The 64,313-nt window shown below is 46.2% G+C and overlaps 3 protein-coding genes across 7 annotated transcripts; 1 reads left to right on the top strand and 2 right to left on the bottom strand.

Annotated features, from left to right (window-relative positions):
- Nucleotides 1-6,220: 6,220 nt before the first annotated feature.
- Nucleotides 6,221-11,931, bottom strand: LOC142311201 (uncharacterized). Of its 3 annotated transcripts, XM_075349398.1 has the most exons (10): nucleotides 11,766-11,800; nucleotides 9,486-9,527; nucleotides 8,559-8,665; nucleotides 8,378-8,479; nucleotides 8,181-8,297; nucleotides 8,029-8,106; nucleotides 7,869-7,946; nucleotides 7,568-7,781; nucleotides 7,331-7,487; nucleotides 6,221-7,209 (listed from the first exon to the last, which is right to left on the bottom strand). In XM_075349398.1, exons 5-10 carry the CDS (start codon nucleotides 8,220-8,222, stop codon nucleotides 6,234-6,236), a joined length of 1,545 nt encoding a protein of 514 aa, XP_075205513.1. In that variant the 5' UTR covers nucleotides 8,223-8,297; nucleotides 8,378-8,479; nucleotides 8,559-8,665; nucleotides 9,486-9,527; nucleotides 11,766-11,800; the 3' UTR covers nucleotides 6,221-6,233. The 3 variants fall into 3 exon arrangements, with proteins under 3 accessions (XP_075205513.1, XP_075205514.1, XP_075205512.1); XM_075349399.1 differs by lacking the exons at nucleotides 9,486-9,527; nucleotides 11,766-11,800 and adding an exon at nucleotides 11,848-11,931; XM_075349397.1 differs by lacking the exon at nucleotides 11,766-11,800 and having other exon boundaries at nucleotides 9,486-10,448.
- LOC142311189 (uncharacterized) lies at nucleotides 9,821-18,745 on the top strand. Of its 3 annotated transcripts, none has more exons than XM_075349381.1 (6): nucleotides 9,821-12,063; nucleotides 12,910-12,972; nucleotides 14,800-14,895; nucleotides 14,979-15,146; nucleotides 15,227-15,350; nucleotides 15,574-18,745. In XM_075349381.1, exons 3-6 carry the CDS (start codon nucleotides 14,818-14,820, stop codon nucleotides 17,655-17,657), a joined length of 2,454 nt encoding a protein of 817 aa, XP_075205496.1. In that variant the 5' UTR covers nucleotides 9,821-12,063; nucleotides 12,910-12,972; nucleotides 14,800-14,817; the 3' UTR covers nucleotides 17,658-18,745. The 3 variants fall into 3 exon arrangements, with proteins under 3 accessions (XP_075205496.1, XP_075205495.1, XP_075205494.1); XM_075349380.1 differs by having other exon boundaries at nucleotides 12,910-12,987; XM_075349379.1 differs by lacking the exon at nucleotides 12,910-12,972 and having other exon boundaries at nucleotides 9,822-12,063.
- A 16,138-nt stretch (nucleotides 18,746-34,883) lies between these two features.
- On the bottom strand, nucleotides 34,884-58,110 carry LOC142311198 (uncharacterized). Its single transcript, XM_075349392.1, has 5 exons — nucleotides 58,041-58,110; nucleotides 45,932-46,115; nucleotides 41,872-42,066; nucleotides 41,667-41,787; nucleotides 34,884-37,229 (listed from the first exon to the last, which is right to left on the bottom strand). The coding sequence occupies exons 2-5, from the start codon at nucleotides 46,007-46,009 to the stop codon at nucleotides 35,806-35,808; spliced, it is 1,818 nt and encodes a 605-aa protein (XP_075205507.1). The 5' UTR covers nucleotides 46,010-46,115; nucleotides 58,041-58,110; the 3' UTR covers nucleotides 34,884-35,805.
- Nucleotides 58,111-64,313: the final 6,203 nt, after the last annotated feature.

The raw sequence follows: 64,313 nt of genomic DNA, 5'->3' as shown, positions 1-64,313 counted from the left end.
ATCTCCCACAAACTGCAGCAGCTCGAAGACTCCCTCCAGGATAACTCATTCTGGGAGACATGGAGCCATATCGGTACAAGTCCCAAGCAAAGTACCCTCCACATTCAAAATGGCAACATCTGGCACAGCTACTTCAAGGGCCTCTACAAGAATATCCCAGAAGACGACCTAACCCCAGAACAAGAGCATATAATGACTAAACTGAGGGACATGGAGGAGACAATCAAGGACTTTCAAAATCCTCTGGACATACCAATCAGTGTGCTGGAAATAAAAGACAGAATCAAACTGCTAAAATCTAAGAAGGCCGCGGGCAGTGACGGCATCCTGCCAGAGATGATCAAATACAGTTCCCCAGATATTCATGCAGCACTGGCTAAACTATTCACCCACGTCCTGAGTGCCGGCTACTTCCCTCAAAGCTGGAATCAAGGTCTCATAACGCCCCATCTACAAGGATGGAGACCGATATGACCCAGCAAACTACAGAGGGATCTGTGTCAACAGCATTCTGGGAAAACTGTTTAACAGCATCATTAATAAAAGGATTATCGCCTTCCTCACCCAGGGTGACGTCCTCAGCAGAAGCCAAGCTGGGTTCATGCCAAACCACCGCACCACGGACCACATTTACACCCTGCAAAGCCTCATCAAGACCCACGTCCACGACAAAAAACAGGGGAAAATATTTGCATGTTTCGTGGACTTCAAAAAGGCCTTTGACTCAGTGTGGCATCCAGGCCTGTTCCTGAAACTCCTGGAGAGCGGAATAGGTGGCAGGACCTACGACGTGATCAAGAGCTCATACACTGAGAACCGGTGCAGCGTGAAGGTGAACGGAAAGAGGACGGCTTTCTTCCGACAGGGCCGTGGGGTCAGACAGGGCTGCAGCCTGAGTCCAACTCTATTCAACATCTATATAAATGGACTAGCAACAGCTCTAGAGTCCTCCCCCACTCCAGGCCTCAGTCTGCATGACCGAGAGGTGAAGTTCCTGCTGTACGCAGATGACCTCCTGCTACTCTCCCCAACTGAAAGAGGCCTCCAAGATAGCCTGGCAGTACTGGAAACATTCAGCACCACATGGGCGCTTCCCATCAACCAAAAGAAGACCAAAGTCATGGTGTTTCAGAAGAGGAACCAGAACAAAATAAACACTCCCTCCTTCACATTAAATGGCTCCACGCTGGAGAACACCAGCAGCTACACCTACCTCGGTCTGGAGCTAAGCAATAACGGGAGCCTCAAGCAAGCAGCAGAAGCCCTGAAAGGAAAAGCATGCAGAACCTTCTATGCCATCAGAAGACAACTGTACCACCTCAAACCACCTGTGAGAGTCTGGCTCAAGATATTTGACAGCGTCATCACCCCTATACTGCTATATGGCAGCGAGGTATGGGGCCCAGTGACCTACCCAGACCACACAAAGTGGGATTCCAGCCCTACCGAAGTCTTCCACATGGAGTTCTGTAAATATCTCCTCCAAGTCCATCGCAGCACCTCAAACATAGCCTGTAGGGCAGAGCTGGGCCGATTCCCCTTATGGTTCACTATACACAAGAGGGCGCTATCACACCAGGCACACACACAGAACAGCAACCCCAGCTCCTACCATCATAAAGCCCTGCTGAGCCGGAACCCAGAGCAAGCCAGGAACCCCGGCAGCCAGTCCAGCCAAAGTCAGCAACACCCCCTGACAAAAGCCCAAATAAAAGAGATCTCAGAGAGCTGCAAGATGCAATACATAGAGGACTGGAAGAGTGAATTAGAGAACTCCCAGAAACTCACCATCTACCGGTCACTGCGGAGGGACTACACTCTGGCCCCATATCTGGAAAGGCTACGCCACCCCAAAGACAGGCAGACCCTGAGCCTGTACAGACTGAGTGCCCACAGCCTAGAGGTGGAAACAGGGCGGCACCGACAGACATACAAGCCGCGAGAGAACAGACTGTGCCAGCACTGCCAGCAGGGGGCTCTGGAGGACGAGACGCATTTCCTACTGCACTGTGACAAATACTCAGCAGTGAGGGGCTCCCACTTCCAGAAATTTACCACCCATAGCCCGGGCTTTCCATCCATGGATGAGGACATGAAACTCCGCTTCCTACTGGGGAAGAGGAATCAATGGTGGAGATCGCCGCCCAATATGTCACCACATGTCATAAGCTGAGGGGAACCTAAGACCCCTAAATGGACTGTCAGAGCCCAAATTGTGCCCCCCAACTCCCCATAACCCTGATCCCCTCCCACCACACTTACTGTATTTCTCTTGCTTTGGCAACACTAATTGTATTTTGGTCCTGCCAATAAAGCATATTTGAATTTGAATTTGAATTTGACTCTCTGATCACGCCAGGCTGGTTTCTGGGCATGCTGAGTAGACCAAACAGGATCCTTTCTATCAGCATACCACCGTTCACATGCGTTTGCGTGCGGTACAGTGAGGATCCAGTGACATGCAGTATTTGGACGCAGGTCAAAAACGCTACAAGTAGCATTTTTGAATCAAGGTAAAAAACTGCAAAACAACGGATCCAGTATGTGACGCATGCAAGCGCATCTTACCGCGATTCCATTGAAAATGCATTGAAATGATAACACTTTTGTCAAAGATCCAGTCAGATGCGTTTTGCGTTTTTATGACATCCGTCAAAAAAACACTGATGTGAAAGCAGCCTCACTTTCCTCTGAAGAGTCAGCACAACCGATTGCGGCCACAGACCGTGTTGGAGATCCTGTCAGCCTGGTGTGTGACACTGGGAGACTCAGGAAGATCTGTTAAGGCTGTGTGCACACTGTATTTTTATCATGTTTTCTAGTGCAGTTTGCTCACAAAACTGGAAGCAATGAGACGCCTTAAGGGATTGCTGCAGTCATTCCCAGCAAATCCTATGGATTTAAAAAATGCTGTGCACAAACTGAGTTTTTTTTATACCCACGGATTTACCCGCGGATTTTCCACTGCGGAATTAATGAGCATGTCACTTCTTTTCCGCAGGTAAAATAATAGTAAGATAATGGTAAAAATCAGCAGGGACCAAGTTGCGGAAAATCTGCGCCAAATCCGCGGTAAAACTGCATGTGGATTTCGTTCCGGTCTTGGTGTGTTTTTTTACTGCGGGTGCGGGATTCTTTAAGCGGGTCTGTTTTTCTCTTAAAGGGAACCGGTTACCCCCAATATGCGATCTGACATATTAGCAGATGCATATTTGCCCTAATAGCAGCTCCCTACCCATCCCTGTGCTGTAATATTGTGTAATATAAAAGTAATAAACGTTTTATTACTTTCATATTTCCTATATAAATTATAGAGCCGCTGGCCCCATGGGCGGCGCCTTGCCCTGTGGGCGTCTGCATACTTTCCGTGTTACCACGCCCCTGTGGGCGTGATACCATGGAGTCAATGGGCGACGTCCCTGTCGCTCATTCTATCCTGCGCACGTTTACACTTACTATTGCGGTAGGCTTCTCTTCCGGGTTCTTCTTGTCAGTTTCAGATGCGTATTGCGCATGCGCAGTGCGCATCTGGAGCCAGCGAGTGAACACCCGGAAAAGAAGCCTGCCCAATAGTAAGTATAAACGTGCGCAGGATAGAATGAGCGACGGAGACGTTGCCCATTGACTCCATGGTATCACGCCCACAGGGGCGTGGTGACACGGAAAGTATGCAGACACCCATAGGGCAAGGCACCACCCATGGGGCCAGCGGCTCTATAATTTATATAGGAAATATGAAAGTAATAAAACGTTAATTACTTTTATATTACACAATATTACAGCACAGGGATGGGTAGAGAGCTGCTATTAGGGCAAATATGCGTCTGCTAATATGTCAGATCGCATATTGGAGGTGAGAGGTTCCCTTTAAGACATACTCACTTTCTAGTGCGCACATAGCCTGTGTTTTTCTTTCCAGATTTGGTGAAGAAAATAATCTGCAGCATGTCAGTTCTTTCAACATTTTTGCCTGCGTTTTTCACCATTGAAAATAATGAAAAAGACATGCAAAAAAACCACATCGAAAGAGCGCCATATTGCTTATTTTTGCGCTGCATTTTTCCTGCCAGGAGGTGCAGAAATGGTGCAGAAATTTCTGCAACCAAATACTCAATGTGTGCACATAGCCTTAGGCTACTTTCACACATCAGTTTTCTGTATTCAGGTACAGTCCTTTTTTTTTCCGTATCCAACGTTTCCGGTTTTTTCGTGCAAACCGGACCCACCGGATCCGTTTTATTCCGGATCCGGCCAACCGGATCCGATTAAAAACGGATCCGGTGGGTCCGGTTTGCATCCGTTTTGCATCCGTTTGGTCCGGTTTTTGACGGATCCGGTTTTTAAACACTAAACAAACAATTAACGTGTTCCGTATTCTGATTGGCTATTGGGAAAATACGGTATATATACAGTATTTTGAAGCATATATGACAGAATGCAGACAGAGACAAGCAGAAGCCATGGATGTTATTCTTGAAAAGATCACAAAGATCACTGCTGATTTTACATTTGAGGCAAATCGCTTGGGTATCATCGTCAGAGAAAAGGAGCGACAGCGACATCGACGCTTTTGGATCCATCCCCTGACTGCCCAGAGACTGACACGTGGGGTGTTTTCAACCCTATACCTGGAGCTCCGTGGAAACCATGAAAAATTCACAAGCTATGTCCGGATGGCAGTGAATAATTTTGACGTCCTCCTTGGCCTTGTTGCGGACCACATACGTAAAACGGACACCTACTGCCGTTACTCTATAACACCCGAGGAGCGTTTGCTGGTTACGCTTAGGTAAGCTTTTTTTTTTAATTGTATCCTCCTGTTAAATTGACTTTTAACTGTAATGTGTTTGCTATTATTTTTTTTTAATTATTGTCTTTCCTTTACAGATTCCTTGCAACTGGAGAGTCACTTTCGTCCCTTCACTACCAGTTTCGACTAGGAATTTCCACCATCTCGGGAATCATTAGAGACACTTGCCGAGCCTTGTGGGATTGTCTACAGGAGGATTTCATACCACAGCCCACCAGGGACAGATGGCTGGCAATTGCCGAACAATACTACAACATTTGTCAGTTTCCAAATTGCCTTGGCTCAGTGGACGGCAAACATATAAGAATTGTGAAACCTGCAGCTTCGGGGTCTGAATACTACAACTATAAAAAGTATTTCTCAATTGTCCTAATGGCAATAACGGATGCGGACTACAAATTTATCTCAGTGGACATTGGCGCATATGGGAGATCAAATGACTCTCAGGTCTTTAAAATGTCCCCAATGGGGCGGCGAATCTATGGTAATACTTTTGATTTCCCTCCTGCAAGACCTCTTCCTGGCACATGTGAGCCCCCAATGCCCTTTGTTTTTGTGGCCGACGAAGCCTTTCAACTCTCACAACATCTATTAAAGCCATATGCAAGCCGTGGATTGACGCAAACACAAAAAATATATAATTACCGATTATCCAGAGCTAGAAGAATGGTGGAATGCTCCTTTGGGATACTAACCAGCAAATGGCGAGTGTTGTTAACAGCGATTAATTTAAACATTGAAACTGTTGATGAGTTAGTCAAAGCATGTGTGGTACTACACAATTTTGTTTTAACAAAGGAACCTTTGTCCTTGGATGACCAGAGTGTGGAATCCACCTCTTTGAGTGACTACACCAGTCCTGGATTTAGGGTACGCTCACACGAGCGTATAACTCGCATGAGTATCGGACCGCATCACTCGGTGTGGCCGCACACTCTCCGGACAGGAGCATGTCAGCCGCATAGAAATACATGCAGCTGAGCCGCTCCTGTCAGCAGAGAAGCTAGGCGCGCCGGGTGATGCGGTCCGATACTCATGCGAGTTATACGCTCGTGTGAGCGTACCCTTAGGAGTAGTGTTGCCTGTTCAACAATACGTGACAAATATGCTGACTATTTTGTGTCCCCAGAAGGTAGAGTAGATTGGCAAGATCAAATGGTATAAGATTTGTCTTTATGTTTTATAAGAAATAAAAATAGTTAAAAATAAATAAAAAAAATATCTTGTTAACCTTGGTAATTTTAATCTTTGTATATCTTTAAAAATTTGTAATTTTTACACCGTCAAATTATAACAGGTTATGTTTTTGTATTACCTTATTATTAACTGAACTTGCAAAATAATATTCCACCCCAAAAAAAACAAGAACAAATAAATACATTTCAACTAAAATGTTTTATTTTTTATTACATACATAAATAAATTATAAATTAGTATATCTTGGGCTTGGGGTGGAGATAGTACTGGAGGGGCTGTCAGATGGGAACACATGCACAGTGGGAGTATGGAGGGTGGAAAGTGGTGTTGGTGGTGGGGAAGTAACAGAACGTGAAGGTGTGGTTGAGAAACCAAGAGGGAAAACAGGAGATGGGATGGGATGTGTTAAGGATTGTGGGATTGAGTGGAGGGATTGGGAGACAGAAGAGGTGGCGGGTGAATTAGAGGCTTGTGTTGGGGTCATGATGGGTGTGGAAGGCGAGAGGTGGTAGTGGGTAGGAAGTGTAGGGGCAGATGTGGTTGGGAGCTGGTACTGGGCAGCAGGCTGGTACTGGGCAGCAGGGGGAGTAGGGACAATGGCTGGAGGGGGGGCAGGTGCTGGACGAGGGGTGGGTGGAGGTGGTTGGGAGGAAACCTGCGCCAGAGCCTGCTGTGTGGCTTGCATTACATGCATCTGCTGGTCAGGAGATAGCTTTTCCATGCGCTCGAGTATGGCTTGAAAAAAACAATGATTGGGTGATTTACTTGCATCTAAATGCAGCCTGTCCAGACGCGTGCACAATTCGTGTGTATTTTTATCCATAGAGGCCTTCATGAAGCTAAAACCAGAACTAGATTGTTCTGCTAATAATTTAGTGGCGTTCTGGAAGGCTGCATTTAGATGCAAGAACTCGGGCGCATAGCTCCTATCCTGACCCCTATGACGCTGACGCCCAGAACCCAAAGGTGTTCTACTGAGGGCAGCAGTATCAGAGGGGTGGGGTAGGGGAAAAGCTATCTCGTCACCAGCAGCTTCAGGTAATGAAGTCTCACCGGAAGCTCCAGCGCAGGTGGATGGGACAGATGTAGATGAAAGGGAAGGTTCAGATGGGTGGGGTCTGTGCCTGTGTTCCCCAGTGGCGGACTGTTCAGGGATCGCTCCTGACGGGTTCGATGCAGGCTCCCGAGTGCTGCAGACGGTGCTGTTAAAAAGAGGAAAAACAAAACAATAATTAATTTAATTGCTATACATTGGTACTGACTAAAAAAAAAAAGGTCAGACATAAACTATTATACTTTGTACATATTGTGGGGAATATTTACCTTCTGCACACCATAGTTGTCCGGAGGAACGACAACGCTCTAAAATAACGGTATTTCGATCTGCGTCCTCCGGATCCACTCGGGGCCTGCATCTCTTGATTCAACTCCTTTTTGAAGCGATCCCTGATAGACCGCCACCGCTTCTGAAGTTTGTCACCTGTAAGTGGAAAGCACAAAGTGGTTAGTATACAACACATTACATCCTGCAGCATAACCTACTGAACTGTGAATACTTACGCGCTTTCTTCTGGGCCCGAGAATTGAGCTCCTCCCAACCTTCTATCGCTGCGTGGCATACCTCGTCCCAGAGTCGACGGGTTACGATAGTATCAGCGTGGCGGCGGTCAGCCATGTTCCACAGCGGCTCCCTCTCTCTAACTTCATCGATGAGGAGGTCGATGTTGATACATCCAGCCTCCTCACCGTCAGAATCGGGAGCACGCTGTGATGCCTGTTCAAAGAAAGAAAAAAAATAAAAAAAAATATTAGACAGCAATTCACACAGACATGAAACAAAAAAAAAATGTTATTTTCTTACACTATGACCACCGCCACCTCGACGCCGACCCTGAGACGGTCTTGGAGGAGCTCTATCGTGAGCCCTAGAAGTGGAAGCCTTTAGTGAAGAAAAAAACAAACCATTATTTACTTTTATGTGTTTGGTGTGCTGTGGTAATCAATTCATGTATGAAACTTACACTCTGACCGCCCGCTCCGTGGATTTCTCCACCCCTTTCGTCCACTTCTGGCAGCACCTCCTGTGATGTTTCTGCAACCTGTGGAATTTTTTTTTTTTAAAAACTTTTTTTTTTCTTTAAAAAAAAAAAAACAAAAAAAAAAACAAAAATACCTCAGTTTGTGAACAGGAGGGAGGGCTACCAGAAGACGACATCGCTTGTTTTTTTTACAGGCCTCGCTTCAACAGCAACTGGCTGGACCACAAGAATAGCTGACCGCAACACTGCACCTGTAAAAAAAAAAAAAAAAAGTCTAAGTACATGTACGCAGCTCAGAACAGTGATCTGTGGACAGTACTGTGGACATTACCTCAGGAACACTGTACTCCCCCAACCGCACACAGGGACAGGACAGACCTCGATTCAACAGCAACTGGCTGGACCACAAGAATAGCTGACCGCAACACTGCACCTGTAAAAAAAAAAAAATATGTCTAAGTACATGTACGCAGCTCAGAACAGTGATCTGTGGACAGTACTGTGGACATTACCTCAGCCCAGGAACGCTGTACTCCACCCACCGCACACAGGGACAGGACAGACCTCGATTCAACAGCAACTGGCTGGACCACAAGAATAGCTGACCGCAACACTGCACCTGTAAAAAAAAAAAATATGTCTAAGTACATGTACGCAGCTCAGAACAGTGATCTGTGGACAGTACTGTGGACACTGGACTGGAGGACAGCAGAACTTGAAGGCAGGAACGAACGGCAGGAAGTGTGTAGAATGTGCAGAAGGCTTTTATATGTTTTGTGATGAAAAAAAAAAAAAAAAATTGCGCATGCTCTGTTTACCAAACCGGATGCGGTGGCCGCATCCGGTTTAAACCGCATCGCGCCGGATACGGCATGCATAGACAATCATTGTAGACAATGCCGCATTGTGCCGGATCCGGCACAATGCGGTTTTTTTAAGGGGCAAAAAAACGTTACATGGAACGTTCTATCCGGCCGCCGCATTTATTTATTTTGCCGCATCCGGAAAAAAACGGATGCACCGCAAAGCCATCAGGTACAATCCGGTTACAATGCAAGACTATGGGGATAAACCGGATGCGATACCGGATCCGGTTTACCCTTTTTTTTCCGGATTGTACCTGATGGGAAAAAACTGATGTGTGAAAGTAGCCTTAGAGCTGCACATGAGATCTGGGCAGGGTGAGGGGCAAAGCTACAGCTGAGCTCTGCTACCTTGGTTTCTCCTTGTGTGAGCAGGGGGAATGTTCAGGGCAGAGTGAGGGGGGCTACGGTTAAAGCCCTGCTCCATGGGTCCCTGGCTGTCAGAGCAGAGGGAACACTGGGGCTCAGCCTGTCAGGAGGGCGGATACGCCTTTCACCGGCCTCCTGGTTGTGTCTGAGGGATAGGGGCTGAAGGAGGGGGGAACTGAGACCTGCAAACAAGGAGCCAGCCCTCACCTTCATGCTGTGCGGCATGTGAATTAGCAACAGGAAATGTTTCTAGATCCAATAGGCAGAAAAGAGTAATTACAACAGGGAAGGGGCATAACAAAGGAGAGGCAGCCCAGTCGTGGCAATCTTGTTAACCCCTTCGGTGCCCTCCAACTCTGCTGCATGACCCACAGATCTAGTTGAGCTCCTGTCTGTACGGACACAGCTCTGCTGCATGCACAGATCCAGTCCGGCTCCTGTCGATACAGACACAGCTCTACTGCACGACCCACAGATCCAGTCCGGCTCCTGTCGATACAGACACGGCTCTACTGCATGACCCACAGATCCAGTCCGGCTCCTGTCGATACAGACACAGCTCTACTGCATGACCCACAGATCCAGTCCGGCTCCTGTCGATACAGACACAGCTCTACTGCACGACCCACAGATCCAGTCCGACTCCTGTCGATACAGACACAGCTCTACTGCACGACCCACAGATCCAGTCCGACTCCTGTCGATACAGACACAGCTCTACTGCACGACCCACAGATCCAGTCCGACTCCTGTCGATACAGACACAGCTCTACTGCATGACCCACAGATCCAGTCCACCTCCTGTCGGTACAGACACAGCTCTACTGCATGACCCACAGATCCAGTCCGGCTCCTGTCGGTACAGACACAGCTCTACTGCACGACCCACAGATCCAGTCCGGCTCCTGTCGGTACAGACACAGCTCTACTGCATGACCCACAGATCCAGTCCACCTCCTGTCGGTACAGACACAGCTCTACTGCACGACCCACAGATCCAGTCCGGCTCCTGTCGGTACAGACACAGCTCTACTGCACGACCCACAGATCCAGTCCGGCTCCTGTCGATACAGACACAGCTCTACTGCACGACCCACAGATCCAGTCCGGCTCCTGTCGGTACAGACACAGCTCTACTGCACGACCCACAGATCCAGTCCGGCTCCTGTCGATACAGACACAGCTCTACTGCACGACCCACAGATCCAGTCCGGCTCCTGTCGATACAGACACAGCTCTACTGCACGACCCACAGATCCAGTCCGGCTCCTGTTGATACAGACACAGCTCTACTGCATGACCCACAGATCCAGTCCGGCTCCTGTCGGTACAGACACAGCTCTACTGCATGACCCACAGATCCAGTCCACCTCCTGTCGGTACAGACACAGCTCTACTGCATGACCCACAGATCCAGTCCGGCTCCTGTCGGTACAGACACAGCTCTACTGCATGACCCACAGATCCAGTCCGGCTCCTGTCGGTACAGACACAGCTCTACTGCACGACCCACAGATCCAGTCCAGCTCCTGTCGATACAGACACAGCTCTACTGCAGGACCCACAGATCCAGTCCACCTCCTGTCGGTACAGTCACAGCTCTACTGCATGACCCACAGATCCAGTCCACCTCCTGTCGGTACAGACACAGCTCTACTGCATGACCCACAGATCCAGTCCGGCTCCTGTCGGTACAGACACAGCTCTACTGCACGACCCACAGATCCAGTCCAGCTCCTGTCGGTACAGACACAGCTCTACTGCACGACCCACAGATCCAGTCCGGCTCCTGTCGGTACAGACACAGCTCTACTGCATGACCCACAGATCCAGTCCGGCTCCTGTCGGTACAGACACAGCTCTACTGCATGACCCACAGATACAGTCCGGCTCCTGTCGATACAGACACAACTCTACTGCATGACCCACAGATCCAGTCCAGCTCCTGTCGGTACAGACACAGCTCTACTGCATGACCCACAGATCCAGTCCGGCTCCTGTCGGTACAGACACAGCTCTACTGCATGACCCACAGATCCAGTCCGGCTCCTGTCGATACAGACACAGCTCTACTGCACGACCCACAGATCCAGTCCGGCTCCTGTCGCTACAGACACAGCTCTACTGCATGACCCACAGATGCAGTCCGGCTCCTGTCGGTACAGACACAGCTCTACTGCACGACCCACAGATCCAGTCCGGCTCCTGTCGATACAGACACAGCTCTACTGCACGACCCACAGATCCAGTCCGGCTCCTGTCGCTACAGACACAGCTCTACTGCATGACCCACAGATCCAGTCCGGCTCCTGTCGGTACAGACACAGCTCCGCTCTACAGATTAAGACCAGCTCTTGACAGCATACACATAGCTTTGCTGCATGCACATCACACACAGCTCCACTACACACACTCACGGAGGCGGTATATTCCTAAAGAACAAAGAGCTGTGTTTATCAGAGCAGCTCCATGGCCCCCTGTACATACACTATGCCTCTGACTGCACACAGACACAACTCTGCCACATGAAAGCACTGAGCATGCCAGAGTCTGATCCAGCTTTACCCACCCAAGTGACCGATCACATGACCTGACATCATCATATGTCATCCCCTGTTATTGTCTATGGGGCCATGATGCTGGGGGAGTGGTGGCCATTTTCTTGTGGCTCATAGTATGTCCATAGGAGGCTCCCAGAATCCACCGTGCTTCCTGCTATCCACATCCAGTTTGAGGGGAGATATTTTTTGTTGTTGTGGAGAATCCTTTTTTTTCAGGATACAAGGTAAGAAACAAGAATGAGAGGGGCACATTTTTATCATATGGATGCCTAGAGGGTGCAGGACATTGTGAAGAAGTGGCTCATTGACAGCCAGAAGTTAAAGGTCTGACAGAATGAATTACAGGTTGGAGGTCTCCTATACAGAGATATATCTGGGAGACTGATGGCCCCAAATCCCCAGCTTTTGCATATTAGAGCCCACTCCCTGGTGACTTAGATCCCTGACCAGTAACTGGCCCTTGACTAATCACTGATGACCCAGATAATGATCGTACTAGGGCATCTGAACACTGAAAAGGTTTACAAAGGGTTTTACAGTTTTCATAAAACCTCTGTGGGCTGAAAAATAAAATACTTGTTTCATGGAGGTTTAGCACCTACAGTATCTTAAGGGATTATGAGAAATGTCCTCTAGGGTTTTGTCATCTTTAGGGGTTAATTATATTGCACAAGTGACCATACGGGATAGTTTTTGGCTACATCTTTGGCCTCTTTCACACATCCGTGTCTCCGGTACGTGTTTGGTCCGTTTCCTCACGTACCGGAGACGCGGGCATATGTAGACCCATTAAAATAAATGGGTCTGCGCTCACGTGTGTGTTCTGCCATGGATCGTGTGTCCATGTGGAGCATACATGTCTTGTTTTCTCCGGCATCATGGGTGTCACACGTAACGCAAACGGACCACACGGAGGTGTTCCGTGTGACACACACCAGAGAAAACACATGTGTCTGTGAAAAAAATAACAAAACTTTACTCACCTTCTCCAGCCCTGCTGTCTCTGCCGTTGCTGTCACTTGCTTCCGACCGCCACTCATTATGGTCATTGCATTTTCACTTCACTGCAGGCGGGAAGCAGCAGCAGCGGGGAGTCGGCAGGACCGGAGACCGAATATCAGCACCACGGACAGGTACGCCAGAGACAGGTGAGCAGAACGTTCCCGTTCTCCATGTGTTATCACGGATAACACACGGAGAACACACGTGTGCCATAAAAACGGCACACGGAGGACAATACGCACCTTTGACATGTCCGTGAAAAGCGTGCGTGATTTTCACCGACGTGTGAAAGAGGCCTCTGGTGGTCTAAGTGTCACATTCATGGTGTTATCCCTGGTGAATTAGGTGTTTAGCCCCCTCATCCCTGGTGTCCACCAATAAGGCTATGTGCGCACGTTGCGTACAGTTCACTGCAGAAATTTCTGCAGCAATCTGAAGAGCACATGTGCGCTTTAAATCGCTACAGAAATGTCCGTAGTGAAGCCGATTCCATGCGCTCTGCCTGCAGCTCCTGCCATAGACAGAGCAGGAGCTGCCGGCAAAGCGCACGGAAGAAGTGACATGTCACTTCTTTTTACGCAGCGCTTCGGCAGTAGCCGAAGCGCTGCGCTCTAAAACGCCACGTGCGCACGGCCCCTGCACAATCTCCATAGACTGTGCAGGGGACGCAGGACGCATGCAGTTACGCTGCGCTACAAAGCGCAGCGTAACTGCATGTATTTACGCAACGTGCGCACATAGCCTAAGTCTCCTCCAAGCATATATCGATGGAAGTGACACAGAGATCAGTGAGTTGGTGATTATCAGTACTGGGACAGAGGGTGTTCATTAGTTGTCAGAGGCCTTCCTTATAATCACTAAGTCAATAATAAACATCTCAGCCCAGCAATGTATGTCCCAATTTCTACAAATACAATATAGTGAATGATTCCCCCAGAACAAAGCATGCTGGGAGATGTAGTTGTTACTTCACGTGAAGAACAGTGCAGTGAGCAGATCTACGTGGAGAAATATTCATTTTGGGCCCTATTGTCTATGGAGGTTGCCAGTCTCCTTTGCCATATATGGCTAGGTTCACATTTCCGTTGATTTGCATCAGTCACATGCGTTGCTTGACGCTTGTGACTGATGCGTTGTACAACAGGTGACAAGAATTGGAATTCATTGTTACGAGAAAGCGGATTCCGTTGTAAAACGAGTGATCGTTCACAATAGCCAGCCGCCGGCTTTTGAGAGCGATCAGCTGATCTCTCGGCCGCCGGCATTTGAGAGTGCAGTCGCTCTCAGAAGCTGGTGGCCAGGAGATCAGCTGATCTCTCTCATAAGCCGGTCGCTGGCTTTTGAGAGCGATCAGCTGATCGACCGGCTTATGAGAGCGATCAGCTGATCTCCCAGCCGCCGGCTTTTGAGAGCGACTGATCGCTCTCAAAAGCCAGCGGCCAGGGGATCAGCTGATTGCTCTCATAAGCCGGCCACCGGCTTTTGAGAGCGATCAGCTGATTGCCCGGCGGCCGGCTTCTGTGAGCGATCAGCTGATCTCCTCAAAAGCCGGTGGCCGGGAGATCAGCTGATCGTTCGGCCACCAAGAGCATGCGCAGCGAAATCAAAAGGTTTCCGCTGCTCAAAAAATGTTGCATGCTGCGTACCTGCCGCCCGACGGTCAGTCGTTCCACGACTGATCAGTCGGGCGGCAGATGCAACGCAAGGACATCAGTCGCAATCCACCGCTCATGCAAGTCATGGAAAACAACGGAATCCGCCAAACGGATTGCGTTGTTTATCAAAGCGGCGGATTGTGACTGATCATAAACAATGGAAATGTGAACCTAGGCTAACAAGACACCAGTGTTATAAACCAGGGTTATAAATAGTCTATAGGGGGAGGCTGATATAGAATTTGTGTTGGGTGTAGAAACTTCAAGTTACACCTCTGACACCTGGTTAATTTTCTAATACAGTGTCACCAAGCACAAATCATGGATGAATTTGAGGACGATATGACTGATAAGATACTGCACCTCACCCTAGAAATGATCTACTTGCTGACAGGCGAGGTGAGGAATTCTGGGAATTCTAATTTTACCTTTTACCTAACATGACATACCTATGTAGTAATAATTGGTCTCTTCATATCCAGGACTGCACTGTAGTTAAGAAGACATCTGGTGAGTGCGTGACCCCCGTAAAAAGGAGGACCAGGAGCCCCAAAAAGGAGACATCATCTGATTCGCCACTACATAAGAAAAGCAATGAGCAGAAGATCCTAGACCTCACCAAAAAGATCATTGAGCTGGTAACTGGAGAGGTGAGCTCTACTGGGACATTATACAGTAACACAAGGTTTGTGTCTGTATGTTGGTTGTTGACTGTATCATTGTGTGTCAGGTTCCTATAAGATGTCAAGATTTCACTGTCCATTTCTCCATGAAGGAGTGGGAGTATGTAGAAGGACACAGGGATGTGTACAAGGATGTAATTTTGGAGAACCACCAGCCTCCAACATCACTGGGTAAGAGGAAATCAGTCTCTGTTTTAGAGAGCTGGATTAAATAATATACATTGGGTGTTATAGTGTGGTCTATAGAGGAATAATGGAGTTCTTCATCTCTTGCTCCCAGAAAAGAGTACACCTATCTCAGATGGAGCAAAACAAGCTACAGGCTGCTGCAAGGATGTTTTATTTTCATTTTCTTTATAGATAAAGAAATATAACATATATATTTTTTTTATAGATATTTCTGGGAATAAAAAGTCTCCTATAAGACCTCATGACTTGACCTCCTCTTCAGAGTCCATAAAGAAGCAGTTCAGATCATTTAAACCAGACCAAAAGACTAAAACTATACAACCTGAAAAAGAACCTGAAGAAGAACAGACTTCTGATTCTGATCATATACAATTGAGTGGTGAAGGACATCCTAATGCCAATTTTATATTCAATGATGATGCACAACTATATCCACCTTCTCTTATGAAAAAAAAATCAGTTTCAAGTTTCATAGATACAAGCCTTCATATACCTACACATGATACACAAACCCTTTCTAGTATGGAGGAATCCAATTCAAGTCAAGAAGGAAGCCTCACAGACGTCCTTCTTCGTACCTCTGGTTATCCATCTATCTATATCAAGGAAGAATCGTCATGGGATGAAGAAAATCTTATTTACATACCTACAGATGATGTAGAGTATCCATCTAGTCATATGAAGGAGGAACTAGTCTCATGGGAAGAAGGAGAGCACTTCAACAATGGATTATATGCTCCCACAGACATAACACAACCCTATTTATCTACCCGTATAAGTATGGAATCAGTCTCTTTCGACGAGTTAGCCTATAACATAGGGTACAGCCAGTTTCCCAAATATCAAAAAGCTCCAATGGGTCAGAAACTGTATGCATGTACTGAATGTGATGAGTATTTCCTAAGTAGTTCTCAGCTATTTATCCATCAGAGATTACACTCCAGACAGAAGTCCTACAGCTTTGCTGAAGAGGACGACATAGTCCATCAGGAAAAAATTCACTACAATGAGCGACCCTTCCAGTGCTCCGAATGTGGCAAACAATTTCTTGAAAAAGGAAAGCTAGCCCGTCATGTAAAATCTCATACGGGGGAGAAGCCATATGCATGTTCACAATGTGATAAAAGATTCCTTGAGAATTGGAAGTTAATCCGGCACCAAAAAACACATATGGGAGAGAAGGCGTACAGCTGTTTTGAATGTGGAAAACAATTCTCTGAAAAGGTTAAATTAATCAACCATCAAAGGATTCACTCAGGACAGAACAATTTTATCTGCTCAGAGTGTGGAATAGAGTTTATGGATAGGTCATCACTTCTGGTCCATCTTATGAAGCACACTGGAGGGAAACCTTTTCAGTGTTTGGAGTGTGGAAAACTTTTTGGTTCTAAGTCCTCACTCTCTCAACACAAGATGATCCATTCTAGAGAACATCACTACCTTAGCTCTGAATATAGTGAGCAACCTAATGATTTCCCAGAATGTTCTGAGACCAGGAAAAATGAAATGAGAGATAAAATCCACGAGTGTTCGGAATGCAGAAAGTGTTTTTCAAGCAATTCTTTACTCATCATACATCAGCGATCTCATACAGGGGAGAAACCTTTCAGATGTTCAGAATGTGGGAGATGTTTTGCCATCAATGCTCAACTGGTGAAGCATCTAAGGACTCATACTGGTGAGAAGCCATTTGAATGTTCTGAATGTGGAAAAGGTTTATCATCAAATGCGGAGCTTGTTGCTCACTGGAGAATTCACACAGGAGAGAGACCTTATAAATGCAGCGAATGCGGAAAATGTTTTGGTATGAAGTCATCACTGACAGAACATGTCAGAATCCACACAGGAGAAAAACCCTATCTATGTTCTGAATGTGGAAAGTGTTTTGCAGGAAAATCAACACTGCTTAAACACAAGAAGATCCACAAAGAAGTGAAGGAACATGTTTGTTCCCTTTGTGGGTTGTGTTTCATGGATAAGTTCTCATTTGCCACACATAAGAGAACTCACCAGATTATGGACAAGGAGATCAAGCTTTACATATGTTCCGAATGTGGAAAATGTCTAAGACACAAGTCTTCCCTTGTTATACACCAACGCAGTCACACAGGAGAGAAGCCATTTTCTTGTCTAGAATGTGGCAAATGTTTTATAAGTCAGTCGAAAAGAGCGGCCCATCGGAGAATTCACACTGGAGAAAAACCTTATGAATGCTCTTTGTGCAGAAAGCGGTTTAGACTTTCTTCACATCTCAGTAGACATAACAAAATCCATGCACAGAAAAAATAATTTGTGTTAGGCTATGTTCACACAACGTCTTTAAAACTCGGGCAAACCCAACACGTTTTTCAAGCAGAAAATGCTTTAGGAAACGCTAGAGGTTTTTTTTTTATATTTCTTGGAGGATGTTCCCATGGTTTTTGTGAAGTCTTTTGTTACTGTTGTTTTCCATTAGTTTTTTTTTTCAGATTATTGTATAATGAAGAAAGGGTTTTTTTTTAAGCAAAAACTATAGCAAAACGCTCCATAAAGTGTCTGGGTGTTTTTTTTAGTTTTTCCCATTCACATGTATTGTACAGTTCAGAGCCTCTGCTTAGCGGAAAATGCCAGAAGAATAAAAAGGTCACTTCTTTTAACCGCTTGGCATTTTTAGAAACTTAAATTGGTTAAAAGACATTAAAAAGCCTGAACATATGAACTGCAAGTCGTTTTTACATATAATTGTTAATGTTCATTCTTTTGAACATTTTTGGATAGTTTTTTCAGGTAGTGTTCGCCTGAAAAAGACGTCGTGTGCACATAACCTTAGATGTAAATCACTTATGTTTTCATGTCCGAGTCAACATCTAGAAGAAAAGCCATCTAAGCTGAACCTAAATGATCTTTCTTTTGGATGTTCACCATGACATCTTGGAAGTCCATCTTATTAATGGTCCATTATAGAGAAACTGCCACTTAGTTCAGGCTGTTACTAGGATAGAAGCTGAAATAGTGATAGAAGAGAACTGCCTGTAGTATTTTGTGTAGCACTGATGAGTGGGGCAAAGAACTTGAAATGTTGACTAAACCTACGAGGAATCGCCTAACAATTAGCAAAAGCAGGATGTTTTGTTTGTGTCTTTCTTCACTTGTTTTTGCTTCTGCATGGTGAAGATCACACAAAGGAGTGCAGAAAATCCAATTATTGTTTTTTTGTTGTACTGTAAGATTGACTGCTCATCAGAAATTGACTGTATATATAACAATTATCTGAGATAAGCCCATTTCATCGTCATGCAGGATTGGCTTGTAGGTACAGCATGATGACACCTTATTAATACTAATAACTACTAAAATAACGTTTCTGTAGCTACATAGTAATAACAATAAAATACTGTGCCATCTATTCCTCTTGCACTGTCTATGACTCCCACACTGGCAGAATTGTTATTTAATGGGAAATGCAAATTTTTGTGAAAACACCAAAGTAGTGATTGATCGTTTCTCCCTCAAAGGCGACACGTTAGTGAAATTTTTGTTCAGTCAGTGGCCCCCTACCCAACTAGACATAAGTATCTTTCATGTATTTTCCGTACAGTAAAATATCTTTCTACCATTATAGTCAGTAGATAGAAAATCAGTGGTTGGCACCGTTAATTTCTAGCGGTGGTGACGAGCGAGTGTAATCGTTACTATTCGTTACTCGCACGGATAGTACGGTATTCAGGTTACTCATTACATTGCGCATTTTTGTATACTCACCTCGCGATATTCGTATGTCCCGTCCAGTAGGTTTGGCGCCTGATTTGCAGCCACTAAACATGCTGGGCTTCTTAACCAGAGTAATGCGGCAACCATCTTGGTTGTGGCATTACTGTGATTGGCTGGCCGGGCTTCATACTTATTGATCACTGGCGCTGGCGTGGGGGGAGAAAGAAATGCATGCAGGCAGTCTTCAGGCTCTCCCCATTCAGTTTCATCACTTTCCCATCCCCAGACCTCTTTCTTGGGTCCAGCTGAAAATTACTCTCATTTCCCATTGACTTGCATTGTACTCGCTATTTGGAATGAATATGCTAGTATTACAAAGTATTTGCTATGAGTATAGCGATAAATATTTCGGTACTCGCTCATTACTAGCTAACAATAAAGCTTATGTCAAATAGCAAGCTTTCCAGATTATACATTTGCCTCAGATATAGTTATACACTACAACACAGGAATATTGCAGTGATGATGTGAAGCAGAACTGGCCATATGGAAAGAGGAGAACACGGTTGGAGCAGTGAATATAGGAGCTGGTCATAAGTAAGGAGTGTCAAAGTTGTGTTAAAAGAGAAAAGATCAGCTCACCATCGACTAGCTTGTTTGGGAGGAATCACAGCAAATGCCGAGAGCCGTCCAGGAAGCAATAGTAAAAGCAAGGAAAGATGTTCCAGCAAAGACAGCAGGTAATGAAGCAAAATCCACTTTAAAGTCCATTAAAAATATGCATAGGTAAACCGCTGTACCAATCTTGGACGTACCAATCTTGGACGTACCTACGCATTTCGGCATTAAGCCTTAAGGCCACTTCACACATAACGAGATCGTAAACGAGATCGTTACTACGTCACAGTTTCTGTGACGCAAGAACGACTTCAATTGCGATCTCGTCACGTTTGACACGTACCAACGATTCACCCCCTGCTGCGAAATCGCTGATCGATGCCGAACAGCTTGGGCCATTTCTGGCTCGTTGGAGTCCTGCTGGGCTGCATGAATCTGTATGTTTGACACCCTATTAACGATTTCGTTGACGACCTAGATGAGATGCACGAAGGCGTGTTGTTGCGTCCCCGTTTCCGCGCCCCTCTCTGCACCGATTGGTTAGCTCCAGGTGCAGGTGCGGCTTCGATCCGAAAAACACACCAACAAAGCGACCGGGTACAATGGACGAAGGAATCAGGGTGGAGACGCAGGTTCTATCTCAAAGCAAAGCGCAAAAGAAGTGACAAAGGGTGACGCGATCCAAAATTTAACCGCTAGATACGCCCCCTGCATGCCCAATCAGAACGCAGTATTGGCCGCCAATGAAAGCGGAGGGGGGTATGGAAAAGGCGACGCAAATGCACGCCTACGTGACTCACTGCATTTTACTATGCCCCTAATGGGATTGGAATCGTTAACATAGTTGCTGTGTGACAGGGTCCCAGCGATTTGAAAGATCGTTATACGGGACGCATGCTCGTTCATAAACTCGTTATGTGTGACACCCAACATGCGATTTCAACAACGACTCATAAACGATCCAGAAAGTGTGACGTAGTTGCGATCTCGTTCACGATCTCGTTATGTGTGACTGGACCTTTAATCAAGGTTCTCTTTTATTGTCTGATTGACATCTTGTCCATGGTTGAAAGAGTTGTAGAAGTTCCAATTAGGGGCGCAATAAAACTTTTACGCCCCTTATCTATGAACTGCTTCAACGTTTAGGGTACCTTCACACTTAGCGATGCAGCAGCGATCCGACCAGCGATCTGACCTGGTCAGGATCGCTGCTGCATCGCTACATGGTCGCTGGTGAGCTGTCAAACAGGCAGATCTCACCAGCGACCAGTGAACAGCCCCCAGCCAGCAGCGACGTGCAAGCGACGCTGCGCTTGCACGGAGCCGCCGTCTGGAAGCTGCGGAGACTGGTAACTAAGGTAAACATCGGGTATGGTTACCCGATGTTTACATTAGTTACCAGCGCACACCGCTTAGCTGTGTGCGCAGGGAGCAGGGAGCCGCGCACACTGAGCGCTGGCTCCTTGCTCTCCTAGCTACAGTACACATCGGGTTAATTAACCCGATGTGTAATGCAGCTACATGTGCAGAGAGCAGGGAGCCGCGCACACTGAGCGCTGGCTCCTTGCTCTCCTAGCTGCTGTACACATCGGGTTAATTAACCCAATGTGTACAGCAGCTACATGTGCAGAGAGCCGGAGCCGGCAGCACAGGCAGCGTGAGAGCTGCAGAGGCTGGTAACTAAGGTAAATATCGGGTAACCACCTTGGTTACCCGATGTTTATCTTGGTTACAAGCTTACCTCAGCTGTCAGACGCCGGCTCCTGCTCCCTGCTCGCTTCATTTGTCGCTCTCTCGCTGTCACACACAGCGATCTGTGTGTCACAGCGGGAGAGCGCCTTTGAAGAAAACGAACCAGGGCTGTGTGTAACGAGCAGCGATCTCGCAGCAGGGGCCAGATCGCTGCTCAGTGTCACACACAGCGAGATCGCTAATGAGGTCACTGCTGCGTCACAAAAAGCGTGACTCGGCAGCGATCTCGGCAGTGAGCTCGCTGTGTGTGAAGCACCCCTTACTCTTCCCCATATTGATAGCTCTCCTTCACATCACTTGTCTCATTTACTGCATTATTCCAAAGTCCTGTTATGTATATGTACCTGACACTATAGATATTGTGTTTAACAATAGTCTGGAAAGATTTCTATTTGGCATAATCTTATCAGCAATTAAAGGATGCCAACCACTGATCTCTTTATTTCCATGTCAGGAGTTGTGTGAAGATAAGTGTGAAGACAAAAGGTGCACTGCCACCATATATTGGCAATATTGGGGTCTCATGATCCCATTATGGTACACTGGTAAAAAGTATTAGATTGATCTGTGGCTGTATATGTATATGTGGGCAGCATTATTCCTTAAAGTTTTATGTGGATGGCTGATGCAAGCAGCTCACAATATAGAGAGCTGCATTTCTTTCCTTCTGGAGTGTGATTAGCAGAAAAGAAGACTACCATTTTTGTGATAAGTGGAGTTGTCACCTATTGGACATTTACTGTATTTGATCACGATATGCCATGAATGACTCGGATGGTTTTAGTTTCATTGTTCCGTTTTGGATTGATTCAGTCTGATATTGTGACCCTCAGACGAGAAGAGATTGTTTGTCTATGATCCAGACAGAAATAGGAATGTTAAGCTCCATAATTGGGTAAGAAGGCCCTAAAATGGGCGATTATTCACTAGAGTATTTCAGCAAGACTTCCATACTACAGGCATTTACCAACATTCTACTTACAAATGACTCCCAGCTACAAATGCAATATGTTAAAGGAGTTATCCCTACTTAGACAACTCCTTCTCAATCACAATATTTCCCCCCAGTAAAATAATGTCTATACTCACCTACAGTGCCGGCACCATTCCAGCGGGATTGGCACTGCCGCTCCCAGTGATTGTGTGACCTTTGTAGGTTACACGATCCCTGCGTCCAGTCAGCACTGACTTCACTCTCCCCTCCTTTCGATAAATCAGCACATCTGCAGGAACTGAGAGCTGTGGCTGCTCTCTTACTACCTTCAGATTTCAATTATGGCTGAAGAAGACAGTGCTGCCAGCGCTGATTGGCCCCAGTAAGCATATGAACAGCACCTGAGGTGAGTACAGATATTATTTTACTGGGGGAAAACATTATGATTGAGAAGAGGTTAGAGTAGTGGACAACCGTTTTACACTATTACTTCATTGCGCACCTCTCCAGCTGCCTCGCGGTTCACCGTCCAGCCCTCTTTCCACTGTGATGTGCCACATGCTTCTTCACTGTAGGCCAGAACTTATGGTCACATCCAGGCCTCAGAAGTCACCGGGTGTTGTAGGGTCATGACATACACCGTGACGTTATGACGAGCAGTGACCTCCAAGTCTCAATACGGCAAGAAGTCTTGGTCTGTAGTGAAGAGGCCGGAGATGTGGCACATGACAGCTAAAAGATAATGTCAGTATTAGTAAAGAGAAAAAAAATATGGCACCGCTCCTCTCTTGCTTTGCTGCTTGCATTTCGGTCTTTTTTTTTCTCCTGGATTCTTGTATAATTAGTATTCAAATATACTATCTTTGGATATTAATGTAGTATCTTTGGAAATAATCTGCAGATTAAGTATATTGAGAAAACGTTGGCCTAGGAATTTGGTATTTATACTTTCCACCTTTCTGATCCTAAAAAAAAAAAAAAAAAAAAGGTCCTTTCTCTGTAATGAAGAGGTTATTCAGGACACCAGAGTATTTGTGAAGATAATGGCATGTCATGAAGACCAGTGTACCACCTATGAATGCACTGATGGTAACGAGTCCTGAATTTGCCACAGAACTTATACAATGTCGCACTCTTATAAACTGCAATTTTTACTTTTTATTTATTTTTTTTTAAATCCTTGCAAAAAAAAATATCACAAATGTTTTTAGTCTATCAATAGTTCCATCTTTAAGTCAAACTGATTTCCTATGCGGATTCTTTGATATATGACTCATTTAAGAAAAAATCATCAGAGAAACCTTCACGCGAGTCTTCGGAGGAACCGGTACTTTGGTTGTGCCAACTGGTATGTAACACTCAACTGTCTGCCCTATGTAACATCTCCGTACTCCTGGGAGACAAAATGTCACAAAAATTTACCACTAGAAGTGCTGAAATAATACACCAGACTGTTTGTTTACAAGTTCATTGTATTAAAGGGGTCATCAACTACCTGGTCAACCACTTTTTAAATGAAACAGTCCCCCTAATTAAATAAAACCACCATACACTCGGCCCTAGCATTGCTCCTGTGATGTCGGCTCCGTGCCTCCCCTCAACTTATGCCACATGAGATCTGCAGCCAATCACCAGTAATTATTGGGCTCTTATTACTTCTACTTCTCTGGAAGACATGATCTTCAGACAAATGGAAGAAGTGAGAGTGCAGCAGCTCAAGAAAGACCACTGATTGTCTACAGGGTTAATTTGGCATAACTCTGACATGGAAGACCCTGAGACGACATTGCTCAAGCCACGTCCATACAGGAGTTGAGTGTAATGTATTATTTTACAAGACCGACTACTTTATTTAAAAAAGGGTTGGCCACGTAGTTTTAAATGGGAACACTCCTCCTCCCACCACTTAGCAGTGAATGACATGATGCTATGCATCTACAGTATCTACAGTAGCGTAAGTCACTGCAGAGTGGAAAGCACACTCCCTATAAATAGATGAGACATTTTGTTTGATTTATAACTGTTATTTTTAATTTAACAGTATGGCACCCTACTCCAAGGCTTGCAGACACAGCATTTGTAGGCCTGGTGGCACATGACTCCAAAACCGATAGGTACAATACAGGTTTATCTGTGATTAGTGATGAGCGGATACTAAATATCCGGGTTCGGATTATTCATACCAAATACTTAGTACCATTCCAGCAGTAAGAAAAGAAATTTCCAGCAAACTTGTCCAAGCAAAAAATCTTTTTTAAAAATAAAAAATCTTTATTTTAAATACTTAGTACCATTCCAGTATTCATCACAAATAACAAACCTAATGCAAGTTAATGGAGAAGCTAAGCATTTTTCTGGGAAATCTTCAAGAAAAATGCTCGGGTTCCCCATTGCTTTGCATTAGGGTCATTATTTATGACAAATACTGAAATAGTATTAGGAATTCGGAATAATTCTAGTTATACTGCTGATTGAGGTGAAGATTGAAATGGCGGTCCCCACCCCCACATTAGCAAGTCTTTATTTATTTTCATATATACACTTCTAAAAAAAATATTATTTTTACTTGGATTTTTAGTCCCCTTGAATCATCTGAATGCTTACACTATATACTGTAACACCACAGTTTTGCAGCATAGGACAAATCATGGTCTCCTATTCACAGGAGAGTCAAAATGGTAGTGATGGGAGTCTTTCAGTAGGCCCCAGCTGCCATGTTAACCTTTCGGGACCCTGCAGTTGCATTGTGGGGGACCAATGAGAGCTACACCAACAACTCCATTTAAATGCCACTGTCACAAATTGATAGCGGAATATAAAAACTGGGAAAAAAAATGTGGTTATAGAAATAACCAAAGAAAAAAACTACTTTTATGCACTTACAGTCATTAAGGTTTTTATTGTCTAAAAGTAACACGTTTTGAGGAGAATCCCCTTCAACGGATAAAAAGACAGCCATAACAAATGTAATGGGTGTATAAGCATATATGATATTCAAAAAAGGCTGGTGGTTGTCCTGACAGGAGCTTGTCAACTGCATAGAAATACATGAAGGTGACACGCTCCTGTCAAGAGAGCCGCCGGGAGGTGCGGTGCTCGCGCAAGTCACACACAATTGTGACTCCAACCTAATATGTATACACACTGTAAATGTGCGATATTTAGCAGTGCTCGGCTGCAACAACTGAGCAATGGACGGTGCTGCTTTGTTCTGCCATGTATATCGCCTAATTCTGTCCTCTGCAAGAGCAAGTTTCAGCTACTCAGTGAGGGTGACAGGTGTCAGATCCCCATCAACCTCATACTGATGGACTATCAAAAGGAATTTAAATGGTAGATATGCATGATTACTATACAAAAATATAGAGTTTGCTGAAATGAGTTAGTGTAGCCAGTCAAAATTTCCATTATTTCATTTTAATGCAGATTGTAACTTTGCTTTTCTATCTATAGTGGATTACTTAAAAGGCCTCTTTTAGGTGAAAATGTATAGACTATTACATTAGGACACACAAGAGTAAAGGGTACTTTACACACTGCGATATTGGTACCGATATCGCTAGCGAGCGTACCCGCCCCCGTCGGTTGTGCGTCACGGGCAAATCGCTGCCCGTGGCGCACAACGCTAACACCCATCACACGGACTTACCTTCCCTGCGACGTCGCTCTGGCCGTGGAACCGCCTCCTTTCTAAGGGGGCGGTTCGTGCGGCATCACAGCGACGTCACACGGCAGCCGTCCAATAGTAGAGGAGGGGCGGAGATGAGCGGCTGGAACATGCCGCCCACCTCCTTCCTTCCTCATTGCCGGTGGATGGATGTAACAAGATGTTCGTCGCTCCTGCGGTGTCACACAGCGATGTGTGATGCCGCAGGAATGAGGAACAACATTGCTAGTGCCCAAACAACGATATTTGCTGTTTGAACGACCTCTCCAAAACCAGCGATTTTTACCACTTTTGCGATTGTTAAAGGTCGCTCATACGTGTCACACGCTGCAATGTCGCTAACGACGCCGGATGTGCGTCACAAACACCGTGACCCCGACGATAAATCGTTAGCGATGTTGCAGCGTGTAAAGTACCCTTTAGGCCTCATGAACACATCCGTTTTATCGAAGTAAGGGAAAAGCTAGCCGAGTTTTAACAGGGATTTGAATCAGTGTCATCAGTTTTTTTTCACTGATGAGAAAAAAAAAATAATTTCTCCACCTTCTCCTGTGTATCAGTTGGTGAAAAGCTTACAGCACATGGATGGTTGTCTGCTTTTGTCACGAACCAGTAGTTTCATTGCAGAGTCTGATCCGACACTCAGATCAATATGGAAACTGTTTCTCTGAAAACCAATCGGACATGTGAACAGCCCTATTGAATATCACAGATAAGAGTTACGGATAGTATTTGTACGGGAGAAACTCTTGTGAGTGAGGCCTAAGGCTAGTTTCATACATCCGGTTTTTCACCGGATTCGGCGGACTCCAGTACAGTGTAATACAGTACAAAGGCAGCGCGGCAACTTCCGGGTCACATGCTCCGGTCACATGACAGCATGTGACCGGCGCTTGTCGTGCTGCCATTGTACTGTATACACCTGGGGTGGGCAATTAATTTTCCCATGGGGCCGCATGAGAAACTGGGATGGTTTTAGAGGGCCGGACTAATATAATTAACTCAGTTCTACCCAATATACTACATTACTACACCCCCTTCATATACTACATCTGTAAAACTACACCTCTACACCCCCCATATACTACACCACTACACCCCCCATATGCTTCACCTGTAATATACTACACCCCCCCCTTGTACTACACCTTTAATATACTACATCACTACACCCCATATACTACACCTGTAATATATTACATCACTACAACCCCCATATACTACACCTGTAATATACTACATCACTACACCCCCATATACTACACCTGTAATATACTACATCCCCATATACTACACCTGTAATATACTACATCACTTCACCCCCTATACTACACCTCATATACTACATCACTACACCCCCATTTACTACACCACTATATACTACACCTGTAATAAAACTACACTATACCCCATGTACTACCCCACTATATATTACACCACTATATACTACACCTGTAAAACTACACCACTACACCCCCAGTATTAGTCACCAGCCCCCCCCCCCCCGTTTCCTCCACAGCTTATTAGTCACTACTTACCTCTCTCTTCTTATTGTCCCTGTCCTCAGGCAGCTCAGTACAGGCCCCCCCCGCTGAGCTGCTCCTTCTCGTGTACGGACCCTGGCTGCGCCGATGCTGTTCGCTGAGGGGTCCCCGCCGCTGTTTCTCTTCGTGAAGGTCAATCCTGTGCCGATACTTACCCTGCCCGCCGGGAACTTTTAAAATGACACACGCCGCGCAGTACTGACAACATCAGAGCGCGCGTGTGTGTCACAGAGAAAGTGACGGGCAGGGAACAGTGGAGAGATTCCTGCATTCCGCTGCCTACACTGTGCGGAGCTGCAGGATCGCTCCTTGCCTGACACGCAGCAGCCCGGCTCCACTGCAGTAGCTGAAGACGGGCAGGCCGGTCACAGGCAGTAGGCGGGCCGGATTTGGCCTGCGGGCCGCCCCTTGCCCAAGTCTGGTATACACTGTACTGGAGTCTGCCGAATCTGGCAAACCAGTGAAAAGCCGGATGTGTGAAACAAGCCCAAGAATGTAAGCAGAAAAGAAGCAGTCTGGGCCAAAATGATTAATTATGTTATTAAAGGGAACCTGTCACCAGGAAAATGCAGTCCAATCTGCGGGCAACATGTTATAGAGCAGGAGGAGCCGAGCAGATTAATATAATGTTTTGTGAGAAAAGGGTCAGTATAACCTGTGTTTTCTTCATTTAAAGGGTTATTCCCATCTCAAAGATGCTATCACAACGTGTAGGCGGTATAATAATAATAATAATAATAATAATAATATTAGCAAATATCTCCAACTTGAAATGTAGTATAGTTCTCCTGATATAGCCATGTCTCTTACCTCATGTGCAGGGCATTACAGAGTAGGTATTCATGATTAAAGGTACCGTCACACATAACGAGATCGCTAGCGAGATCGCAGCTGAGTCACCGTTTTGGTGACGCAGTAGCGATCCCGTTAGCGATCTCGTTATGTGTGACACTTACCAGCGATCAGGCCCCTGCTGTGAGATCTCTAGTCGTTGCAGAATGGTCCAGGCCATTTTCTTCAAAGGCGATGTCCTGCTGGGCAGGACACATCGCTGTGTTTGACGCTGTGTGACCGGGTCACAGTGACTGCTGAGATCGTTATACAGGTCGCTACTGCGACCTGTATTGTTCCTGCATCGCTGGTAAGATCTGACTGTGTGACATCTCACCTGCGACCTCCCAGCGACTTACCTGCGATCCTTATCAGGTCGCATCGTTTTCGGGATCGCTGGTAAGTCGTTGTGTGTGACTGGGCCTTTAGTCTACTCTTATAATTAGTGCAGTTGCTAGTGGTTGTAACCATGGATCCCTAAGCTGCATTGTCCTGAACATAAGGCAAGATACATGGCTATATCAGGAGAACTATATTACATTTTTAAATCGAGGCATTTACTAATATTATTATACCTACTACATATTGGAATATGATCTTGGGAGATGGAAATACCCCTTTAGGCTCTGTGCGCACTAGGCCGTTTTACCCGCGGATTTACTGCAGAAATTTCTTGAGAAATGTCTGCAATCTTTGTGCAGACATTTCCCAGCAAATCCTATGAGAAAAAAAAATAGCTGTGCGCACTGTGCGGATTTTTCTCAAGAAATTTCCTTGAGAAAATTTTCTCGAGAAACTTTCTTGAGAAAATGAGCATGTCCATTATTTTTCGCAGGTTCCTGCGGAATACCCCCGGAATTTCCCTCCATTCACTGTAATGTAATGTAATCGCGAAATTCCGGGGGTATACCGCAGGTAGCAAATGATGTGCGGTATACCCCCGGTATAGCCGCGATTTACCTGCGGTAATGCTCATCGCTGCCTGCGGTTTTGCAGGAAGCGATGTCATTATGCCAGGAAGAGGAAGCGGAGCAGAGTAAACACAGACGTCACACTCCCTGGACGCCGCACAGAAGCACTTCCGTGCGACCTCTAGGTGCCCGTGCAGTCTGTGTCCTGCTCCGGCCTTGCGGCTGCCTGCACTGCAGGGTGTCAGTGTCTGCCCGCAGTGTCAGCAGCTTGTCACGCTGCAGCGCAGGCAGACACTGACACAGGCAGACACTGACACTGCACTGCAGGGTGTCAGTGTCTGCCCGCAGTGTCAGCAGCCTGTCACGCGGCAGCGCAGGCAGACACTGACACCCTGCAGTGCTGGGAGCCGCGGGGATGACGATCGCTGCTGTCAGGAGGTGAGATCATTACCTGCTGTGACGATCTCCTGCCTCCTGACGTCAGCGCTGTCACTGCTGTCTATGCCCGTCTCGTGAGCGGCCCGAGACTGTCACTAGCGGTGACGTCACGGGCTCTCGCGATACTTCTGACAACGCGGCAGGCATAGAAGTTAATGACAGCGCTGACGTCAGCAGTACAGGAGATGATCACAGAAGGTAATGATCTCATCTATGCTCCTGATGGCAGCGCTCGGCATCCCCTGCAGTGACCTGGGCTGACCTATTGATGTTAGCTCAGGTCACTGCATTGCTCTCCCAGCCAATGGGGAACATTCTGTTCTTCATTGACTGGGACAGCGACTATGGTATGGATCGCCGTGCCCCCCCTTCCTTATTGGATTACGCCGGACGTGGAATTGATTGTTCTTTTCAATAAATTGGTTAAAGAGGGAATGTTTTGGGGAGTTTTTTCAAATAAAAAAATTTTTGTCTATTTTTTATTTCTTACTGACTGGGTTGGTGATGTCGGGTATCTGATAGACGCCTGACCTCACCAACCCCAGGGCTTGATGCCAGGTGACATTACACATCTGGCATCAACCCCATATATTACCTCGTTTGCCAACGCACCAGGGCGTGGGATGAGCTTAGGCGAAGCGCCAGGATTGGCACGTCTAATAGATGCGCCACTTCTGGGGCGGCTGCGGCCTGCTATTTTTAGGCTGGGGAGTGTCCAATAACAGTGGACCTCCCTAGTCTGAGAATACCAGACCACAGCTGTCCGCTTTACCTTGGCTGGTGATCCAATTTGGGGGGGACCCCACGTTTTTTGTTTTAAATTATTTATTTAATGTAAAATAACAGCGTGGGGTGCCCTCTATTTTGGATTACCAGCCAAGGTGAAGCTGCCAGCTGTGGTTTGTAGGCTGCAGCCGTCTGCTTTACCCTAGCTGGCTACAAAAGATGGGGGGACCTCACGTCGTTTTTTTTTTTAATTATTTATTTTATGGCTAAATACAAGGCTAAGCACCCTTTAGGCTATGTGCGCACGTTGCCTAAATACATGCAGTTACGCTGCGCTTTGTAGCGCAGCGTGACTGCATGCGTCCTGCGTCCCCTGCACAGTCTATGGAGATTGTGCAGGGGCCGTGCGCACGTGGCGTTTTAGAGCGCAGAGCTTCGGCTTCTTCTTCCGTGCGCTTTGCCGGCAGCTCCTGCTCTGTCTATGGCAGGAGCTGCAGGCAGAGCGCATGGAATCGGCTTTTTTTCTCTTCACTACGGACATTTCTGCAGCGATTTAAAGCGTACATGTGCTCTTCAGATCGCTGCAGAAATTTCTGCAGTGACTGTACGCAACGTGCGCACATAGCCTTAGTGCCACATGAAAGTCACTAAAGGGTGCCAGCTTAGAAAATGCAGGGAGGTGGGACATTCTATAGGTCTTTCTCATTTATCTATCTATCTATGGTCCGTCTCACACGTCAGTGAAAAACACTGACGTTTTTCACTGGCACGTAAAACATGCACATGTCCCTGCATGTGCCGTGAATCACGGCACACGTGGGTTGTCTAAGTGCAATCCGGGCTCCATTCTCCGTGGCCCGTGATTGCACTTAGAAATCAACTCGCCTGTGCGCGCTCCCGCTCTCCATGGTGCTGATCGCTCCCGCGGTGCAGCATCCGGCCAGCTCTGACCCCCGCAGCAGCTGCTTCCGGGTCGGCTGTGTCGTGCATCATGAATATGCGCGACAGTAATGAGCCGGCTCAGAAGCAGCAGGCTGCACGGGCTGCAGAGAGCGCCGCTGAAGCCGGGTGAGTAAAAATGTTTTTTATTTTAAAAGCACGTTTTTTTCTGGCACGTGTTTCACGGACCACGACATCAGTGATGCCAGAAAAAAATGGACATGTCTCCGTGCGGCAATCACGCACACGCGGGTACGCCGCACGGAGACACGTGCAGTGAAAAATCACTGACGTGTGAGCAGACCCATTCATTATAATGGGTCTGCGTATGTCAGGGATTCTGGTATGTTTAAAAAAAAGCACAAACGTACCAGAATCACTGACGTGTGAAACAGGCCTATCTATTCATCTATCCATCTTTCACTCTATCCATTATCTGTCTATCGATTATCTATATTATTTATTGCAAAACCGCAGGGAGCAACCTGCGGTAAATCCGCGGTAAATCCGCATGCGTTTTTCCCGCGGATTTTTCCGCAGGTGCAGAAATCTTCAACTCCCAGAAGTTTCTCAAGAAATTTTCTTGAGAAAAATCACTTTTCTAGTGCACACAGAGCCTTAAACTTCCACTCTTTCTGGGGTTTTCGCTCCAGTGGACTGTCCAATCAGTGACCGATAGCTATAGCACTATGCACACTTATACAAGGAAAGCTGTTAGTACCGCCCACTTAACTAAAAATCCTAGAAAAAGCAGCAGAGGACTGAATGAATAAAACACAGGTTAAACTGAATCTTTTCCCACAAAACTATATATGAAACTACTTAGCTCTGCCTGCTCTTTTTATATAACATTTTCAGAAAGTTTTGCTAAGTAATAACATTTTGAATGAAAACAATGTACATCAGTACGCAGACTGGGCATATAACACATATCATTGACAAAAGATAACCTCAGATATGGAGCAAATGTACATTAAAGGGGTACTCTGGGGAGATTAACAAAAAAAAAAAAATTGTACTGTCCCTGTACTCATACACTATAAAGCTGAGATGCCTGGTACTTGCCTAAATTATCTCTTCAGGGAGGAAGGAGACGAATTCCTCTAGTGTCACCTATTGGAAAAACCAATCCTAAAAGTCAATAGTGACCCTGTAATGAGCCATATATATTTTTTATTTATATAACGCTGTTAATTCCACAGCACTTTACATACATTGACAACACTTTCCCCATTGGGGCTCAAAATCTAAATTCCCTATCAGTATGTTTTTTTGGAGTGTGGGAGGAAACCAGATAACCTGGAGGAAACCCACGTAAACACGGGAAGAACATACAAACTCCTTTCAGATATTGTCCTTGGTGGGAATTGAACCCAGGACCCTAGCGCTGCAAGGCTGCAGTGCTAACCACTGAGCCACCGTGCCGCCTTTATGCCAGATCAGAACCTTAAATTGCAGATACTTCTGTCTTTGAATATTTCACAGAAGAGCATTACAGCTTTAAGGCTATGTGCGCACTGGGAAATGGAATTTTCTTGAGAAAATTCCGCATGCTCTCAAAGATTACCGCACCCGCGGTAAAAAACCGTGGCAAACCGCACCCGAAAACCGCATGCGGTTTGCCGCGGTATTGTTCGCGGTTTTGCCGCGTGCGGGTTGGGATGTGCTTTATTGCATTCAATGCAATAAAGCACATTGAAAGAAAAAAAAAAAGTCATTTAATTCTGAGATAGTAGATAGATAGACAGACAGATGGATAGATAGACAGATAGAGGACAGATCGCTACATTTCCCACGGTCGGCAGTGAGTTTACATTACCGGCCGTGGGAAATGACCGGTAATTACCTCTGCTGTCTGCTGCATTCATTCAGCGCTGTGTCTGTGACAGTCGCGGCTGGATGGAAGCAGCGCAGGACGTCGGAGCTGTGGATTACGCCGGAACTTTGGTGCGGGAGGGGTTAATAAAATGGTGAACGAGGCTTGTTTGTTTTATTTAAAATAAAGGATTTTTCGGTGTCTGTGTTTTATTCACTTTACTTACGGGTTGAGCATGTCAGCTGTCACATAGACGCTGCCATGATCAAGCCTGGAGTTAATGGCGGTGATCCACCACCATTAACCCCTTGTATTACCTTGCTGCCACTGCTACACGGCAGCAGGAAGAGCCGGGGACACGCCGGTGCTGCTGCATAATGCATGCGACAGTGCCGGGGCAGCTGCGGCTGATATTCTCGGCTGCGGGAGGGGGGAGTGAGGCGGGGGACATTAACCCTGCCCCTCTCCCTCCCCAGCCTGAGAATATCGGGCCGCCGCTGTGTGCTTACCTCGGCTGGATGGTAAATATGCAGCGGAGCCCACGTTCTTTGTTTTCTATATTTCCGTTTTCTTTCTATGTGTGTTCTATGTGTCTGTGTTCTATGTCTGTGTGTGTGTGATCTGTGTGTTTACTCTCTGCTCCGCTTTCTCTTCCTGTAATGACATCACTTCCCTGCAAAACCGCAAGCGATGTACATTACCGGAGGTAAACCGCGAAATACCGCAGGGAATAACGCAGGAAAACGCAATGAACCACACAGAATTTGCTGCCTGTGTTATTCCCTGCGGGATTTCACGATTACATTGCAGTCAATGGAGTGAAATCCCGCAGCGACGTGCGGAAAAGAATTGACATGCAATTGTTTTTGCTGCGGGAATCCCGCAGCAAAACATGCAGCTGTCAAATTCCGCCTAGTGCGCACAGGATTTTTTTTGCCCATAGGTTTTGCTGGTGATTCACTGCAGAGATGTTATGAACATTTTCTGCAGCGAAACATGCAGCAAAACCGCAAAAAATCCGCGGCAAAATCCGGTAAGTGCGCACAGCCAGATTGGTTTGTCAGTCTCCACAAGGAGAAAACGTTTCCCCTTAGTACATGTCTAGTATCACTAGACCACTTGTAAATCAGTTATACAGTAGCTTCTCCTCACCCATTCCGTATGGGACGACACATCACACATCATTGCTTACTATAATAGCTGCAGTTCAAGAACAGGGGGCGTGACGTCCCAGATGCTCTGTACAGTCTTCTGATGCTTCCGCAGAGGGGCTGCAGAAGCAGCTATAGGAGACTGACTGATACAGCACAATGATGTATTGTAACGTCCAATACGGGAGGGGTGAGGAGCGGCTTCTGTATCCTTGAATTAAAAGTGGTCTAAAGATACTACCTAGAAGTGTACTAGGCATCTCAGCTTTATAGCGTATGAGTGCAGGGACAGTACACAAATGTTTTTATCTCCCCATAAGTATCCATTTAAAGAACAGACAAAAACAATATATATGTCTTCTATGTAAAATGTATAACCAACCTTTTATTCTTATTGGGATTTCAATCCCCCTTAGCTTTTTTCTATTACGATCTCTAAAAGTGGTATTCAACTTTGTAGGACAGTATTCTAATATGCTGACCTTACTTCTGGGTCACTTTAATAATAATAATATTCACCTGGATAAATGCCGTATAAATGATGTCTCCAGTGGCGGATCTCTTTTCAGAATGTGGGCACCTCTTGCGTGAGGTGGCTCTGTTTGATATTTGGAGATGAAAACACCCTGAAACCTGACAATACTATGCTGTTAGTCTACATACTCAACCTTGTCCTGAATAGATCTGGCACTGGAAAACGATCTGGTGATTCCATATGTGAATAGTGTTAGAACAATCTCCGGTCACTTTCCTCTTCAGGTCACCCTGCAATTTTCAATTACACTATTACATAGAAATGTATTGTGGAAACTAAACCCCTAAATCGGTTGTCCCTTATTGACAGAGCGTTCACCTGTTTGCAGACCTCGCCTGATAACTGCGGAAATATAGACATTTCCTCTTTAGACGCAACCAAAACATTTGATAGCATTGAATGGTGCTGTTTCTAGTGTACTTTAAATCAGATGGGATTTGGCAACATTTTCATTTCTTAGATCAAGGTACTATATTCAAGTCCCAGGGCTAGAATTTGAGCCAGTTGTAAAATATCGCAGCAATTTCAGCTATTCAGGGTCACACAACATGGCGTCTCCCATCAGGTAGTCCAAAACAATCCAGGGATTTATATATGGCTCTATTAATAGTAATATTGCATTATATTACTGAATACACAAACTTTACACCAATATGGCAGAACCCCGGATTTCCCAGAATTTGCTAAATTGAGAAATATTATACAATGTCTACAAATGGGAATTATTTTGAACCCATTGCTTGTACAATAGATACATAGTACACAAGCCCGTACATTTCATATTTATTACAATTCTGATATATATTATTCATTTAAAAGCTAAGCTTTAACAATCCCAGAAAATTATTATGGTTTCTCTCTAGTTTTGTGAGAGTAGAGGGGACATCATTTTCCTGTAGAGTGGACTGTACAATGTACGAGAAGTTCAGAATTGCTCATAAAAAATGTGTCACACTCCGGGCATTTGTAGGGTTTACTGATATTGTGAACTTCTTGATGCTTGAGAAGAGTGGAGCTGTACCTGAATGATTGACCACATTCAGAACAAGTATATGGTTTTTCCCCTGTGTGAAGTCTGTGATGCCTGGACATACTGGATTTATCATTAAAACATCTACCACATTCAGAACACACAAATGGCTTTTCTCCAGTGTGAATCCTCACGTGACGGACAAAGTGTGAACGATCTGAAAATGATTTCTCACATTCTGAACAGGAAAACTGTTTTTCTTTGGCATGGTATTGCTGGTGTTTCTCGAGGAGGGCATTATTCCTAAAACAAGTTCCACACTGAGAACAAAGAAAAGGCACATCACCTGTGTGGACCTTCTCGTGCTTAAGAAGCTGGTAATTTCTAGTGAATCGTTTGCCACATTGTGAACATTCGAAAGGTTTCTTTCCTGTGTGGATTTTACAGTGGGCCACCAGTTCATACTGGTTCATGAATCTTATCTCGCATTCTGGACATTTAAATGGCTTTGATATGAGATCTGTGTGCATTCTCTGATGTCTGCTGAGGTATGAGCGGTCACTAAAGGACTTCCCACACTCAGCGCATGTGTATGGCTTCACCCCAATGTGGACACTCTGATGTCTAATGTAGTGGGTGATTTTGGAAAAAGATTTTCCACATTTAGAACACAAAAATGGCTTCTCCCTGATGTGGGTTCTCTGATGAAGGGAAAGAAGCTGCCTATTTGGGAAATCTTTATTGCACTTTGGACACATAAATGTTTTTAATTTTTGTTCCTGATTTTCTGCATTCAAAAGTTTAACTGGGTTTCTTTTAAGAACTGTGTTCTCCATGTTTTCAGCCAATTGTCCATTATCAACTTTGTCTTTTACCGGATGATATAACACAGTTATGGCTTCTGTCAGTTCATCTTTCTTGGTTTGTACAAAATACCTGTTATATTGGGCTGGGATATTTTGTTTCGAGTAATTCAAGTCCACCTTTGTGAGGTTTATTTCATCACAAGACACTAGTTCTTCCTTAATCTGAAGACATGGATATTGACATGCAAGATCCGTAGGTGTGGATATTTGGGGGGCTTGGAGGATTCCTCCATTACATGATACTGGTCCCTCTTTATCATGAGGAGGAGAATATTGCAGCACATGTTCTGTGACCATGTTTGGACACGACTTGATAGGCTCCTTAAGATTATCCATGTTGTTTGATGTTATTACTGAAGTCCTTGTTTTCTTCTCTCTTGAAACATCATCTTTAAATCTTTTTACTGTGGTTTGCATTTGGGTGGGTGTTGGTCCATGACCTCCTGCCATTGTACATATACTACTGCAGTCACCTGTTATAAAGGAAAGACATTTAATATTGGGATATAATTACCCATTCACTCCAGCTAGGAATATATAGAATATATAGGCAAGTAAACAATAACGAATATATTTTGCAGAACCATAAAGAAAAAGATTGGTGAGAAAGAAATCGTGTGTGTGTGTGTGTGTGTGTGTTCAATACAAAGGAGAGGCATATGACTCACACCTTAGAAAAGACCAGGGGGCATTAATTATGTGAATTATGTGTAGAGGAAAGGCGATTCGGGCAGCTAAGTAGTAAATGGTTCTTTATAATTAATGCAGTCAGACTGTGGAATGCCCTACCGCAAGAGGCAGTAATGGCAGACATTTATAAGGGGCAGGATGTTTTTCTCACGATAAATGGCATTGTGGGTTATAAATAATCTAGCAATGGAAAATGTATAACTGGTGGAGAAATATTGAACTAGGTGGACATATGTGATTTTCACCCTATGTAACCCTTCAAAAAGCATCTTGTTGCAAATCTGTAATTTAGAGTAGTTGGTTACTTGTCTATCAGAACAAAAGAATCATCAACTCTAAAAAGATTCTCAAAGACTTACAATGGCCCCTCAGGAAGAGATGTCTACCAGTGATGTTATTACACAGCTAAAGACAAAGCAATCAGAATATGAACTGATTTCTCTAGTGACCATTATTGGAAATCTGAATGCCTGGGTAATATCCTGCATAAGAACTTTAAGTATATGGGACTATACCCGTTTAAGGGAACATGACAGCTAATACTTGCTGCCCGATACGTGGGCAACCTGTATCAGACACTGTATGATTTCAGTCAGGTTTGTTTAATAGCCGCTGACCACCAAGCTGCACAGGTGACTAGTCGTACAGGCGGGTCCGCAGCAGCTTCTTCCTGACCGCTGCACTAGAATGACAGGTGTCATTGTAAATAAGCACACAAGGAGAAACCATTAATCAGAGAGGGTGGGGAGAAGCCGCTGGGAACCAGCTTTTCCAACTAGTCTCCTATGCGGCTCATTCCCTGGTGGCTATTAAAATATGTTTTTCCCTGAAACGCAGCAGCATTAGAGTTGAACATACAAGGCACACAAACAGGGTTTGATACATGCTACCCATTGATGGAGAGGCATGTATTAGCTGTTTGGTTCCCTTTAAATCTGGAGCATGTGTCAGGCTATTAAATATGAATTGTTTTAGAGTAATTCATGAAATGTGACTTACTTCTCACTTCAGTTCCTGGCTGAAAAGTTTCCGGTGGAGTTTTTAATTCAGTACATTTTAGAAAAACATGTTCATAAACTGCATGCACCATTATGACAAGGTCAGCAACAAAAAAGTCAGGATTTATCACAAAAAAAAGCAACTAAATTTCGCAAATGACCAGAGCCACGGTATGTACATATGGGGATTCCTTGCTACTGCAATAAATCATGGTACAGATACAGAGCATCACAATCTAGATGGGTGGTTTTCATTGTCAGACCTCTTAGTGTTTCTAGTTATAGACAGCGGTTTGTGGATTTTACAATCAAACGTTTTTGCCTATCTGAAGAGCATTATCATATTACACCTATAAACAAATGCATTTTATTGGAATTGTATGTAATATGCCAGCAAAAAGAAGCAAATATTTGTGAAATATAAGAGGAAATGATGAATGGTTTTCTAAATATTTAAAAAATATAAATCTGAAAATTTTGACGTGTACTGTATTTGTGCAGTATTCAGCCCCTGTGAGTCAATAGTTTGTAGGACCACCTTTCACTGCAATTACTGCTGCAAGTGTTTTGGGGTATGTCTCTACCAGAATTACACATCTTCCACCACCATGTTTGATGGTGTTCTCAGAGTGATGTAGTGTTAGTTTTCTGCCACACATAGCATTTGTATTTAGCCCAAAAAGTTATACTTTGGTTCTACTTGACCAGTACATCTTCTTCCACTTGGCATATAGGGGACACAAATAACGTGACGAAGAAGGTGCTCTGGTCAGATGAGAATAAAGTAGACATTTTTGGGCTAAATGCAAAACGTTGTGTGTTGCAGAAAATTAACACTGCACGTCACCCTGAAAATACCATCCCCATCATCAAACATGGTGGTGGCAGCATCATGCTATGGGGAGACTTTTCATCAGCATAAATACAGTGCCACCTTCCGAAAGTATTCGGCCCCCTTGAATTTTTCAACCTTTTCCCACATTTCAGGCTTCAAACAAAGATAAAAATTTAAATTTTATGGTGAAGAATCAACAACAAGTGGGACACAATTGTGAAGTCAAACAAAAATTTATTGCTTAAACTTTTTTAAAAATAAAAAACTGAAAATTGGGGCATGCAATATTATTAGTCCCCTTTACTTTCAGTGCAGCAAACTCACTCAAGAAGTTCATTGAGGATCTCTGAATGATCCAATGTTGTCCTAAATGACTGATGATGATAAATATAAGGCTAAGTTCACATTTCCGCTAAAATCTATCAGTCACAATCCGCTGCTCTTGTAAACAGCGGAATCCGTTTAGCGGATTCCGCTGCTCCCATAGACTTGTATGAGCAGCGGATTGTGACTGATGATGCTGCGTTGCACCCTCCGCCCGACTGATCAGTCGTGGAACGACTGACCGCCGGGCGGGAGGAACGCAGCATGTAACGTTTTTTGAGCAGCGAGATCCGTCGGATTTCGCTGCGCATGCTCTCTGGCTCCCTGCACACGTCACCAGCTTTGGTTGGTTACCCGATATTTACCCTGGTTACGGTGCAAGGAGCCAGCGCTAAGCGGTGTAGGCCCGTAACCAAGGTAAATATCGGGTAACCAAGGTAAACATCGGGTGCTTTGCTGTTACCCGATATTTAGGCTGGTTACGTGTGCAGGGAGGCCGACACTTCCCCGCTCGGCCCCGCCCCCTCCCGCACTCCGCACATGTATGTACACACACACACACCTGTCCCCAGCCATGCAGACAAGCACTGCCACTGACACCCTCGTCTGGCCCCGCCCCCCGCTCGGCTCCGCCCGCTCCCGCACGTGCACACACATACATACACACACACCTGTCCCCAGCCATGCAGACAAGCACTGACACCTTCGTCTGGCCCCGCCCCCTGCTCGGCTCCGCCCCCTCCCGCACTTTGCATGTGCACACACATACATACATACATACATACATGCACATACACACACTCACTCACACATACACTCACCTGTCCCCAGCCATGCAGACCGCAGCACTTCTACTGACATCCTCAGCGCCTGGCCCCGCCCCCCGCTCGGCTCCGCCCCCTCCCGCACTTTGCATGTGCACACACATACATACATACATGCACATACACACACTCACTCATACATACACTCACCTGTCCCCAGCCATGCAGACCGCAGCACTTCCACTGACATCCTCAGCACTTGGCCCCGCCCCCCGCTCGGCTCTGCCCCCGAACTCCGCCCCCCGCACACAACGGAATCCGACAAAGAATTCTGTTCTTTGTCATCCGTTGTACAGCGTTGAACAGCGCATCAGTCACATGCGTCAAGCGACGCATGTGACTGATACAAATCAACGGAAATGTGAACTTAGCCTAATCCACCTGTGTGTAATCAAGTCTCCGTATAAATGCACCTGCTCTGTGATAGTCTCAGTGTTCTGTTTAAAGCACAGAGAGCATCATGAAGACCAAGGAACACAACAATGTTAGAATGGCCAAGTCACAGTCCAGACCTGAATCCAATCGAGAATCTGTGGAAAGAGCTGAAAACTGCTGTTCACAAACGCTATCCATCCAATCCCACTAAGCTTGAGCTGTTTGCAAAGGAAGAATGGGCAACAATTTCAGTCTCTCGATGTGCAAAACTGATAGAGACATACCCCAAGCGACTGCAGCTGTAATCGCAGCAAAAGGTGGCGCTACAAAGTATTAACTTAAAAAGGGGCCGAAAAATATTGCACGCCCCACTTTTCAGTATTTTATTTTTTATAAAAGTTTAAAATAAGCAATAAATTTCGTTCAACTTCACAATTGTAGCCCACTTGTTGATTCTTCACCATAAAATTTAAATTCTTTATGTTTGAAGCCTGAAATGTGGGAAAAGGATGAAAAATTCAAGGGGGCCGAATACTTTTTCAAGGCACTGGAGTAGCAGTATTTGCAGTGAAAGGTGGTCCTACAAAGTATTGACTCAGGGGGGCTGAATACAAATTTTCAGATTTATATTTTTTCAATACTTAGAAAACCATGTATTATTTCCTTTACACTACACAAATACTTGCTACTTAGTATTGGTATATCACATAAAATACATTTAAGTTAATGGGTGTAACATAAAAAAAAAAAAGTAGAAAAGTTCACACGTTATGTATCCTTTTTCAAGGCACCGATTATAATCACTGTATAGAACAGATTTCAGGTATTATATTATAATATAACCACAGACTGAACAGATTTTACCTGGTGATACTTCTAGGTCCTCCATCAGGACATCCTTGTAGAGATCCTTCTTGTGTTCCTCAATGTATTCCCACTCCTCCATGGAGAAATGGACAGTGACATCCTGACACCTTATAGGAACCTGACACATAATGATACAGTCATCATCCAGACACATCATCCTTGAGTTACTGTATAATGTCCCAGTATTCCCAGCAGTGCTCACCTCTCTAGTTAGCAGCTCAATGATCTTGTTAGTGAGGTCTAAGATCTTCTGCTCATAGTTTCTATCATGTAACAGAGACTTAGGTGAAGACCCCTTCCCGATTGAGATCTGGTTCTGACGCCATCCTAGTGAGATGCTCGGATAGTTGCTGGAGGTTACACATTCTCCAGAGGTCTTCTTCATCACTGTATAATCCTATGTATGAAGAGAAACATTGTTTAATGACATTTTATATACATTCCCAGGATCCCTAACCTCTCTAGTCATGCCTGTTATTAATAGGGACAGGAGTCTGTCTATGTTAGATATTTTCCAGAATGTCTCACCTATATGGTCATGTCTGTGTATTAAAGACATTTTCCAGTGTTTTAGATTTATTCAAGGTATCAAGGTAATCAACATATGGTTTGGAGTTGAAATTCAATGCCAGATGCAGCAACTTGGACATATGTTTATCACTGTTAAGAAGTATCCCTATAACACGTTAGCAATGACCACTGTACATGTGCTTTCACTATAGGGAACAGGCTTAGGAGTTGAGACTGCACACCATGGAGTAATTTGGCATAGGTTTAACTTCTTAAATGCCACTGTCAAGCAAGACAGCAACATCTAGTACACCTCTAACATGGTTACCTTCAGGTTGAGGAGTCCATTGACACCCCCCCCTCCCGCCCTCCACCCTGCAAAATGCCATTGCTAAGTGCAGTTGGGTTTTCTTGGCAGTTAGGGGCCTTCTGAAGTCCTCTATGTCTGGTATAATTCTAATGAACCTGTAATATTCATAAGACATCAGTAATTTTACAGTGCAATGACTGTGTATTGTATAGACCAGGGGTCTCAAACTCAGCTGTGTGTATGGGCCACACATAGAAAAAACAATTGAGAGGGGCCGCATTCTTTGCAGGACCCAGTTACATTTTTAGGGATTCCATTAATTTTTTTTACACACCTTTTGGGCCACTTTTTTTGAACAGTTTTTGCTTGTTTATTATGACAAATCTGCACATTTTTGTTTATGTATAAAAAAGCATTTTTAATGGCAAAAAAAAAAAATAATTCATGCTTTGATTTTGTTTTTTACCTTTTATCACCTTCTTGTAATATTGTTTTACAATTAACAGCATCATGTAGTAATCTTAGCCAACATCTTGTAGTAATGTCCTCATGCTGCAGTAATGTCCCCATCCGTGTGCCCTGTAGTAATGTCCCCCATCCTGTAGTATTGTGCTCAATAGTACAGTAGTATTGTACCCCTCCTTGCAGTATTGTGCCCATCCTTGTAGTATTGTGCCTATCCTTGTAGTAATGTGCTCATCCTTGTGCCCTATAGTATTGTGCCCAGTAGTATTGTGCCCATCCTTGTGCCCTGTAGTATGGTGCTCAGTCTTGTAGTATTGTGCCCATCCTTGTGCCCTGTAGTATTGTGCTCATCCTTGTAGTATTGTGGTCATCCTTGTATTGTGCTCATCCTTGTGGTATTGACCCCAGTAGTATTGTGCTCATCCTTGTGCCCTGTAGTATTGTGCCCATCCTTGTGCCCTGTAGTATTGTGCCCATCCGTGTGGTATTGTGCCCAGTAGTATTGTGCCTATCCTGTAGCATTGTGTTCATCTTTGTGCCCAGTAGCATTGTGCTCATCCTTGTGCCCAGTAGCATTGCGCCCATCCTGTTGTATTGTGCTCAACCTTTAGTAATACACAAAAAAAACCCTCATCTTTCCTCAGTTCCCTCTTATTAGGCCCACGATCACTATTTGCAGCGTTTTAGATGCAGCATGTTTCAGTTGCGTCCAAAAAGCTGCGATGTGCAGTACAAGCAGAGTGGACAGGATTCCTAGAAATCCCATACCACCGTTTGTGTACTGCTCGCAGCAAACACTGACCTGCGGTGTGGCTTTCAGAAGACGCAGCATGTCAGTTCTTTGTCTAGGGCGCGAGTCCTGAGAGTGGGCACGTACTTTACTTTCTTGTTGCAGCCAGCAGACCCGGTGATGATCACAGCTCTGCAGTGGGCCGGCGCCGGCACGGCTTTACAACAGTTGAATAATTTGCGGTGCTGCGCAGAGGAGCTCTGTGCACTATAGCAATGGCTGTGTCGGCCAATCAGATGCAAGGTGACGACATCATACAGCGACATCACTTCCTTGCATCTGCTTGGTGGGCAGGAGCCATTGCTATAGTGCGGACAGCTCCGCTGTGCGGCGGCGGCACCGCAAATGAATCAACTGTAATAAAGCCGTGCCGGCGCCGGCCCACTGCAGAGCTGTGATCGTCAGGGGGTCTGCGGGCCGCAACAAGCAGCCTAAGGGGCCGCATGCGGCCCGCGGGCCTCGTGTTTGAGACCACTGGTATAGACGATCAAGAAATTGTAGGTTGAGTCTATTAAGAAGACTAATATAAAAATTCAAAACATTTTTTCCATTTTTAAAAACATAGGTACATGTTTAAAGAGTAGCTAAACATTTATTAATATTTTTAGCATTTTATTGTCCTTTTAATTGTAATCAGATTGATGTGGGAAGACGTTCTCCTGAGACTTCTATTGAGCAAAAAAGGAATGCACCTGGAATGTGTGCCTAAGCACGCAGAAAGATCGGAGTACGGATACAATAATGTGTATAGTTGTTTTACTGCATCTGTTTGCATTTAAAAGAACAACAAAAAAATGTTAACAAAATGTTTAGTTACTCTTTGAATCAATTACTTTTCCCCAAATGTAAATAGCAAAACTATAAGAAAAAAAAATAATGACATTTTGTATTGCCACGTGCATAAATTATCAGCTTTCCCTGCTGCAGATCTACCAATTCTCTACATGCTGAGATCTGTATAACCCTATCCACATCATTGATTGGCAGCTCTTTATTTATAATAGGCAGAAAGCTGCAAATCAGTGGAAGAGGCGGTGTTATAAACAGCTCATAATTATGGACGACTACATACATTGCAGGTTTACTAGTCCTCTCAATCAAATCTCAATTTTATCACCAAGAGATTATTACTAAACTACAAAAAGCAGCTCAGTAAGTGACATCACTGGAATCAGGGAGTCTGCCCCTACATCATGGTGCTCTTAGATGAGGTAACAAAAAAATGTTAACATTCTCTTTAATCCCTTCACGACCTTGGATGTACCGGTACCTGATTTAACTAGTTAAATCCCACTGTCAATATCTGACAGCGGCATTTAATGTGGTCCAGCGAAGATTGCGCATTTCCCTGCTGTGATCATGGGGCACCGATGGGTTGTCATTACAGCCAGAGGTCAGCTGATGACCCCTGTCACTGTCATGACGAAGTTCCAGTAAATGTAAAACTATACATGTTTGGTATCTACGAACTCATACTGACCTGGGGAATCATAATGCCAGGTCAGGTTTACCATATAGTGAACATTGTAAGAAAAAAAAAAATAAGAAAAAATTGCGGCATTGCATTTTCTTTTGCAATTTTGGAATTTTTTTCTGTTTTCCAGTACAATATGGGGCAGAATGAATGGAGTCATTCAAAAGTACAGCTCGGCCCAAAAAATACAAGCCCTCATATGGCCACATGGATGAAAAATAAAAAAAGTTATGGCTTTTGGAAGAAGAAGAGATAAACGAAAATGGAAAATTGTCCAGGGGTGAAGGGGTCATAATAAGACAATCATAGACCAAAAAGCTTTGGCAACAGCATTTTTCAAAGGGGAACAAAGGGGTCTGGCATTTGAATTGAAACTGGCGGAACCTTATCCCCATAATCATCTTTTGGGGAGATCAGTAGATCCCCTCATACATTAGATGGTCGATGGCAGTACTGTCGGCTTTTATAGAGTTTAATCTAATGTGTGTTGTCTGTAGACATTGTGGAGTAAATGGAGAGTCTACCAATGCCTCCAAATATATGTATCTCTGAGTCTTTACAGCCGTAAAATGACTGATCTTCCAGTGAACACCACTGCCCAGTTGTTCTGCTAAATAAGGGGTGGTGGATACCCTCATAAATAAGAGAATACACAAAAATCAGAAAGAAAACAGACAGACATGTCATGAGACATTATCCTAACACCTCCTCACCTCTCCAGTTAGCAGGTAGATGATCTCAAAGGTTAGGTCAAGGATCCTCTCAGTCACCTTGCATTTGTCCTTTGCCATTTTGTACTAATTTGTCTTTGGTAAAATCTCCCGAGTGTGGTCACAGATTATAGCAGATGATCATCTTTGTGTGACCTAAGGAAAGGCCTCAGCTGCTATCCAGTATCTGCAGGAATAAAAGATAGTCACCCTGCTGACTTCTCCATATCTACCGTATTACTATATATTACAATCCGAGGGCATTGGACATTGCGTATTTGATGAGTTTTTTACCTCAGTATTTGTAAGGCCATATGCACACAAGTATTTGGTGAGTTTTTTACCTCAGTATTTGTAAGGCCATATGCACACAAGTATTTGGTGAGTTTTTACCTCAGTATTTGTAAGGCCATATGCACACAAGTATTTGGTGAGTTTTTTACCTCAGTATTTGAAAGGCCATGTGCACACGCTGAGTATTTGGTGAGGTTTTTTACCTCAGTATTTGTAAGGCTACATGCACACAAGTATTTGGTGAGTTTTTGTACCTCAGAATTTGTAAGGCCACGTGCACACAAGAATTTGGTGAGGTTTTGTACCTCAGAATTTGTAAGGCCACGTGCACACAAGTATTTGGTGAGGTTTTGTACCTCAGAATTTGTAAGGCCACGTGCACACAAGTATTTGGTGAGTTTTAACCTCAGGTGACTTTTTTTTAGCTGTGTATGTGTAATGTCACGTGCACAAATTGAATATTTGGTATTTTTTTTACCTCAGTAGTAGTAAGCCAAAACGATAAGGCTGCTTTCACACATCCGGTTTGTGCTGAGCGGCCCAATCCGGCTCAAAAACCTATGCAACGGATGCGGCGAAAAAAACGGATCCGTTGCATACGTTTTTCCATGCAGCCCGTCCGGTTTTTGATGGATGCGGTTTGATACTGAGCATGCGCAGTACAAAAAAACTGCAATCCGGCGGCCGGATGCGTTTTTTGCCGCAGGACGCCGCATCCGGTCTCCATAGGCTTATATTGTGAATCGCGCCTGATCCGGCGCGATGCAGTTTTTTCGCCGCAACATTCCATCCGGCCGCCGCATGGGCTAAATATTCCGCATCTGGCAAAAAACGGACGCAACGCAAGGCCATGCAGCACAATACGGCGCTAATGCAAGTCTATGCGGGGAAAAAACGCAACCGACGGCAAAAAAAAAGATTACATTTTTTCTGCAGAGCGCCGTATTGTGCCACACGGCAAAAAACGGATGTGTGAAAGCAGCCTTAGTGGAACAATCAGAGGAAAAGTATAATGGAAACACGTGCATCACTTCTGTATTTATCACCCACTCCAGGTTTTGGCTACAAATGCTGAGGTAAAAAACCTACCAAATACTCACAGTGTGAACGTGGCCTTACAAATTCTGAGGTAAAAAACTCACCAAATACTTAACGTGTGCACGTGGCCTTCTAATGAAATACTTGCAACCACACTGATGTTGCTACTGGAAACGTAGCGATAATAAAATATTACGCTACAGTGGTTGTATAATCCTGCTAAAATTATAAATTATAGTGCCAGATACTTTCCAAGCAGGCATGCCATGTGCTACCTAAATAATGGAAATAAAGTTGATCTGTGATGAAAATATGCTATCTATATTATATCAGGTCAGGCCTGACGGGCTATTATACCAAAGGTGAAATATATTGGCTCAATTTAGTGTTTTTTTACCAGACATTTGGCGTAAAACACTGAATAAATCACCAAATTTTTGAGCAATTCAAGGTTGCATAAAGATTGTGTGACTTAGCACTACCACGGCAGTTTTACACAGTTTTGTCAAACTGTCACAGTCTGACGGCTCAGCTTGTCTATATCATGAGCTACGGCATGCCTTACAGAAACCTTACTCCAGTGCATGACTGGAGTAACATTTGTGACAAGGTGCACAGAGGTGCTCACCACTTTCTAAACGCATCGGATTCATTAGGATTTCTCCGATGCCTATGACTCCAGCATGCCCCTCATCAAGACTGTTGTGAACAACACCAGTCTTCAAGAATCGGGGCCTATGTGTTTGTATAATGGCCAAATAGAAAGAATACAGCAGATTCAGAAATACAAGGCTGTGTTAACACACATATGTTTGAGCCTCCATCATGGGTTCCATAATTTTCTAAGAAAGAAAAATGGCAGCAAACATGGCACTATTTCTTCAAGTAAAATGACAGGCATGTTAAAGAAGTTTTCCGGATTCAAAAAACACATCCATCGGCTGCAGTTTGTTTTAAAAAAATGAACTGTACTTTACTCACTCTACCCGGTGAGACTCCACTGCTGCTCCCAGAGTCTGTTATTGTGGCGCCCTAGGACCTGGTCGCCACAACAGCATTGCCCTCCCAAAGGGTTAATGCTGAGCCTGGAGGTAATTGGGAGATCCATTGGCCAGCAGGTTTAACACCCAACACAGTTCTCCCTCCGGCCAGCAGGGGGAGCTCTGAACCTGGAATTCCAGGGAGCCTTCCTCTACCTGACCAGAGGGAGGAAGTGGAGTCAGTCTGAAGGGAGTAGTGGAAGTGAACAGACGCAGAGTGAGCTGTCCTGTGAATCTGGGGCCTGGAGCTGGAGCAGCTTGGCCCAGAGAAGCAGGAATAGCTGAGAGGCAGCAGAGAGACTCAGACATCGGAGTCTGTGGTTGCCAGGGTATAAAATCCGTCCCTGGTAGCCGAGTCCGAAGGGCAGGAGAGCTGCAAGCCCCTGGCCCAGAAACATCCAAGGTACAGCTGTAGCATCAGGGCCCGGTGTGGACTCCAGCGGAGAAGCACCAGAGAGAGGGTCTGCGCAGCCACCTACAGAAAGAAGGGACGTGCTATTGGTCCCAGCAGCGAAGAGGGCCATTGCTGGATTCAGAGAAGCAGGGTCCTATCATCACAAAGCAAAGTACAGGAGTAGGCCTCATACTCAGCTGGCCAGAAAGATCATCCCAAGTACTTCCAGGCCGACCGGATCCCCATCACCACCTGTAACGGTCTCCCAGGACTGGACTGTTCCCAGAGTAAAAGAGGAGAAGGTAAAGAGACTGTTGTTTGTGCCTGGTTCTTTCCTCGCCTGTCGGCCCTGCACCGTGTTAGCCACACAACACCATAGACTTTCACGGGCACCAACGGTATCCCGGGGCATCGCTCCACCTGTGGGGAGCAGTACCATCATAGCTGCCATAACATCACCCCGGAGTTCTCCCATAGCAGCGGCGGCTTAATAGCCGCATACCACAGGTGGCGTCACGAACATTAACTTTAACTCATCAGCCACATATTCAACTGACACCCACCAGGGCCACGGAGCCGGGCCCAGCCACCACTGACTACCACCGGACTAGTCCGGCCCGGCACCGGGTGTCCCATAGCCCTGGGGTGGGCGAGTCAACTTTTGGCGTCACGAACAGGATTTCGTGCCCGGTCACACCGGGTACTGTGCGCCTGAAGAATTGCGCTTTAAAGACTGTATTACTGCGTGTTTCACTGTTTGAAAACTGCCGCCGCCATTAGCCTCACTGAGCGCAGGAAGAAGGGGGGCGTGCCTGACAAAGAGCGCGAAGGGAGCGCGCCATCAGAGCAGAGCGCTGTTAACCCCGCGCGACCCAGAAGGAAATTTGAAAAGTGAACGGAGCCTGGTAAGGTTCACTAAGGGGGAGGAAGATGTCCGACGCAGAGGGAGGGCAGGTGGCTGCCATAGCCCGAGACGCCGCAGCACCAGCCGAAGCGATCCCTGTCGCCGTCGCCCCATCCCCCGCTGTAGCGCCGGTAATGCCGATCACCATGCCGTACATACCGGGCGCAGAATGGCTGCCGCAGTACTCCGGGGAGTCCCATACCTTGAGCGACTTCAGAGAAAGCCTGCACAGCTTGTTCCGGGTGTATCCGCTGACTGAGAGCCAGAAGGTGGGCATATTAATGGGACAGCTAGCCGGCGCAGCCCAGCGTGAAGTGAAGTCCTGGCCTGATACAGATAAAGGGACAGTAACCCAGATACTGGCCAAGCTAAAGAGTACTTTTGACACCCGCACCGCAGCAGAGATAAAGATGAGATTCTTTGGGTGCAAGCAGCGGGCCACAGACAGCATAAGGGACTATGCCCTAAACCTGCAAGAGGCCCTGAAAGCGGTTAAACAAGTGGACCCAGAGAGTGTACGTGAGGAACACAAACTCCTAACTGAGCAGTTCATAGAGGGGCTCCTGTCAGATGCCCACAGGACCCAGCTGCGTATCATGGTCCTGCAGAACCCTGCTCTGGACTTTGCAAAGTTTAAGGACCAGGCCATCCGGGTACTGAGAGAATCTACACCGAATGACCCAGTACCCCTCCGGCCTCTTGCTATCACGTACCCCGGGGTGGTGCCTGCAACACGAGCCACTGCAGGGGCTGAGGCGCAGTCCCTGGATAAGGATCCCACTGCAGAGCTCAGACAGCAGGTCCAGGAGCTGACCAAGACTGTGGCTGCCCTTGCCAAGACCGTGCAGTCTCTACAAGTGACCCCATCGCCTGCAAGAATCGAGTTGGCCTCCAGCCCAGATGACGTCCCATGGATGCGACAGAGGAGGGTTCCGCCGACCCGAGGCAGAGACACAGACCGGTATGATTCAACGGGACAACCGATCTGCCGCCGCTGCAGCCAGGCGGGCCACATTGCACGATACTGTCCTTTAAATGGGCCGAGCCTGGGGCCAGGAGCCGACCCCCAGGTGTAAGGAAGCCCGGCTCAACACCCAGCCGCAGCAAGTATGTGGGAGGACGACCGGTCCTTCCTATTGTGCTGGATGGGATCCCTTTGAATGCCCTCCTGGATACGGGGTCCCAGGTAACAACCATCCCCTACAAACTGTACAAAAGATATTGGGCTGATTCAGACATTGACCATGGCCCAGATGATGATTTAACAATTGTGGCCAGTAATGGTCAGCCCTTACCTCAAATTGGGTACAAAGAAGTAACCATTAAAGTGGGGCGGGTAGAATTGCCATGTCAGGGGATGATAATTGTAGATATTGATCGCAAAGAATCTGACCCATTGGTAACCATTGGTACAAATGTGATAGAAAATTGTGTTGCCGAAGTGATAATTTTGTTGCAACAGGCGTCTGAAACTGCCAGCTCCGGGCAGCAGCGTGCCCTACAGAGGGAGATCAGAGCCCTGATGAGGAGGCAGCAGGTAGAGCTGGCCGGAGGAGAAATTGGCAGTGTGAGGGTAAGTGACCCCCTCCCCATTGCAATACCCCCAAGAAGTGAAATGTTGATATGGTGTCGGGCAGCAATAGGCCTCAAGGGTCAGGATTACCATGCCTTGGTAGAACCGGTGTATTCAGACAGCAGGCCTGGAGTCCTGATAGCCAGAGGGGTAGCAGACGTCCGCAAGGGGAGAGTGCCCATCCGTGTCCTGAATTGTGGGGAGGAGGAAGCCAAATTGCCCCGGTACGCCACTGTAGCAAAACTGTACACTGTCAGCAACAACACCATCAAAGCAGTGGAACCCTTGATCCCGTCCGACCAGGCGGAAGACAATGGCTCCAAGGGGCAGCTGGAAGACTGGTGCCAAAACTTACATGTGGGCACCGACTCCACCCCCTCACACCAAAAGCATGGGGTTTACCGGGTGGTACAGGAGTACGAGCGGGTCTTCAGCAAACACCCCCTAGATTTTGGGCAGGTGAAAGGGGTTAAACATCAAATCCCCACGGGTGATCATCCTCCCGTTAAAGAGAGATACCGCCCTGTACCCCCCGCACAGTATCAGCGTGCCAAAGAAATGTTACGGGAAATGAAGGAGGCCGGGGTTATCAGAGATAGTTGTAGCCCCTGGGCAGCTCCACTAGTGCTCGTAAAGAAAAAAGATGGTACAATGAGAATGTGTGTAGATTACAGGCAAATTAACCGCATTACACATAAAGATGCTTATCCACTACCCAGAATAGAGGAGTCACTAACAGCCTTAAAGTCAGCTAACTATTTCTCCACCTTGGATCTCACCAGTGGGTATTGGCAGGTTCCCGTGGCAGAGGCGGACAAGGAGAAGACTGCATTCACGACGCCAATGGGCCTCTGCGAGTTCAACTGTATGCCATTCGGGCTCTGCAACGCCCCAGGGACATTCCAACGGTTGATGGAGTGCTGCTTGGGCCACCACAACTTCGAAACCGTGCTGTTGTACCTGGATGACGTTATAGTCTACTCCAAGACTTATGAAGACCACCTGAAGCACTTAGCAGAAGTGTTTGAGTCTTTGTCAAAATATGGCCTGAAGATCAAGCCGTCCAAATGTCACCTCTTGAAGCCAAAGGTACAGTACCTGGGTCATGTGGTCAGCGCAGAAGGTGTGGCACCTGATCCGGAGAAAGTCACCGTAATCAAGGACTGGCCAAGACCCACCACGGTAAAGGAGGTGCGGCAGTTCCTTGGGCTGGTGGGCTACTACCGAAGGTTCATTGATGGTTTCACCAAGATAGCAGCGCCCCTTCAAGATCTCCTGGTGGGCCAGCCAAAGCAGGCTAAGAAGCAGAGCCCTCCCTTTGAATGGAGCAGCCAACTAGAAACATCCTTTGTCCAGCTGAAAGGGGCTCTCACGGGAGAAGAAATTCTGGCCTACCCTGACTACAGCCAGCCGTTTGTACTGTATACAGACGCCAGCAACGTGGGCCTGGGAGCCGTGTTGTCCCAGGTGCAGGGAGGCAGAGAGAAGGTGATAGCGTACGCCAGTAGGAAGCTTCGGCCCACAGAAAGGAATCCAGAAAACTACAGTTCCTTCAAGCTGGAGTTCCTCGCTATTGTTTGGGCAGTGACTGAACGCTTCAAGCACTATCTGGCGTCGGCCAAGTTCACCATCTTCACGGACAACAATCCGTTGACACACCTGGCAACAGCCAAGTTAGGTGCGTTGGAACAGCGGTGGATGGCCCGGCTGTCTAACTTTGACTTTACCATCAAGTATCGGGCTGGCAAGAAGAATAACAATGCTGATGCGCTGTCCAGAATGCCTCACTTACCCGAATCTGGAGAAGACCTGGATGAACTCGAAGAGATAGAGTTACCGGCTTTCCATCATCAGGGTGTTTCCCAGTGTGAGCATGCTGTGGGAGTGAAGCGCTCGAGCCAACACGAGGTCTCGGTTAACCCATTACTCCACCATAATTGGGAAGAGACACAGAACGGTGACCCGGCTGTGCGATTGGTCAAAGAAAAGCTAGCACAAGCTGAGACTCATCTTGGCCCAGATGCTCCAGAAGAAGCCCAGCAGTTGTGGAAAGAGAGGGGACGACTGTTCACCTACCAAGGCAAGCTCTGCAAGAGATATGTCAACTATCGAACAAATGAACTTGTCTGGCAGATAGTGGTTCCGCAGAGGGATGCTTCAATGGTCCTAGCAGCGTATCATGATAACGCCGGGCACTTCGGGTGGAAGAAGTTGGAGGCCTTACTCCGTGATCGGTTCTACTGGGTGCACATGAGAAAGATGATCGAGAAATGGTGCCGAGACTGTGGCCCGTGTAACTTGAGGCGGAAGGATGATGCCAGCCAAAGGTCTCCCCTACAGCCAATTGTCACGAAGCAGCCCCTGGAGTTGGTGGCCCTGGACCACGTGAAGTTAACACCAAGCCGGTCAGGCTATGTGTACGCCCTCACCATTGTGGACCATTACTCTCGTTTCCTGGTAGTAGTGCCTGTGAAGGACCAGACAGCCAGGACGGCAGCTAGAGCGTTCCAGGCATCCTTTTGTCGACCGCACGGCTATCCGGAAAGGGTACTGACGGATCAGGGTCCTGCATTCGAGGCTGAAGTGTTCCAAGAGTTCTGTAACATGTACGGTTGTAAGAAAATTCGAACCACACCGTACCACCCCCAGACCAATGGACTGTGCGAGAAAATGAACCATGTGGTTATTGATATGCTGAAGACCCTACCGCTGGAAGAGAGGAACCAATGGCCAGAAAAGTTGCCAGATCTGGTAGACTTGTACAACCACATCCCAGTGAATTCGACCAACTGCAGCCCCGCTTACCTGATGCGAGCCAGACCAGGCAAGTTGCCTGTAGACTTTGAGATGGGGACTGTGTCGCCTGAGGCGGTTCAAGAAATAGAGGATTGGGATGCAGAACGGCAGCAGCGGTACCGTAAGGTCCAGGAGTGCGTGGAAAGGAGCCTGTCTCAAGCAAGAACGAGACAAGAACAGCAGTACAATCAAACGGCCCCAGCAACTCCCTTAGCACCTGGAGAACAAGTCCTCAAGAAGAAGCGGAGGACGCATAAATTGGATGATCAGTGGGAAAACGAGCCCTACACCATTATCCCCTCCAACTTTGACAACAGTAAGGTGTGCCTCATAAGCAAGGATGAAGGCAAGACTTGTCAAGCAGTATCCAGAGACCGCCTGAAGACGTGCCCTGAGCGGTGCAAAGTTCAAAAGGAAGTGGAGGAAGTTCGAGAAGAGGGGGAAGAGATGATACAAACAATCCTCGGCAAATTCCCCAAGACTTGGACCCGCATAAATGGTGCCGTAGTGGTACCGGTCCTGACGTTCCCACAGTTGGTCGAGCCAGAAACAGAACAGGTTCCGGATCCACCCAAAGAACCGTCCGCCCCGACACGAGGTGACACGCCAGCAGTGGAACAGGAGGATCAACCCCCTGTCAGTGGTGAACCTGTCATACCCTTGGCGACTCTTAGACCACATGGGCGATCATCATGCATACCTATTGGGGTTAGGCCTACCGGTAGTGCTGAGATAGGAGACACACTAAGTAGTCAGGGACAAACACCAGAGCTACGCAGGTCCCAACGCAGCACTCGGGGACAACCCCCTCTAAGGTATAGGGAATCAAATGTATAAAGGAGAAAGAAAGAGTATTTATTGGAATGTAAATAGTTATGCGAAATGTCTGTAATGTTGTGTACAAAATGTTTTTCTTTTTCTTTGATTGTGAAAATGGACAATTGGGCCACTGGACTATGGGTGGCCAACACCTAAATTGTTCATAGTTAGCACCAGTGTGCTCGACACCCCTGAAGAAAAACCCGTCCGGCGTGCATAGAGTGGGGTCATCAATGCTCTGACGCACGCCCAGAGCCTACGTTGGGGGTTTTATCGCGGCGGGTCCCCCATGGAGCAGTGTAATGGACACCCGGCAGGGAGCCACACTGGACTCTTATAGTACTGTTTGAATTTGTAACGTTAAAGAGAATGTGCCTCCCATATTGGGATGAAATGTATGACATGTTATGTGTTGTTTCCACAGTCCGGGAGTACTGAATTTAACTAAGGGGGAGTGTGGCGCCCTAGGACCTGGTCGCCACAACAGCATTGCCCTCCCAAAGGGTTAATGCTGAGCCTGGAGGTAATTGGGAGATCCATTGGCCAGCAGGTTTAACACCCAACACAGTTCTCCCTCCGGCCAGCAGGGGGAGCTCTGAACCTGGAATTCCAGGGAGCCTTCCTCTACCTGACCAGAGGGAGGAAGTGGAGTCAGTCTGAAGGGAGTAGTGGAAGTGAACAGACGCAGAGTGAGCTGTCCTGTGAATCTGGGGCCTGGAGCTGGAGCAGCTTGGCCCAGAGAAGCAGGAATAGCTGAGAGGCAGCAGAGAGACTCAGACATCGGAGTCTGTGGTTGCCAGGGTATAAAATCCGTCCCTGGTAGCCGAGTCCGAAGGGCAGGAGAGCTGCAAGCCCCTGGCCCAGAAACATCCAAGGTACAGCTGTAGCATCAGGGCCCGGTGTGGACTCCAGCGGAGAAGCACCAGAGAGAGGGTCTGCGCAGCCACCTACAGAAAGAAGGGACGTGCTATTGGTCCCAGCAGCGAAGAGGGCCATTGCTGGATTCAGAGAAGCAGGGTCCTATCATCACAAAGCAAAGTACAGGAGTAGGCCTCATACTCAGCTGGCCAGAAAGATCATCCCAAGTACTTCCAGGCCGACCGGATCCCCATCACCACCTGTAACGGTCTCCCAGGACTGGACTGTTCCCAGAGTAAAAGAGGAGAAGGTAAAGAGACTGTTGTTTGTGCCTGGTTCTTTCCTCGCCTGTCGGCCCTGCACCGTGTTAGCCACACAACACCATAGACTTTCACGGGCACCAACGGTATCCCGGGGCATCGCTCCACCTGTGGGGAGCAGTACCATCATAGCTGCCATAACATCACCCCGGAGTTCTCCCATAGCAGCGGCGGCTTAATAGCCGCATACCACAGGTGGCGTCACGAACATTAACTTTAACTCATCAGCCACATATTCAACTGACACCCACCAGGGCCACGGAGCCGGGCCCAGCCACCACTGACTACCACCGGACTAGTCCGGCCCGGCACCGGGTGTCCCATAGCCCTGGGGTGGGCGAGTCATTATTGTCTGCAACACTGACATTGCACCAACAGCGCTGCAGACAATCAGTGAGCTGCCGGCCCTGAGCAGCCCGTGCTGTCAACTTGGGCATAGCCACTGAGCTCAGTTATTATAGGCTGCAGCGCTGTTGTAATGACGTCCCTTAGACCCTATTACAGTTAATTCATACGATTGCCCACCATTTGTGTCTTTCATGGAACAGATCTGTTTCCTGTGTGTATTCCATTCCATAATCAGACCAAAGTGAGACATGTTTACGAAGTTTTATGTAGATCATTGGTTCACAAGAAAAGAAAAAAAAAAAAAGGGACACCCCTAACAATAGAACAGCATAGGATTAACAAAAAATGAACTTCTGAAAGAGTAACCATCATTTTAGTTTTTAGACTTAATAAATTAATACTAGATGTGAAAATAAGAAACTTTGTAATATATTTTATCAGAGAAATCTGTTTATTTCCCCTCCTGGACTGATCATTCAGTCTCAAAAGTGTCAATTGCTGTGTAAAGTCGGTCTTCTGTGATTACAGTCTTTCCCATTACTGACATAGGAGATGACAGTTGGTGCTCATAAAGTTCTATGGAGAACTGTAACTGACATTTCAGGAGAACTTGCAGCGGAATGTCTCCAGCTCATCCAATCACTGAATCTTAAAAACACCAACTGCCATCTATCTCGGTAATGTCTTCCCTGAATATAGAGGTTACCCAAGAAGTAAAGGGGGCTTTACATGCAACGATATCGCTATCAATAAGTCGTCGGGGTCACGGAATTTGTGATGCACATCCGGCGTTGTTAGCGACGTCGTTGCGTGTGACACCTATAAGCGAGTGTTAACGATCGAAATTACTCACCTGATCGTTGACACGATTCATTTCCCAAATATCGTTGCTGCCGCTGGTGCAGGACGCAGGTTGTTGGTCGTTCCTGAGGCAGCACACATTGCTAGGTGTAACACCCCGGGAATGACGAACAACGTACCTGCGTCCTGCCGGCAACGAGGTGGGCGTGTCATTAATGTGGCTGGTCTTTACCCCTCCGCTTCTATTGGCGGGCCGCTGTGTGATGTCGCTCCGACGCCGCACGAACCTCCCCCTTAAAAAAAAAGAGGTTGTTCGCCGCCCACAGCGACGTTGCTAGGAAGGTAAGCATGTGTGACGGGTACTAGCGATTTTGTCCGCCACGGGCAGCGATTTGCTCGTGACGCACAAACGACGGGGTCGGGTGCTTTCATGAGCGACATCGCTAGCAATGTCGCTGCGTGTAAAGCAGCCTTTGGAGTGAATGATCAGTCCTGGTGGAGAATAACACAGATTTGTCTGATAAGATATATTACAAAGTTTTTTATTGCCATGTGTACTATTGATTTAAGAAATAAAAATTAAATTTAATCTCACATGTTTGGAAACTTGTGTCTCTCCTGCCTCCAATTACCCGTCTCCGACTGATGACTGCTGTGCTCGGATGTATCAGCGGCTGTCACTTACTGAACTCCCACTGATATATGAGAAGCCGATACATGAGCTCAGTGGACTCCAGCTGCCATTATGTCCCCCCACTCTTGCTAATAGAACAGGCATTTACTTAGAGCCATTATATATGTCCCCTAAAATGACAACATTCATAATACCCTCCCACTAATTACATTTCCTGCTTCTTAATAAGAAGCCCCATTATACATTATCAGCCATTACATTATGCTGCACACATCATACATCAGACTTATTACCTTCCTTTGTAAGTTAGATTGTTTCTCACATGCAGCAGGGAGAGTAAGGCAACCTGGAAGTAGTTGGTGACGCAAGGCGTTATGGGAGTTGTAGTTTCTGGCTGTTGCTAGAACAGTAACCACAAGAGGGAACACTGTTCTTTCTTTTTTGTCCTATATTGCGGAGCCATCTTGGGTGTGACTAGTGCTCATGTTTAGATTTAGATATACAGACCTATGGCACTAATTACACTGTGATACTAATACATTTTATTTTATCTTATGCTTATGTATAGGCAAGACGCAATTCAAAAGAGTTCCACAACTTTTTTATTATTATTAATTATTATTATTATCTTTATCTTAACTTTATCACCTAAGTTTAGGGTCATTTAGATATTTCCTTATTTTTGAAAGAAAGCACATTTTTTTTCAATGAAGCTAACATTAAATTAAACAGAAATACACTCTATACGCTATTAATGTGGTAAATGACTATTCTAGCTGCAAACGTCTGGTTTTGAATGCAGTATCTACATACTATAGGTTCATAGAGGCCCATTTCAAACAACCACCACTCCAGTGTTCTAATGGTACATTGTGTTTGCTAACTGTGTTAGAAGGCTAATGAATGTTTAGAAATCCCTTGAAAACCCTTGTGCAAGTATGTTAGCACAGCTTCCTTTGAGCTAGTTGAGAATCTGGAGCATTACATTGTTGTTTCCATTAAACTCTCAAAATGGCCAGAAAAAGAGAACTTTCATGTGTGTACTACTCCCTTCAGAGGAGAGCACAAACAGGCTCTAACCAAAATGCTGAATCAGTGTATTTCTTACGTCCAGGGTATGAAGTTTTTCCTCTTTCTGATTTTTGGGGAAGGGAAAAAAGAAAGGTAGGACTATCTCCTGAGATCTATGAAATGATCTGGACACTTTGGCGGGCTTTACACGCTGCAACATCGCTAGCAATTGCTAGCGATGTCGAGCGCGATAGCACCCGCCCTCGTTGCACGGCCGATATGTGGTGATCGCTGCCGTAGCAAACATTATCGCTACGGCAGCATCACACGCACATATCTGCTCTGCGACGTCGCTGTGACCGGCAAACCGCCTCCTTTCTAATGGGGTGGTTCGTTCAGTGTCACAGCAACGTGACAGCAGCATCACTAAACCGCCGCCCAATAGAAAAGGAGGGGAGGAGATGAGCGGCCGGAACATGCCGCCCACCTCCTTCCTTCCTCCTTTTCCAGTAGACGGAGGTAAGGAGATGTTTGTCGTTCCAGCGGTGTCACACATAGCGATGTGTGCTGCCGCAGGAACGACAAACAACATCGTACATGCAGCAGCAACGATATTATGGAAATGAACGACGTGTCAACAAGCAACGATTTTGCAAGTTTTTGCGCTCGTTGATCATCACTTATTTGTATTACACGCTGCGATGTCGCTTCCGGCGCCGGATGCGCGTCACTAACGACATGACCCCGACGATATATCGGCAGCGATTTCGCAGCGTGTAAAGAACCCCTTTGGGTAAATTGGCAGGGTCTGTTTTCAAGGTTATTCTAGCATCTAAAATGAGAGTGTAAGGAGGGTTGGCAGCTAGAGCTAGTAGATGGATTATTCTCCTGGCTGATGTGACTGCAACTAAAAATACAGTTTTTAAAGTACCTTAAGTGAAGCCTGATCTAGGGGCTCAATGGGAGGCCCTGTAAGGGAATCCAATACTAAATTTAGATCCCAAGGAGGAATCTTTAGGGAAGGAATCGGAGCAGTTCTCTGGCAGGATTTCAAGAATCTTCTGACGCAAAGATTCTCTGCTAAATCACAGTCGTAAAGCGCCGCTAAAGCTTTAAACTGGACTTTAAGAGTGCTAACTGCTAAGCCCAGTTCCAGTCCTTTCTGTAAGAAATCTAGAATGAAACCAGAGGCACCTCCCCAACCGGAAGCTCCCCAGAGGAGGAGAGGAACTTGTTCCAAACCCTACCATAAATCTTAGTGGTTATAGGCTTTCTGCTGTTTAAGGGTGTAGAAATCAGATTCTCTGAGAATCTACGGCTCGCTAATAGGTCCCTCTCAAATCCAAGGCCATCAAATGCAGACCTGGAACTGGAGGATGAACAACTGGGCCCTGAGAGAGAAGGTCCGGGATTCCTGGAAGAATCCAGGGTTCCAAAAGAGACATTATTTTGAGTCAAAAATTGCATTGAATGGCGGCTCAAAAAATCTGACGTCACATTTGCCACCCCTTTTACATGCAGTCCCAAAAGCAAGATGGAAAGATTTTCTGCTAAGGACAAAATCTCCTGAGCTGCCTTCATAAGGCCTCTTTTACACGTCCGTGAAAATCACGCACGTTTTTCACGGACGTGTCAGAGGTGCGTTTTGCCCTCCGTGAGCCGTGTTTATGGGCTACGTGTATTCTCCGTGTGTTATCCGTGATAACACACGGAGAACGGGAGCTTTCTACTCACCTGTCCCTTGCATCCGTAGTGATGGTGTCTATTATCTGAATTATCCAGTGAAACCCCACTGAGAGATTCACTGCGTCCAACCACCACCAAAGGGATTCTATGACAGACAGAGAGGGTAAGGTCTATCCTCCCTTCTAAGGATCCCCTTAACCTCCTTTGGGCTTTTAATACCTCCCACTGTAGGGGACAAGTGTGAAATTGTGCCCATAACACTGCTGGGATGAGGACGTGAGAGAGCCCAGGAGGGACATAACCTCCTGAGGTATGTGGTTAGCTCCAGTATCCTGGAGGACACCAAGACTTGTACTATACTATACTATACTATACTTGTACTATACTATACTTGTACTATACTGTACTTGTACTATATCGATAATCCAGCTGCTTGCTGTTATCTTTTCCCAGGCATGAGAAAATTAGGAGAGTCTTCCTCCTACCTGGGATCTGACGTCATTGGGCCGATTTTTTGCTGTCCTTTGAGGAACCGCCGAACATGAAGTTTGAGCCTTTCCTTTTTTGATCTCCCCAGGCGACTGGACAACTTTCCTTTCATAACAGAAGATAACCCAAGAGAAGGACGCTGGAATTGTCATGAAGAAAACCTGGGAAACCCTTGTTTAGTATCCACAGCCGTCTTTAAAATGTCATCCAAGGCATCCCTGAAAAGAAAGCTTCCACCACAGGGAATGGTACAAAGTTTGGCTTTAGACTGGGCATCTCCAGGCCAGCTCTTAAGCCAGAGTGCTCTCCTGGCAGAGTTGGACAGCGCTGCAGATTTTGCTGAAAGTCTAATGGAGTCTGCGGACGCATCTGCCAAGAAGGCCGCTGCTCCTTTCATTAGAGGTATGGAGGAAAGACTCTTATCTCTAGCTATGTTATCCTTCACCTGGGCCTCTAACTCCTGCAGCCATACCATGAGGGATCTGGCCACACAGGTGCTGGCAACAGCTGGTCTCTGGGAACCTGCGGATGCCTCCCAAGAGCCTTTAAGAAAGCCATCCACTTTCCTATCAAAGTGATCCTTTAAGGAGCCAAGATCCTCAATTGAAAGGGAAGATTTTCTAGCCATTTAAGCTACTGCCGAGTCAATTCTTGGGCTTCTGTTCCAGCAAGCGGCTTCTGAGTCTTCAAAGGGGTATTTCCTCTTAAAAGTAGATGACCGTGTAGCTCTCCTGTCGGGCTTGTTCCACTGCTCCTCTACAACCCGTTTAACCCTGTGATTAACAGGAAAAGAGCGTCTCTTCTTACTCTCCAGGCCCCCAAACATAAAGTCCTCCAGGGACTCAGGCTCACGAGTGTCCTCCAGACCCATTGTGGATCTAAGGCTGGAAACGCATCTATGCGAGTAAAATCGGTCCGACTGGGCTGAAAAAAACTCGGCTGATTTTAGTTCACGTTAGGTCCAAGTGCAACGCAAGTGCGATGCTTTTTCTGAATAAATGAATGATTTTACTAGCGTGTGTAATGCGTGTGTAATGCGTGTGTAATGCGTGTGTAATGCGTATTTTTTAATATGTCATCTGCCATTCAGCTCTGCTACATGGCCGCTGACAGCAGACACAGACAGCCATGTAGCAGAGCTGAATGGCAGATGACAGCAGACACAGACAGAGCCGCACGATAAAAAAAGAATGAACTGGGGTGAACTTCACCCGACTTCATTGTCATGCTGCGGCTCTGTCTGTGTCGCGTCCTGATTAGCGGTCACCTGTGAAGGATTCACCGGTGACCGCTAATCCCCTGAGTGACTGAAGTTAGCAGCCCTCTCTCATTCTCACCGATCCCCGGCACGGCGCTGCACGGCATTCACACTGCTCCGGCGGCTTTTACTATTTTGAAAAAGCCGGCCGCTCATTAAACAATCTCGTATTCCCTGCTTTCCCCGCACACCGGCGCCTATGATTGGTTGCAGTGAGACACGCCCCCACGCTGAGTGACAGGTGTCTCACTGCACCCAATCACAGCAGCTGGTGGGCGTGTCTATACTGTGCAGTGAAATAAATAATTTAAAAAAACGGCATGCGGTCCCCCCCTATTTTAATACCAGCCAGATAAAGCCATAGGCTGAAGGCTGGTATTCTCAGGATGGGGATCTCCACGTTATGGAGAGCCCCCCAGCCTAACAATATCAGTCAGCAGCCGCCCAGAACTGCCGCATACATTAGATGCGACAGTTCTGGGACTGTACCCGGCTCTTCCCGATTTGCCCTGGTGCGTTGGCAAATCGGGTAATAAGGAGTTAATGGCAGCCCATAGCTGCCACGAAAATCCTAGATTAATCATGTCAGGCGTCTCCCCGAGATACCTTCCATGATTAATCTGTAAGTTACAGTAAATACACACACCCGAAAAAATCCTTTATTAGAAATAAAAAACACTAACAAATTCCCTCATCATCACCAATTTAATAAGCCCCAAAAAGCCCTCCCTGTCCGGCGTAATCCACGGACCTCCAGCGTCGCATCCAGCTCTGCTGCATGGAGGTGACCGGAGCTGCAGAAGACACCGCCGCTCCTGTCAGCTCCACGCAGCAACTGAAGACACCCGCGCGATCAGCTGAGCTGTCACTGAGGTTACCCGGTGGCCGCCACTGGATCCAGTGACAGCGGGTAACCTCAGTGACAGCTCAGCTGATCGCGCTACTCACCTCATTTGCTGCGTGGAGCTGACAGGAGCGGCGGTGTATTCTGCTGCTCCGGTCACCTTCATGCAGTAGAGCTGGATGCGACGCTGGAGGTCCGTGGATTACGCCGGACATAGAGGGCTTTTTGGGGCTTATTAAATTGGTGATGATGAGGGAATTTGTTAGTGTTTTTTATTTCTAATAAAGGATTTTTTCAGGTGCGTGTGTTTATTTACTGTAACTTACAGATTACTCATGGAAGGTATCTCGGGGAGACGCCTGACATGATTAATCTAGGATTTAGTGGCAGCTATGGGCTGCCATTAACTCCTTATTACCCCGATTTGCCAACGCACCAGGGCAAATCGGGAAGAGCCGGGTACAGTCCCAGAACTGTCGCATCTAATGTATGCGGCAATTCTGGGCGGCTGCTGACTGATATTGTTAGGCTGGGGGGCTCCCCATAACATGGAGCTTCCCATCCTGAGAATACCAGCCTTAAGCCGTATGGCTTTATCTGGCTGGTATTAAAATTGGGGGGGACCGCACGCCGTTTTTTTAAATTATTTAATTATTTATTTCACTGCACAGTATAGACACGCCCAGCGGCTGCTGTGATTGGGTGCAGCGTGGGGGCGTGTCTCACTGCAACCAATCATAGGCGCCTCTGGGCGGGGAAAGCAGGGAATACGAGATTGTTTAATGAGCGGCCGGCTTTTTCAAAATAGTAAAAGCCGTCGCAGCACTGTGAACGCCGTGCCGCGCCGCGCCGGGGATCGGGGAACGGTGAGTATGAGAGAGGAGGGGAAAATGACCGACAGACTGTGAGAGAGGGACAGAGATAGTGACGGACCGACAGAGAGAGAATAGAGACCGAGAGGGAGAGACCGACTGACAGAGAATAGTGATTGACAGACATTGTGAGACATCACTCGTTTCCAGTGTTTTAGGAAACATGCGAGAAATGTATTTAGAAAATCGGATGTCACTAGGATGGTGTGAGTGCCGTCCCGTGACATCCGATTATTTACACGCTCCCATAGACTTGCATTGGAGAGACTCGCAGTAGAATCTCGCAAAAAAGCAGCATGCTGCAATTTTTTTCTCAGTCCGATTTGGACTGAGAAAAAAATCGCAAATGCGAGCTGAATCATTCACTAACATGTGTCCGATTCCAATGCGAGATTTTCTCGCATTG

Source organism: Anomaloglossus baeobatrachus, chromosome 5, assembly GCF_048569485.1.
Source record: "Anomaloglossus baeobatrachus isolate aAnoBae1 chromosome 5, aAnoBae1.hap1, whole genome shotgun sequence".
In the NCBI taxonomy this organism is placed as follows: Eukaryota; Metazoa; Chordata; class Amphibia; order Anura; family Aromobatidae; genus Anomaloglossus; species Anomaloglossus baeobatrachus.
Note: the sequence above shows the minus strand (reverse complement) of the source record. Positions and strands in the feature narration are given on the sequence as shown.

Excerpts from the sequence above, each read along its gene's own strand:
- LOC142311201 (XM_075349399.1), bottom strand. The coding sequence starts at position 8,222 with ATGTCGTCTTCTGGTAGCCCTCCCTCCTGTTCACAAACTGAG. Across the intron at positions 7,947-8,028 it reads ACGGAGCGGGCGGTCAGAGT|GCTTCCACTTCTAGGGCTCA; the intron begins GTAAGTTTCATA and ends TCTTCACTAAAG. Across the intron at positions 7,782-7,868 it reads GAGGTGGCGGTGGTCATAGT|GCATCACAGCGTGCTCCCGA; the intron begins GTAAGAAAATAA and ends TTCTTTGAACAG.
- LOC142311189 (XM_075349381.1), top strand. The coding sequence starts at position 14,818 with ATGGATGAATTTGAGGACGATATGACTGATAAGATACTGCACCTCACC. Across the intron at positions 15,147-15,226 it reads TTGAGCTGGTAACTGGAGAG|GTTCCTATAAGATGTCAAGA; the intron begins GTGAGCTCTACT and ends ATTGTGTGTCAG. Across the intron at positions 15,351-15,573 it reads CCAGCCTCCAACATCACTGG|ATATTTCTGGGAATAAAAAG; the intron begins GTAAGAGGAAAT and ends TTTTTTTTATAG.
- LOC142311198 (XM_075349392.1), bottom strand. The coding sequence starts at position 46,009 with ATGGCAAAGGACAAATGCAAGGTGACTGAGAGGATCCTTGACCTAACC. Across the intron at positions 42,067-45,931 it reads TCTACCTGCTAACTGGAGAG|GATTATACAGTGATGAAGAA; the intron begins GTGAGGAGGTGT and ends CTTCATACATAG. Across the intron at positions 41,788-41,871 it reads TTGAGCTGCTAACTAGAGAG|GTTCCTATAAGGTGTCAGGA; the intron begins GTGAGCACTGCT and ends ATTATGTGTCAG.